Source organism: Lepidochelys olivacea (assembly GCF_965140295.1).
Source record: "Lepidochelys olivacea isolate rLepOli2 genome assembly, chromosome: 3".
Classification (NCBI taxonomy): domain Eukaryota; kingdom Metazoa; phylum Chordata; order Testudines; family Cheloniidae; genus Lepidochelys; species Lepidochelys olivacea.
In genome coordinates this window covers 73,743,889-73,804,836 of record NC_140413.1, presented here as the reverse complement: position 1 = coordinate 73,804,836, position 60,948 = coordinate 73,743,889, and the positions used below count along the sequence as shown (strand labels likewise).

The window sequence follows — 60,948 nt, the reverse complement described above, 5'->3', positions numbered from 1 at the left end:
GACGAATAGGAATCCTTTTCTAAGTCCATCATACATAGGAAAAAAAATTCATTAGCAAAGTATTTGGGGAAACAATATTCCATTTCTCTCTCTCATAATTAAGACCCCTTTAACTAGGAATGTTAACCTCTGCACTTGACAGCCAGCCAGCTAATACTTGTTTTTTCTGGCATGGATACACTGGTGAAGGTTACTCGTGCTGAAATTAGCCACTGAACATTCCAGGAAGAGACCACTACTGGAGTGTTAGTACTTCTTTCCTAGCCTTTTTAAATAATGTTGTATTATTCTCATCATGTGGCCTGTAATTTAAAAAATCTGTTGCATTATGTAGGAGACTTATAACAAGTTCATTATTATGATGTCTTATAACAGTATTAAGCAAAAAAGAGAAGCACTCAAAATTGCAAGTATAACAAATCAAATGGAGCACATTAACAACTGCACTTTAAGCAACAAGTGCAAATCCAATCAATATATCAGTGGTTAAGTCAACAGCAGAAACTATTTTATCCACTTAATCATTAACTTTATTAAAATAATTATATTTGCATAAAGAAGATCAGACTGTAGAGTATTATTTACAAAATCACCAATGCCATTTAAAAGTGTGGAGATTTAATATAGGAAAATTAGAATTATTTTGAGTCAATAAGAGACTAAGTAGGTTTACTGTAAGCAAACCATTTTTTTTTTTTTAAACAAAGTTAAAGCAGTCAGAATATTTTCCCCTTTTGCTTTTCTCTGACCCTTCTTTTCAGGTGACATTGTTGCATGGGGGCTTCCAGCTAGGATGATGGACACAACTGTCTCTGCCTCTAAGTCTGGAGGGCAGAGAGTGGAGCTGCTCTTTTGTATTATGGTTTGTACAGAATCACTGCTGTTTTGTAAAGGTATTATTGAATTTAGTACAGTAATTTAGTGATTTTGTATACGCGATTCTGTTTTTTAAACTGCATTCTAAAAACAAGCCTAAATGCAGTAGGACAAAAGCTCAAATCTCAAGTCACCTTTCTTTTGTTGCAATTACAGTTTTTGGGACATTTTTGGTTGACTTCCACCCAGTGTACACCACTGCACACGACCTGCAGGAATTTAACAGACAATGCCACTTGGTAACATCCCTACAGTAGGTTTTTCTCAGTGCCAAAACAGTTTTGACAAGAGAGAGAGATTACTTAGAACAACTATTATTTTCACTGGACAGCAATGTCTATTACCTTGCTATTCAGACTTGATTTTATGCAAGCAACTAGGTAACATTACAAGTATATATAATCGTTGCATACTCCAATAATAACAAGCTGAAACTGATCTGATAAATTAAAATTGCACTGGCTCCAAAACAAATAAAAAAATATACACAACAGACACACAAAAATTATGTAATTAACCAATATTGAAAGGATTCTAGTTGGTATACTTTACACATTTTCTCTAAGACATATAATATACCCCATGTATAAATGATGTAAATTACAATGGACATGACAAAAATATTGCTAAATAATATCAAATACCTCTGGGAATAGGTTAACACTAGAAAAAACACTGTAGCAGATATCCAAAATGGTTAACATTTTCAGAATTTCTTTTAAGAAACATACTGTAAAGTGAACAGAATTCTGAACCAAACTCTCTCAAATAAAAATGGCATATATAAGGGATGTTTGCTCCTTAAGAAACCTCTCTAGGAATCATATCTGAAACTGTTGTAGTAAGAGTGCCCTTCAGTTAAATGAACAAGCTAACTTGTATACTAACTACAGAAATCCCCCACCTCACTCCCTCAAAAAAACCCAACCAACAAAAACCCAATGCAGGTCACTTGTATCCCTTAACAGTTTTATGACAAATCATTAGCTATGGGACATGAAATGAAAAATAATAGCGTGCACAGAATTCACTGGAATTCACTGAAAAAGGTTCTAGAAATTCATCCTTAATTCAGCACCATAACCTCCTTGGTTAATAACCTTACTTGAACTGATCAGATATTTTTACCATTTTGTGCAGGTGTGCCTGACCATTTTATTTTCAACCTCTGCACTGCTGGGGGGTGAGGAGGGAGGGAGGATATGCACTCCTGAAAAAGTTTCACCTCATGAGATCAAAAAAGTAAAGATGACCTCTCATTTCATGCTATTACATACCTATAACCTTAATTTAAAAATGTAGCTATGGAATACAGACAAACATTTACATTTTGATAATTACTATACAGGTAAAAAAAAAAAGGGGGGGGGGGAGGCGAGAATTCACAACTTAAAAGCAAATTATAAACTTATGGATATACGTCTAAGAATTCTTAACCATTGCAAAGAGGAAATATTTCCTGAGATACTACATAAAGCCTCCATCTTAGAATTTTAATTACCTAGCCAATGTAAGTGTTGCTATTAATGTCTTCTGTAACAATGCATGCATTATGGTAATATTTATTTTTTTTAAAAGAACATAAAACGAAATTCGTATCCACCACTTCCTGTTACCCTTCAGGCTGCAATTCTATATGCAAAGTTTTGGAAGCCAAGGCTATTTCAACCATTCTCCATGACCCCAACACAGTGAACTTCTTTCTCCTTTCAGAAAAAAAATATTCTGACTGTTCCCTGGATTTAAATTTAATTGGACCTTCACTCCTCTGTTACAGAAGATTTTCTGGGTCTGAGAACAAGATCTTTGAGAGAGGCGGTGATTTCTTGGAGTTCTTTTCGAATAGTGTCTGCACTTTCTTTCTCCCCTAGGTTATCATCCACTGTGTCATCATCCCCTTGTCCAATCTTATAATTCTGACTGATCAACTGTTTCACCACTAATCCCTGGTATTTGACCAGAAGAGAATGTTGATCCTGAGGGGGGAAAACATTAAAGAAATGGGTTAAGGTTATTTAAAGGAGCACAGCTGACTTTGAGATTAAAGTCAGCCAATATTTTTTCATCAAGACATTTTACAATCTAAATTGTCACATGAATATTTTATAGCATATCAAAAATTAAATGTCTGTAGTAATGAACAGGCATCTATACTACAGAAACAGCACATTTAGCCACTGGAGGAGGGAGCGCTATGCAGTAATTAACAGCAGTTTGAAGCACATTTTTGGGTATACCTTGGATTTTCTTTAAAATTTAATTGAAAGAAGTCAGGATTTACTCTCACTTCTTTGGGGAGAGGTAACAGTTAGAGAATGAGGACCTGTTCAATGATCCGCCCTTGGAAGGTGAATCCAATAAAGTTTGCAGATACCTGCAGACCAGGGGTGGGCAAACTATGGCTTGAGAGCCACATCCAGCCCTTCAGAGGTTTTCATCTACCCCTCAAGCTCCAGGGGTTGCTCCGTGCGGCTCCCAGAAGCAGTGGCATGTCCCTCCGAACCCCTCAGTCCCACCCTCCTGCACCCCAGAGCCCGCACCCCCCGCCGGAGTCCGCATCCCCTCCTGTACCCAACCCCCAATTTCATGAGCATTCATGGCCCACCATACAATTTCCATACCCAGATATGGCCCTTGTGCCAAAAGTTTGCCCATCCCTGCTGTAGACTCTGGTGAACATTTACGTTGTTGATCCCATGGAACCACCCCATCAACGGCTCAGTGAAATTACAACCTTTAAACTACAATCAAGAGTTGGACATAGAGACACCTCATAGCTCTGAATCATCCTCACAGATCACTATAATTTACAGATGACGTGTGACAGATGAAGCCACATGGAAGTGCTAGAGCAGGGATCGGCAACCTTTGGCATGTGGCCCGCCAGGATAAGCCCCCTGACGGGCCGGGCCAGTTTGTTTACCTACCGCGTCCGCAGGTTCGGCCAATCGCGGCTCCCACTGGCCGCAGTTCACCGTTCCAGGCCAATGGGGGCTGCGGGAAGTGGCGCGAGCCGAGGGACATGCTGGCTGCTGCTTCCCGTAGCCCACATTGGCCTGGAATGGCAAACTGCGGCCAGTGGGAGCCGCGATCGGCCGAATCTGCGGATGCGGCAGGTAAACAAACCAGCCTGGCTCGCCAGGGGGCTTACCCTGGCGGGCCGCGGGCCAAAGGTTGCCGATCCCTGTGCTAGAGTGCTAACGCCAATAAACAGACTGAGTCAGATAAAATAGAGAGAACTTTTATATTCTACACCTATAGATATTTTATATATCTATATATTTATATGTTTTATATTCTAGGCCTATAGATTCTATAACTTTATATTCTACACCTAGAACTATTCAGTGCTGGACAGTTCCATGCTTGCCTTAAAACAGTCAGACACTACAGGATGCTATTTCGTAAGTAAGATACCTCTGGGATCTTAGTAGTTAGGAAAGTAATGATTTGTGGTACACATCTTCCTGGTGCATGAAGCATGCACTGTGTTGAAAACTGAAACAACAGGATCGATATCAGGTGTAAAACAAGAGCTGGATCTTCTGTAACTTTCAACTGTTCAATCAGAGCCTGTCTATGCTGAAACAGAATTTGCCTAAGAAAACAAAAAGTGCATAGAGAAAACATTTTTTTTCTGTTTTGTTCCTTATCTGGTTGGAATTTATAATATGTATTTAGATTTGATGGATATTAACTTTTTTCCTCCCAACAGACTGATTCTTAGTATTAATGGGTGGCATTTTCAGAAGTGCTCGCCATAGGCCAAGCTCAAAGCTGTTGAAAAATGCCATCCTGAACTTTTAAAATTACATCTCTGTAAAAAATGATATAAAGCAGCCATCTCCACTATCAGAAAAATTAGCTTCAAACTTGGTACGCTCTCTGCGAATTAAATATCTGATGTTTGGAAAGATGCCTAAACTTTGTCTAAAAAGAAGACCCCTGAATTTATCTCCCCCTCCACCCTTTATTTAGCTACATGTTCCACTGCTACCAAGTTAATTATCTAAAATGTGTGCAGATATAATGCTATACAATTTAAAAGTTACCTTTCCTTCTTTTTGTCCCCTTTTTTCACCATGATATCACAAGCATCTGCTGAAGAATCAAGGCACAAAAGAAAGTCTTCTAAACTCTATAAAAAAAAATTAGACCCAGGTATATAGACACTTAATTTGTGCTAGTGGCTAAAAACCCTAGTTTATAGCACATCGTTTTTCCCTGTTCAAAATTATGGCATTCAGATCATAGAGATGTAAAATAATCAACAATGTAAGACAGGGGAAAGGATTCTGTTTAAAATAAAATGTTACTAAACCTTTAAAAAAGTTTATATATTTAAATAGTAAACGGAACAAAATTAAGTAACTGAATGCAATCCATTTCTAATGCTAATACATTGTGGAAAAAAGTATACAATAGGATATCTTCTACAAGGTTTTGCAATATTATCTACTTTTCTTAAGAAAAGATTAGGCAGTAACTGGTTCTTTCCAGTTTTGTTTTACAGCTGCTATAGTCCACAATTTAATGATTATGATGGCTAAATGCCTATAGAGGTAAGGGCTCAAGAATTTTAGGGGGAGAATACATGAAACATTAAGTGTTCTAAATAAAGGTTAAGAAACTGCATTTTTATGTCTACTGCCAACATGATAAATTGAGATTACCCGCTAGCCCCTTAAAAATGTTTATGGGATGAAGATTTACTTATTCTTATTGATTTACAAGAATTCAGATTGAGGATATTTGTATGCAGCCTTCCCAGCAACAGTAATCACCTATCAGAATCTTTAACTAGCATTACATTAGTAGAATGGATAATCGGAACTCTGGAAGTTTTTGGAGAAATTTACCTTGCCATTCAGAGAAGTATGTAGCTTAGTTAAAGGACCTCTGGTCTCTTCAGGTAATTTACCTAAAATCTTTTTCCTGACCTATTGGAAAAAAAACGTAATATTGTTTTACAAATAAATTTCAGGTTTATCTTCATGTCAATACTTTATAACTGAGACGCTGTTACAAAGAGTTAGGAAAGAGTATTAATATTGCAATTATTAAAATGAAATTGCCTTAAAGAGGAATAAAAGTGGTATCTACATACCTCACTTGTAATGGCAGTACGATCTTCTGCTGCCATCATTACATCGGCAGCAAGGAAGTTGAAAATAAGATTTGTGATGTCTGTACAAATGGTCTTCAGCATGTGTTTGGCAAGATTAGTTTGTGTTTCATCTGTAAGATATAATTTCTGTAAGTAAAAGCAGAGTAAGAAAGTAACTTATTATGTTGTCTAATCCACCCACATGACAGTTCAGATTTCCCTATAGCAGTGGCTCCCATGCAGTGGGCTAAGGACTACCGATGGTCCACAGAAAGGTAGCTGGACATGTGGTGCAAGCTCTCCTTGTTTCCAGCTGCTTCTATAGGAGTCCAATGTTCCTCACGACAAGCATGAGCCTGGAGGCCTGAAAAATGCAACTGGAATGGAGGAGTCAGAGCAGCTGATACTACTAGGGGATGCAGCTACAGAAGGAGGAGAAGAAACTGGTGCCTGAGGACAGCTCCTGAACCACAAATGAGACTGGAGCTGCCAGCCACCGCACCAGAGAACTATCCCAAAGAGCAGGAGAAAAGGGACTAAAGCAGCAGGGTTCCAGGGACAAGGCAAAGAGGCAGCACCTTCAGAGAACTAAACAGAAAAAACAGGAAGGAGGTGCAGAGATACACATGCAGGATGAAGAGGAACAGATACTAGGGGTAAATGTAATGAAAGACAAAAAGAGACAGTATGATTAATATATGTTACAAAGGCAGACAACTTACTGCTTTAGAGACAGTTAGAAATATTTCATGTTTCCTCTAATGCTACTTTTTACATGTAAGCAAGAACTGTAGTTGCCACAGTGATGCTATGCAAGTGTGAATGGCAAGGGAGACCCTCTAAATTAAGATGTTGCCCATAATGTGAAGAAATTTGAAAAGTGTTGACTACAGTATATTGCCTAGTGATTTGTTCATCCATGTTTTAAGTGATTCAAGTGATGAGGGTTCTGCTACTTCATTTGGGAGACTATTCCATAATCAAACAAATGTCACAATCAGGATACTTTTCCTCATATTCAGCATAATTTCCCAGTTCTTAGTTTCATCCTCAACTTCCCATAGATACAGATTACATCCTTACAGTACCACCGTAATTCCGCTCCCTCCTTGGCATTTATATCATTTAAATACAACTAGATTTAGCTAAAACAGACTCTACTCAATGACAGCATAGTTCTTCATCCTTAATAATTTGTCACTTTTCTTAATATATTCAAACGTCATCACCTTTCTAGTACTGAGGTGTTCATATTTTTTTTTTTAAGGAAATATTTGTTGTACCTGTAAAATGCTTTGTTCCCTTTTCAAATAATCTGATATTATTGTACAAATTTGAAACCTCTTCCTGCAAATCCTTGATGGTCCGCCTCCTGCTAGCTCCAGACGAAGAAGAGGTTGAAGACACGAATACTGAACGTACCACTTCCTGGTAGCTCTTTGTTAGGGACCTCAGAACAGGAAAAAAAGGAAGATCTTACAACTATTTAAAAAAGTAGGGTTTATCCAAATACATTCATTATTAATGAGAAAGTTGTTATACTCCTGTTCCACATGTAGATTCCAGAATGCGATAAAAGTGTATCTAAAAGTAATAACACGTAAGTGATGATAGATTATTAAAATGTACACATATTATGTATTTCTCATACTTATAGCAACACAATTTGTTATGATATAGTTAAGTCCTTGTCAATGTTTTCAATTTCACAGGCCTATAAAATTTGTCCTAAATCCAAACAAGAGGGGAAAAAAGGGTATAAGATGTCCAGTGACGATGCTATTTATAAACTGTTCCAAATGGTCACTGAACTGATTTCAGATAAGACCGTTAAGATGCACTTAAAATAGTATGGGGTTTTTCCTCACGTCATTCTCACAGTATAGAAGCAGCATTTCCTAGAATGTCGTATCAGCACAGATTTCTGATATACCAGGAGGTTTGCAATATTAGACAGCCACACCAATTAGCAAGCACTACAATTCTGCTCTCACTCTCTCTCAAAAGTACTATTCTTCTAGTCAAAGCAAGCAGGAGGAGATTCATTTAGAATGAATCATTAAACACCTAATTTTACAAAGATGAATTAGTGCACTTACCGTATTAAATGTTCGGCAAGTTCTGTAATAAGCTCTTCAGGGCAGTCCTGTATATGGCTCCTTAAAACATCTTGAATCTCTTCCTGTGACATGAAAGGAATCTCCAGATGCTTATTCCTACCTGTAATGATCATGAGCATTTTAATGGCAGAACATTGAGATGTTTTTAGTTACAGATACCCTGTGGAACAGGATATTGCAATGTCAGGTAGCTCTAACCCCTAACATGAAATGGATTAGCAGTGAATGCTAAGCCGTATGACTTTTGCTACCGATGCAGTTACAACTGACTGATTTTTCTGTTCGGATGACTTGAAAACTACTACTGTATATTTAATAAATTATCCACAAAAGATAAAAATGTCAGTTCTAGATTTTTCTCATATTTGTTACTTGGAGCAGAGAATTTTTGTTTTAGCACTCAAAAGCAAGACATAAAATGACAGAGCACCCTTTAGGCCAGGTTCTCACCTAAATTTCAAAACACAATGAATGAGTACAAGAAGCATTACGGAGGGAATGGGGGTTTATAGCAATACAATCACATGGATACTCCGCTTATACTTACACATATTTTGGAGGTTTTGTATTTTTTCTTTTTAATTTAGCATTACCTTAATTGTGGACACTGCAGAAGAAATGAGTTTTCAGGGGGATTAAAAGGAGTGCAAGAGAGTGACTTGGAGAAGCAGAGTAGGAAAGGGATTTCATGTGTAAGGTGCAACATAAAGAGAGATGCAGACCTGCTTGAAGAAGAAACAAATGAAGCATCAAGAATGGCAACATTGAGAGTGATGGGGTAGAGGTGATGAAGAAATAAAAGACAAGGTTGGATGAACAGGTGAGGTGGAGCTACTTTTTAAGGACATGGAAGTGAGGAAATGGTTAGATTTGAATTTATATTGGGGTTTTCTGTTAGTCAAGCTGGTTGAGCATCGGAAAAAAAGCTCAGTAAATAAAAGTTTGCCAAACAGCACTCACCAAATGCTATTAAACTCAACACATTTATTACAACATATTAATATACGCAATGATTGATTTTAAACGAAACTATGGAGGCTTATACTTAAAAAACCCACCTTGATAGTATTTCACCCAGTAAATGAGCAGTCTGAAGAATTACTGTACTATGGTAGGGGTGGAAAAAACTTACTGGCCCTCCAAGCCACATATGACAATCTTCAGAAGTTCGAGAGTCGGAGCACACCTGCCCAGAGCTGGTGCGGCCTGAAGCCCCAAGACCCTCCCTCCTGCTGGACAGAAGTTCCTACCTCACCACCCCACTGCAAGGCAGAGGTCCTGAGCATTCCCCGCCACCCCCACCCCAGTCTGGTAGGTGGAGAATGGGGGAGAAAGGGCGGAGGAGGCTTGCGAACCGCACTTTAATGGTAAAAGAGCCACTTGTGGTTCACGAGCCACAGTTTGGCCACCTCTGCACTATGGCCTGGTTTACATTTAAAAAATGATCTAGCTATGTCACTCAGGACTATGAAAATTTCACACCCTGAGTGCCGTATTTAGGTCGATCTAACCCCCTGTGTAGACGCAGCTAAGTTGATGGAAAAATTCTTCCATTAATTGTCTCTTGGAGAGGTGGATTAACTATATTGATAGAAAAACCCCTTTTGCTGATGAAGAGGTGTCTACACTATGGGGCTATAGCGGCACAGATACAGAAGCATTCTAGCAGCTATAATATAAAACATACTTATGTGAACTATCCAAATCTATTGAAATTGCTTTTAGTTACTGTTAGGGATTCAAGAGACTTATACAAGAGAAATTAGCAGGATTAACCATAAAACTTCTGAGAGATTGTTTTCATTCATATTTCAATTATAACAGTCACCTTTAAAAAGTTAGAATTTACCAACATTTATAGCCCAGCAAGTTTCCCCCTTTATTTAGAAAAGAACAAAAGTGTTGTAATTGTGCTCATTTTTCAGTTGCAACCACTATAGGTCACTGAATCAAAGTTAAAACTTTTGGCTGGAGGTTTTCCTTTTTAAGGGAAAAAGGATCAGTTATTTCTAGTCATCACTAGGATTTCCTAATTTAAGCTAGTTAAACCTTGGAATTAGGCAAGAATTGCTGGGTTTATCATACATTATTCAGCAGATATTTAAAGAGTAAGTATGATCTGCATCTTGAAATCAAGGTTGTTTATTTTCTATATTTTCTGAATTTAGTAAAAATTCTGCTCTAATTCCCTTTATTTTGATTTCTTTAAGAGTTGCTTACAATGTTCACTATGAATGCTTATTGAAATACCACAATTTATATTGAGATAAATTGTATAAATGAAAATGTAACCTGATCAACACACTAGTATCTTTTGATATTTTATCTGGGCAGATAGCTATAATGGGGAGAAACACAGAAAGACTTATAAAAGCAGAAGATAAAGCATGCCAGTGTAAGTGGATACTGCCTAAAACAAAATTACGAACTTGTGCTACTTGCTTGTGATTCCTCATCACTCTCAGCATCCTTTCTTCCTTTCTTCTTAGTTTTCTTAATCCTGATCTCTCTGGCATTTCCACCACCTCCTCCTCTCACACTTCCACTGCCCTCTGGTGACAAATTATGTGTTTAGTACATAGAGAAGCATTGTCCCTTAATATGATGTTTTTCCAGAGTTATGGTAACAAATGAGGCCAAACTATCTGTTAAAGATACTAGTGAAATAATCTTATCAACCTATCATGAATGGAACCTACATTACATATTGCAGATTATTTAAATATCAAACTGTCACTAAAGAACATGAAAACAAACATACTGATTCACAACTTTTATTAATTGTCACTTCATTAGAAAATTCATTTTATTTTAGTAAACATGTGACTACTCCGCATATCAAATGATATATAACATGTAAACAACATTAGTAAAATAACCGTTCCCGATAGACAACAAAACCAGATACCATTGCTCAAAACACAAGAAAGGTAACCTGATGGCTGAAAATAAGATTTTTATTAATGCAGGTCAGTGCTGCTGAACCATTAAACTACTGAACAAAATTTTTGCAGTTGTATTTAACATGTCATTAACATGAATACTCTACATTACGAGGACAGAATCCTGCACTATAAGCATTTACCCAATTGCTGATAGCACCTCAATTTTCAGTATGTTCCTTTTCCACTGTGTAAGTTCCTCTGCCCTTGTTTCTGCTTCTTTCATTTGCAAAATTTTACTCTGTAATATTTGGATTCCATATAAGAAATAACTTTGAAGTCTTAGGCCTCAAATTTTAATGTAAAAATAATTACATTCTCAAGTGGCTAAACAATGGATTAATTCTACTATTGCTTAACAAAAAACATACAAAGGCAATATTCAAATGCTTGTACCGTACAACTTGCTGGCTATTTATTTAATATGAATTCCCAAGCCCTGCTGCTCAGTCATGTCCTGGGACCATAGTAGCGATACTTGTGATACTTAAACTGTAGGTTAGGAACAGCTGTATATTTGGGTAAGCCCTGGCACCTTGTAACTTCCTAGGAAAAAAAACAGGCTTTTCGTAGGTTTATTTGAACTGTGACTCAATTAAGTTGAGCAGGAAACGGTTGTTTAATTAACAGTACAATAAGCAGAAATGATAAAAAGCTTTTTTAAAAGAAGCTCTTTAATGATTTGCATCCTCTCTTTCACACTGTGCATCAGCACACAAAACAAGCTGCTTATATTGTTGACATGTGCAACCAAGATCTGATCTGTGGAGAGCACAAACAAGACAGCATGCAGGCTGTAATTTACAGATGACAGGGTGAATGGGTCGTAAATCCAATGAAAGCCTGGTTAGAGGAACTATAACACTGCACGTTTTTCAGCCTTTTTTTTTTAAATGGACCTGTAAAAAAACTACCATTATTATTTTATTTGTTATTTTATTTGTTATTATTTTATTTGTTATTTTATTGTCTGTTTTCAGTTTCGATGCAAAGACACACCATGGATATATTTTAGACTTTCATACATATTAAACTGTCCACCATTAAGAGCATCGAAACAGGTGATAAGTGGTATCTGTCATTATTTCCAGTACATGTAACAACACTATCTGGAATCTTAAACCATGGTGATGTGGGTCATCGTCATGCATGCTACATAATGGCCAAAAAGAAAACACCACATCACTGAAGCCAATTTGCCAGGGTGCAAGATATATTATGTATATTTACACACACACACAGTTTATGCTTATGAAGAGTAAAACACCAGCAAGGCTGGAAGTCATTCTATTTATGACAGTTTCTATTAAAGTTCAGGCTCCTCTCTAACTATACCCTAGAAAGATCTGCTGTCTATTGTGGTGAGAATAAGTTTGGTTTCCATGCCAACTCAGTCCTGATCTCTTTAGAGTAGAAACTAATGTTCTATTTAAAGATACGGTTATACTGTGTATCCAATTAAGCTAAATATATCAGTATTTTGATTCTGTTGCTTGTAATAGGACACAAAACTGCGGGACTGAAACAAATTTCTAAATTACCTTATTAAAGTCTTTAGGACTTATTGCATTATGTTTACCCTGATTAAAGATTACTGAAAACTGTGAAGATTCAGAAGGATTTTATATATATTTACATTCTGGAGCAAATTGAGATCTATTGTAAGAAATTTTATTACTAAATAGAACTATGCATGCTTAGACCCAGTATGAATTTGGCCCAGAACGTATTAAAAACCAACAACCTTGTGAACCTTCAAATAATTATGATCTAGCAGTATAATAGACTCTGACTTTAAAACTCACTCCAGCTTCATCTGAAAGGGTCTGGATTTGATGAGTTTTGGAGTACACTGCAAAGCCCATCAATTTCCCCTGCCATTTGGAAAGTAGGAAGCAGGAGGATGGTGAGTCGGGGTGGGGATTTTTCATTGCTTACTTTTTGACTAACTATCGTCAGTTAGAGGGTTAGGTGAAACCGGTGGAGTTGTAAATGGGAGTACTTTTATAAATAAGTATAGCCAAGGGAAGACAGGTGCTCTTTTATATAAATAAAAATAATTCTGAGTACCTTACCTGTTGCTTTCTTCCTTCTTTCATCCTTTCTGTCTTTTTTGTTAGCAGATGAATTTTCTAAAATAGAAGCTTGTTTCAGATCCTCTTCGGTGAGTAAATTAACAGGGTTATTTTTCATTTCCTGGAATGAAGAGAATTCATTTAATTTCAAAATATAAATGCAGAATGTGACTAAAAGCACCATTCATGCAGTCTAGATATTTTAAAACATATGGTCTTAATCACAGAATGTGTTCTACATGCAGCACAGGAAAAAAGACACTTATTTTCCTCCTCCAAACCCAACCACCTGTCCTGCAAGCTTAATGTGACAAAGGTAATCAATGAACAACAGAACTGTAAAACAAATAGAGTAAAAAATTCCATTTATTTTACAGTAATGTATTCAGTCAAGAAACGTAAAGACAGTGTGCGTCTCAAATATTTTCATAAATCCTGACGCCTAAACAGTGTTTAAGTATGTCACCTACAACGATTGAAATAGATTGGGTAGAATTACAGCACTGAATTTTGTAACCTAATTCTATTACCAACATCATCTTCCAAAACATAACTCTCCAAAGAATCTGGGGTTCACGGGGGGAGGGGTCTCAGTCACCAGAGGTTTGTGTGTGCATTTTACTGAATCTAAGGTAACAGTGCACGTGAATATCCTGAACTCTTTATATCTGCCTAATAGGTGAGGCTGGTTCCTCATCACAACTTTACACCATGGAAAAAACACATGACATTTCTCTGCCTCCCTAATCCCTGGTTTCTCTTTTTGTAGTTACAAGATCAATGGGAAAACTGGCCTTCTAAACCCTCTCGGTTTAGCTATCCTGCTTTCCACTGCGTTAAGATGGGGGATCTGATACTGCTTGGCACCAGCTGCTCTAAGATTTGCTATAAGAGACACTGGTGAAAGCAGATGGCAGTCCAAGGCACTGAGAGCGGGTGGAGGGAACAAGCAGCCATCCAGCCCAGCAGCTGGGAAGGAGGGCCCCCAGAAGTAAGAGATTAATGAGGGAGGGGAGTATATGCTGGTCCAACAGAGGAGCTGGGAAACTGTTTGGGACTCTTTTACTCAAACTGATTTAAGAATATGGGGATGGTCCTGGACAAATCAAGATGGCTGGAAGGGTTTCAATTTACTCTTGCTTTTCTCTGTGTGGTTAAAATTGCTTATGGAAAAATAAGACCTTACACAAGCAAAACTGAGAACAAACATACTTTTTAAAAATTGGTCAATAAATAGCATGGGAAAATACAAGAAGTTTTTCATCAAGTGAAATTTTCTATTAAACAAACCAGAGTGTTGAAGTAACACGGCAAAAAGTCACTTAAAATTAGGGCTGTCGATTCATTGCAGTTAACTCACATGATTATCTCAAAAAAATCAATCGCGCTTGAAAAAATTAATCACGATTAATCGCACTGTTAAATAATAGAATATTAATTGAAATTTATTAAATATTTTGGATGTTTTTCGACATTTTAAAATATATGGATTTCAATTACAACACAGAATACCAAGTGTACAGTGCTCACTTATTTTTGATTTTACAGTGCAAATATTTGTAATGATAAAAGAAATAGTATTTTTCCATTCACCTCACACAAGTACTGTACAATTTCTTTATCGTGAAAGTGCAACTTACAAATATAGTATTTTTTGTTACATAATTGCATTAAAAAACAAAACAATGTAAAACTTTAGATCCTACAAGTCCACTCGGTCCTACTTCTTGTGCAGCCAATCGCTGAGAGAAACAAGTTTGTTTACATTTACAGGAGATAACGATGACCACTTCTTAATTACGTCACCTGAAAGTGAGAAAAGGCATTTACATGGCACTTTTGTAGCTGGCGTTGCAAGATATTTATGTGCCAGATGTACTACAGATTCATATAGCTCTTCATGCTTCGGCCATGGTTCCACGTGTCCATGCTGATGACTCTTGTTAAAATATAATGCATTAATTACATTTATGATGGAACTCCTTGATGGAGACTTGTAAGTCTCCTGCTCTGTTTCACCTGCATTTTGCCATATATTTCATGTTATAGTAGTCTCAGCTGATGACCCAGCATATGTTCGTTTTAAGAACACTTTCGCTTGAAATTTGACAAAATGCAAAGAAGATACCAATGTGAAATTTCTAAAGATAACTACAGCACTTGACCCAAGGTTGAAGAATCTGGTGGCATCTGACTCAGGTGATGAAAATGAGCATGCATCAGTCTGCACTGCTTTGGATCATTATTGAGCAGAACCTGTCATCAGCATGGACGCATGTCCCCTGGAATGGTGGTTGAAGCATTACGGGACATATGAATCTTTAGCGCATCTGGCATGTAAATATCTTGTGACGCTGGTTACAACAGTGCCCTGCAAATGCCTGTTCTTACCTTCAGGTGACATTGTAAACAAGAGGGCAGCATTATCTTCTGCAAATATAAACAAACTTGTTTGTCTAAGAGATTGGTTGAACAAGAAGTAGGCATGATTAGACTTGTAGGCTAAAATTTTACATTGTTTTATTTTTAAAAGCAGGTTTTTTTTGTACAAAATTCTACATTTGTAAGTTCAAATTCATGATAAAGAGACTGAGCTACAATACTTGTATTAGGTGAATTGAAAAATATTCTTGTCTTTTACAGTACAAATATTTGTAATAAAAATATAAAGTGAGAACTGCACACTTTGTGTTGTAAGTGAAATCAATATATTTGAAAATGTAGAAAACATCCAAAAATATTTAAATAAATGGTATTCTATTATTGTTTAATTGCGCAATTAATCGTGAGATTAATTTTTGTAATTGCTTGTCAGCCCTACTTAAAATCATCTCTTTATTATTGTATAAGATACTTAGAAATTTCCCAGATAAATCATTCACTAAATCAGCCTTGGTCAACACCTTTTGATTTCCCTGATCTTAAAATATCAGATAATACCTAGATTCCTAGTTCTGCTAGTGTAAGTGTGCATAAAAGTATTTCTCAAATTTGTTGTAATAAAAACAAATCAATTACTGACCCTGAAACACTGTGAAAATATAGTTTTCAGATTTTTCTTGTATTTCCTCAACTTATTAATAAGGACACACTTGAATTTCTAAACAAAGGAAGTGGTCATTTTCCTTTATTTATAAACCATATAAATTTCAACAAAAACTAAAATAGGGCCTGATCCCACATACCAGTTTTATGCCAGTGATTTCAATGAAGTTCTCATTTACTCTGGATGTGGGTGATATCAGAATAAGGCTGAGGCTGTAAAACATGCTGAGATGTACAGTGCAGCTGTGCAACTTTGATGTCTATGGACTGATCTGATAGACGCTTTAAATCAGGTTGAGTAACAGATCTTTCAACTTATCCTTACAAAAAGTTCAATAATGAATGATAAATATAAAATTATCTAGTGCTTTAGGAACATGTGGTCAAGATCAGAAAACTGGCTATGTAAAAATGGCACCTTCAGTTGCCGAGATTTCCTTCAGCATGTATTCTTAATCATATCAACTTAATTTACCACTTAGGACTTCAGGGAGAGCTGCACAAATGCATCCAACAATAGAACTTGGTCCTAAAATAAATTTTCCTCATGTCATTACTTCAGATCTCAAAATTAGCCAGATGCTTTACTGACAACATCAACAGAACTTAATTAAATTCTCTATACTGGTGATATGTTAGGTAGAAAGAACACACTCTCAGATCTGAAGCTTGAGAGAGAGAGAGCATTGGAGAAAACATTTTTACTTTACACAAGATTTGCTTTGAAGACAATAACACACACACATGGAATCGGATGATGCCATTTTTACACGAATAAGTTTTCGGACCTAAATCACAAGAAATATAAAGGATAAAAAACTGCAGACTAGGAAATTCATATACACACATCCAGATATACAGGACTGTCATAAATATAAAGGGAAGGGTAAACCCCTTTAAAATCCCTCCTGGACAGAGGAAAAATCCTCTCACCTGTAAAGGGTTAAGAAGCTAAGGTAACCTCCCTGGCACCTGACCAAAATGACCAATGAGGAGACAAGATAATTTCAAAAGCTGGGAGGAGGGAGAAAAACAAAGGGTCTGTGTCTGTCTGTATGATGCTTTTGCCGGGGACAGAACAGGAATGGAGTCTTAGAACTTTTAGTAAGTAATCTAGCTAGGTACGTGTTAGATTAAGATTTCTTTAAATGGCTGAGAAAAGAACTGTGCTGAATAGAATGACTATTCCTGTCTGTGTGTCTTTTTTGTAACTTAAGGTTTTGCCTAGAGGGATTCTCTATGTTTTGAATCTAGTTACCCTGTAGGGCATCTACCATCCTGATTTTACAGAGGGGATTCCTTTACTTCTATTAAAAGTCTTCTTGTAAGAAAACTGAATGCTTTTTCATTGTTCTAAGATCCAAGGGTTTGGGTCTCTGGTCACCTATGCAAATTGGTGAGGATTTTTACCAAACCTTCCCCAGGAAGTGGGGTGCAAGGGTTGGGAGGATTTGGGGGGAAAAGATGTGTCTAAACTACGTTTCCCAGTAAACCCAGATAAAGTTTGGAGGTGGCAGTGGAAATCCAAGGGCAAAGGGTAAAATTAAATTTGTACCTTGGGGAAGTTTTAACTTAAGCTGGTAAAAGTAAGCTTAGGAGGTTTTCATGCAGGTCCCCACGTCTGTATCCTAGAGTTCAGAGTGGGGAAGGAACCTTGACAAGGACAATATACCTTTTCAGCTTTGTGGTGCATCAGCTCCGTGAACAGATCAGTACAACTGTTTATAAATTTCTCGCTGACTACAATAGTGTCACTGAAGATTATAGTTGACAAATGTTTGTTGAAAGATCTCATCACTTGCTGAAGCAAAATTCCAGAATCTTCTATGGATAATGAACTGGGCAGAAGAGTCTAAGATTAAAAAACAAAATCATTTATATCTACTGCACATAATATTACATTTTGAAGAACAGAAAAGGCCACTTTTACATGTATTAGGAGGAATTACAAATATATGGTAACAGTTTAAAATATACTGTGCTACATCTGAGCTAGATGTGTCCTTCTATTTTAAATGGATCTTTAATCATGAAAGATCCCAAAGTGGTTTAGGAACACTAATTAATTTCACCCAGCAATGATATACAGCTGCCTCTGTAATGGAAGACGGCAACTAAAAAGTGCATCCCAATAGACTAGGACAGAAAATAAGGCAGCATATTATTGCTAAAATAAGAATTTAGCTAGAACACAATGTCTAACATCCCCTTATTTTGGTGAAAAGTATAACAAACAGTCTGTTTTAAAAATCTCATCTGACAAATGGCACCTCCAGAAGTAAAGTGTTCCCTAATACAATACTGGAGCAATGGCTCTGTACTGATTAAGAAAAATGAGTTTGCCTTAGAAGTCTACCAACAAAGCCTGACTGAGCTTCAGGCAAGTTTAAGATGGTGAAGCAGCAGTTGTGTGTTTCCCTGGTTATTAGATCTAAGTGACTTGAAAATTCTGCTTTAAAGTAACGTTATTGGATAACATCGGACAAAAAACGGAAGAAATACATTCCACTGGGGGGTGGAGGGGGGGAAGCATACCGCTATATCCACCCACGTTCCAGAGCTGATGGCTTCATCGACCGAAGCCTCTACCTGATCCACAATTTCCTGACCAACACAGGCTGCTTTCAGAAATAGGAGTTTTGTGGACTTGTATCTTTTCTTTATGTAGTTCACAGGGTCTGGGATGCCAAGTCTGGACAACGCATCAAATTCTGTAAAACCGTAAAAAGTTTGTTAAGTTTTACCCATTCATTGGGCCTTCAAGAAATCAACATTTCCAAGAACAAATACACACACAGAGAAGATACTAAACTCTTGAAGAGACAACAGTGCCTCATGAAAAAAACATTGTACTTAGAAACTATTCCACTGATTGGATGCCCATGAACCCCAGTAATACAATTTCAAACCTTACTTTGTACATGTAAGGAGAGTATCTGAGAAATGTAACCTAAACATAAGTAGCATATAGGCTAAGTCTACTCAGCCAGGGTGAAAAATACCCATGCTGCCACAACTCATTCAATTTAAAGGTATAAAAGCTGGTCAGTTTTCATTCTGCAGCTTCTTTTTCTTTTTCGTATATCTGCTGCGGCAGAGGCATTGGGGTAATCTTTCTGCAGACCTAGATGCACTGGTTTACACTTGATCCACATTTGTGTCATCAGAACAACAGAAGTGTCATCAACTATCCTCCTGATAAATAAAGATACATTTACAGGGTATCTGTTGGCGTTTAAAACATTCAAAGCGTTCGCTCATAATTAAAGTAATGTGCAGGACTTTAGCTCAACTACGCTTTCTATGTGGGAAAGTACAAACACAGTGAGGGAGGAATAGCTCAGTGGTTTGAGCATTGGCCTGCTAAACCCACGGTTGTGAGTTCAATCCTTAAGGGGGCCATTTAGGGATCTGGGGCAAAAAATTGAGGATTGGTCCTGCTTTGAGCAGGGGGTTAGACAAGATGATCTCTTGAGGTCCCTTCCAACCCTGATATTCTGTGATGAAGAACAGCTTGCAAATCTAGGCACTGCAATTATGCAGATATATACTGTATGCATGTATTTTGGAAGACAGTAACAAGCCTTTACCAAAGAAATACCAACTACAGTAGTAGCACTTCAATTATTCTTATAAGTCTCAGACACTGGATTCACTTGGCTCTTTTAGTTACCTAGATCAATTTCCAAAAAGACCTTTTATTCATAAAGAATAAAGATCAGTTACCTAGGTAACCATTTTGCTTGAAAAAGGAGTCCACCCAGTTGCTCTGTGTTCTGGCATAGATGTCTGGAACAAACACAGCCTTATCCTGCCTCCCACCAACCACTGTGCCTTTTAGACGTCCAGTGTTAACTAGTTCTTCTAACACAGCTGAAAGAATAAAATAAATGAAGCAACAGTTTCAGTAAAATACATACATCAAAAATTTTGGAATTATTTCCCTCCTATTTTCATTCTCTCTTCTTGTATTTCCGCCCCGCCTCTTTTTACTACCAGTTGCTAACTGAAAGAAACCAATCACAAAACTACTGGTACTTGTTTTAGTGAAGCAATTCTAAGCTCCCACAATTTTTAATTCTGATAATTTCCTGCCAAATATACAGTTCCAAGGGAGAAAGCTGCTGTGACAGTATAAGACTACTTTTTTATTGAAAACATACCTAGAAAGTTGGTCACAATGCTGCTCTTCCCTAGTAGCAAATGAAATACATTATGATTTTATTAACTTCCCATTGGATGGGTGTAAACTTTTCAGAACCAAGGCTGAAAATGTTGTGATCTTAACATTTTAAAATCATGGCAAGAATGGATGCCTATAACAAGTCAGATGCGAAAGCCTGTCCCCCTGTTGGTGACTATACCTGATCTTCAAAAGTTCCAATTAACCCCTTGACACCAAGAATCAGCAGCCCACTGATAGGAATACACACTGCTGGCAAAGGACACATTGGCAACCACTGGTACTAAATTATTATGGCCAATTTAACACAAAACATATTATTTTCAATTTATTCAATTGAAGGTTCAGGTCCCATAATCCTTCTGCATTCTGTTACTGCTCCCTTTACAAGCCATAGCTTATATAAAACTCTATAAATGAAGGAGGCATCAAGCTCTGCTACTTTTTATGGTCCTATTGCTGGGATTCTCAAACTTTATTGCACCGCGACCTCTCTCTGACAACAAAAATTACTACATGACCCCGGGGGGGGGAGGGAACAAAGCCTGAGACTGCCCAAGCCCCACTGCCCCAGGCCGAGGTGGGGGGCCAAAGCAGAAGCTCAAGGGCTTCAGCCCCAGGTGGGGGAAACTGTTACCTGAGCCCTGCCACCCAGGGTTGAAGTCCTTGGGATTTGGCTTCAGCCCCAAGTGGTAAAGTTTGGGCTTTGGCCCCCAGCAAGTCTAATGCCAGCCCTGACGACCCCATTAAAACAAGGTTGCAACTGACGTTGGGGGTCCTGACCCACAGCGTGAGAACCACTGTTCTAATGGAATTTTTTATCCTAGGTTTTTGTTTTACAGAATGTGTTGAGTTCTTCATTAAAGAAAAGACAGATTAGCCATGGGTTTATCCCTGGAGTAAAACACGAAGTGGGAACACATATCACAGCTCTTCCTTCATTAACTGGCTAACAAGAATGGGAACAGAAAGCAAGGGGAACACAACCAGAAAGAAACAGAGAGACCCTTCCCTATGGCAAAAACCCACTAAATCTAAGTCATGACTAGAGAATTTGTGACAGGAGCTCTACAATACAGAAATGGACAGGCGAGCAAACAGGTGATAAATTACTTTTCCCCTTCCATCCAAAAAAAGGATAAACAAGTGATGTGTATCATCCTCAGGACTGAAACAGAAAAGAGGGCTGGGGGACACAATATAGAAACTGCCATCTGAGAAAGTCGTCATCATGCAACTACTCATGGTATGCCCATCTCAACAGTATAAGCTACGGGTGTGTGGCCATGCGAACTGAATCTCTCAGGATGGGACAATAAAATATTAGGGGCAGTGATAAACACTGCCAAAGTGGGAACTATAGCATCTTGAAATTTAGGGCTTGTGAACCTGGCAAAATTGACTGGAATAGCTATTGCAGAATAACCTAGTTTGCAACAGCTATGTGGGAGTAACTCCCTATGTGGACACCGTTATTCTGAAATACGAGTGCCCACATGGGATATTATTCTGAAGTAGCTTGCACTTTAAATTCACACCCTATTATATTCCAGAATAACTTCCCTATTTACACAAGACCATATACACAACCAGCTAGGACTGCGACGAATAAAGCTAAGCAACTGGTAGCAACAGTGGAAAATTTTCGTAGGAAAAAAACAAAAATAGTTTTGGCCAGTCTAGGCTGTTTTCCATACTGGTGTAGGGACAAACCATTTTCAGCAACGGTTCAATTACCTAGCCTAGACAGCGCTTAACAGGCAACTTCGGAAGATTATAAAAAAAGTAAGTACTTATAACAACATGAAAAACAGAAGTTTACACTATCTACTTTTGAAAACAAACTCTACATACCCATACTACCTAACATACAGAAACAATACAGCATATTGAATGTGCACTGCATTGATTTTATTACTCATTTTACATTCTCAATCTTACTTCCATTCAAAGTTCATGGAAAAAAGATTTATAAGATTTTGACACAAAAATTAAAAAATAGCCAAACTAGAAGTATTATTATTGGTAGAGCACCAACAGTGTGCCAGGTGCTTTACAGACAGGCGTGGAAGTGAAGCTCTCAAAATAGATGTAAAAATTACTGGTTAAAAATGATATTTCTAAAATTACAAGATTCCTACAGGACAAGCACTGTGCCTTTACAGGAGATTTTACAGCACAAAAGAGCCTTCATCCTATTTGGACCCTTTGGATGCTAGAACAACAAAAACAATGAAATATTTACAAAAGAGTTTTAAATAAAAGTGAAAATAATTTAGGTCCCATAAGATCTTATCCAAAGACCACTGATGTTAATGAGAGTTTTTCCATGGACTGCAATGGTCTTTCGATTAGGGCTACAGTGCTCAGAAGTGAGGGAACATGATGCTTTCTATTAAGTTTTGTAAATTTATTACTTCCTTAACTGAAACTATTTTACATTTCTAAATATAAGCATTCTTATTATAAACAGCCTGATGTCATCTTAAGGTGAACAATGGCATGGCAATATTATAGGATCAAAGATGGTTATTTTCATTATTTAATACTTTAATGTCTGCTGGACTAATTGTTAAATGGGGAATTATACAACTTATTCACCAGACTTAGAAACATGAAGGAAATTTCTAAAGGATTTTTAATGAAAGAAGCCAGGAAATTTAAAAACATCAAGCTTTTAAAGTTTATATTGCTACAGGTACCACATATAAATAAAAGTAATTAAACTATACATAAACTGATTAAAATAGATATAATTAAGTATAATTATAATATATGGTCATATTTAGGGCTGTCAAGCTATTAAAAAAATTAATCGCGATTATTCGCAAGGGTAAACATTAGTAATACCATTTATTTAAAATTTTTTGAGGTTTTCTACATTTTAAATATATTGATTTCAATTACAACATGGAATACAAAGTGTACAGTGCTCACTTTATATTTATTTTTTTACAAGTATTTGCACTGTAATAAAACAAAAGAAATAATATTTTTCAATTCACTTAATACAAGTACTGTAGTGCAATCTCGATCATGAAAGCAGAACTTATGAATATAGAATTATGCACAAAAACAGCATTAAAACACAAAAAGTAAAATTTTAGAGCTTGCAAGTCCACTCAGTCCTACTTCCTATTCAGCCAATCGCTCAGACAAACAAGTTTGTTTACATTTGCAGGCGGTAATGCTGCCTGGTTCTTGTTTACAAGGTCATCTGAAAGTGAGAACAGGCTCTCTCATAGCACTGTTGTAGCCCGCATCACAAGAAATTTACATGCCAGATGCGCTAAAGATTCATACGTCCCTTCATGCTTCAGCCTACCATTCCACAGGACATGTGTCCATGCTGACGACAGGTTCTGCTCAATAACCACCCAAAGCAGTGAGGATCAACACATGTGAATTTTCATCATTTGAGTCAGATGCCACCAGCAGAAGGTTGATTTTCTTTTTAGGTGGTTTGGATTCTGTAGTTTCCTTGTGTTGCTCTTTTAAGACTTCTGAAAGCATGCTCCCTATCTCGTCCCTCTCAGATTTTGGAAGGCACTTCAGATTCTTAAACCTTGGGTTGTGTGCTGTAGCTGTCTTTAGAAATCTCACATTGGTACCTTCTTTGCGTTTTGTCAAATCTGCAGTGGAAGTGTTCTTAAAATGAACAACATGTGTTGGGTCATCATCTGAGATTGCTATAACATGAAATATATGGCAGAATGCGGATACAACAGAACAGGGGACATACAATTATCCCTCAAGGAGTTCAGCTCCAAATATAATTAATGCATTTTTTTTAACGAGCGTCATCAGCATGGAAGCATGTCCTCTGGAATGGTGGCCGAAGCATGAAGGGGCATACAAATGTTTAGCATATCTGGCAGGTAAATACCTTGCAATGCCAGCTACAAAAGTGCCAGGCAAATGCCTGTTCTCACTTTCTGGTGAAACTGTAAATAAGAAGAGGGCGGCATTACTTCCTGTAAATGTAAACAAACTTGTTTGTCTTAGCGATTGGCTGAACAAGAGGTAGGACTGAGTGGACTTGTAGGCTCTAAAGTTTTACATTGTTTTATTTTTGAGTGCAGTTATGCAAAAAACGTACATTTGTAAGTTGCACTTTCATGATAAAGAGATTGCACTGCAGCACTTGTATGAGGTAAACAAAAAATAGTATTTTTCAGTTCATCATTTTACAGTGAAAATATTTGTAATCAAAATATACACTTCGATTTCAATTACTACAGAAAATACAAGATATATATGAAAATATAGAAAAACATCCAAAATATTTAATAAATTTCAATTGGTATTCTATTGTTTAACAGTGCAATTAAAACTGCGATTAATTTTTTTGAGTTAATCATGTGAATTAACTGCGATTAATTGACAGCCCTAATCACTGATACAGCCTGTATTTATACTAAATTTGGAAAATATTTTCAAGTACTCAAACATTTGTGAAACTGAAATTATATTCAGAAAATGGACAAAATTAAAGAAAAAGCTTTTATTTTTAAAGTTTACAAGAGATTATCAAAATGAATAAAACGCTCTTTGAAATTCATGAAAATGAGCCAAGAAACAGAGTATAGGAAGGAACATTGGAACAACATGAAGAACAAACGCTGCTCACTGAACAAAGAGAGAAGCAGCAACAAACTCGGTTAGCCCCAGTGTTGATCTGCAGGTGGCTGTCAGAAGCAAAAATCAAACTTTAGTGGCTAAAAAGTCTTGCTAAGTATTATATGAGGAATTATTGAAATCAATTTTACATACATAATGAAATTGCATTGGACACAAATATTATTGCAACATAACGTTTAACAGATTTTCCTGCTTAACTCTGCATAGATGGACAATGCATTCCTGGACAGCATATATACATTGACTATGTTAAAACAGAGATTGTGGGATTTAATTTGAATTTAAGATTTTTAATTTTTATTAATCTGCCTCCTTCAAACCACTTTGGGTCAGTTGGTGGGCTAAAAAGCCACATAGATTTAAAGTGAATAATAGCTGAGGGGCTTCTTTAAGCAACTGAACTAAAGGTCTCTTCCAGTACAGAATTTGAAAGATCACTTACACCTTTTTCCAATTATAATTTTTTCCCTCACTATGATAATCTAAACAGGATTTACCTGCCACAGTTCAGGGAAACTGCACCTGTATTCCCACACTATGCTCCACCAAGGGCACCTACTCTCAGGCTCACAGCTCCCCAGCCATCATCTCTTACGTGCAGAGACACACATCTCACTCCCTCCTGATGGAGGTGTTTCCAGGCTTCACAGTTCCTTGTCTATAATGTGAATTCCCCAGCAAGTCAGACTGCTTAAGCAGGCCTGCTTTGCTTTTCTTCCCAGAATCAACGAACAGTGTAATTGCTCACAGTTTTTAAACATTTATTCTTAAAGTTAATGCGTTAGAGAAAACATACGAAAACAATAAAAGAACCTACACACACACACCAAGAAGTTTACCAGAGATCACCCCAACTCTAACAAGGACTCTGGTACCAGTCAGTCCTTCATCCCCCATCAAGGGCGCTTTCTGTGGTTACAAGTTTATAATCGCCTTGGCTCAGAACCAGCACCCCCTTGAATCTAAGTGTCCTTCCTCTATACAGTTTGGGATTCTGATCTTGTCTTCATGTTAAAAGCTAATTAATCAGCAAAGGTCCCCTCCTCAGGGCAAAGCTTCCAAAGGCTGAGCTCTTGCATAACTGAAAGGAGTATAATTGCATACACCTGCCCCTAGAAATTTCCTGGGAAACCCACAACTTTTAAAATTCATTCTTTTCTGGTACATTGTTTCAAATAGTCCTCTGAAGAACATAACACTTCCAAGGGCTTACATTAGTCATGTCTCCCCCCATAGAAGTTACATACATCCCACTATAATACATAAACATTTTTATTTTTAATACAATGAACTCCTAAATACTTCAATGTAATTCAAAAAGGTTTGTTCAGGATATTGCAGGACACTGCCACATCTCTCACATTACCTACTTTTGAACTTTGCCCTTTGCCACCAATAAACTACCTGGATTACCTAGGATAATTAGATAGTTCCAAAATGAATAGGTGGAGCCTAATTAGTTTCTCTTTTTGCTTGCCTAGAGGAGAGAGTGTATCCTACAGTCTGACTGTAACAGAAGATACAATCCTCTGTTGGAGAACTCTCAAAAAGGACACAACTGAAGAAACAAATTAAACTAAACACTGTTTATTGTTTTTCTTAATTTCTTTATAGACTAATTATATAACCGAGTTCTCTTGCTTGTATAACTTATGACATCTTTATTATTCATGGGGGAATTCTGTACCACCACGCAATGCAGAATTTGTGCAAAATTAATGTTATGTGCAGAATTTCACTTTCCCTTGCAGAACTGGTGCTGCAGAGCTGCTGGCCAGCACTAGGGGCCACGAGACCCAGCAAAGCCCTGCTCTGCAGCTCACAAATACAGGACACTGCTGGGGAGGGAGGAGGGACAGGGAGAAAGAGTTCCAGGCACCTGCAGTTTCCAGCACATTGTGAAGGAAGAAGGCAGTGTGTAGGAAACTCCATACAAGCCCAGGACCCAGCATCAGGCTGTTTCTCTTTCTAGATCCCTGGGTTCTGGGGTCAAAGGGATACAGCTAGGGGGACACCCCACCGCAGGGCACTGGGGGATAGGAGATGCGGGTGAATGGGCTAGGGGCACACCCCACAGCTGTAGCGTTGGGGGCTGCCCCACGGTAGGGCTCTGGATTGGGAGGTGCCCTGCGGCTGGGCTCTGGGGGGTAGGAGGTGTGGTGTCTGGGCTAGGGAGGCATCCTGCAGCTGGGGTCTGATGGGGAGGGGGTGTGGGTGTCTGAGACCAAAGGGGCAGAGTTTTCCCCCCAAGATGTGCCTAGCTGACACATGTGACACACCCAGACTGAGGCACCCAACAAAAGTCTAACAGAAGCAGGAACTGGATTGTCATAGGAGTTTCTTTAACTCTCTGCTCCTCAGGGAAACTTTTTGTTGTCTGTGTTGTTAGACATACTTGCTGACAAGTATTTTGAAATAAATTACTAAATTAATTGAAAATGGTGTAATTATATTGTGTTATTCTGACAAATAAAATATGCATAATTTTAAAATATTGCACACAGAATTTTTAGGCACAGAATTGCCCCAGAAGTACCTTATGTATGATAAGAATCCTCATGAGGCAACACTGTCAAATTTCTGAATTATATCACAAGAAATAATGATTAATTCAGCCTCTTTCTTTCTCAGTCTAGACCAGGGGTTCTCAAACTGGGGGTTGGGACCCCTCGGGGGTTGCGAGGTTATTACATGGGGAGTCACAAGCTGTCAGCCTCCACCCCAAACCATGCTTTGCATCCAGCATTTATAATGGTGTTAAATATATTTTAAAAAGTTTTTAATTTATAAGGAGGGGTCACACTCAGAGGCTTGCTATTTGAAAGGGGTCACCAGTACAAAAGTATGAGAACCACTGGTCTAGACAGAAGCCTTAGCAATTTTGGGATAAAATTACTTGGGCTTGGTACCCTAATTCCTGCATTAAGATACCACTTTGATCTCCACACAGGTATGAAGACAAAGTCCCTGCTCCAAATCTGCAAAGGGAACTACACAGGTCAAGCTCTGGGCCCACAGGTTCTCATTGCAGAACTGGGGCCTAAAAAGACAGCATTCAAAGGAAAAGGAAATGGAAGGCAATGAACAAGTAGAATAACTAAATGAAGTTAAGCTCATGGCTTTCTAATGCTATTTATAAATACCCTCTCCCCCCCCCCCCATTTTTCAGTACATTTAGTGTGTATCACTAGAGTTAGAGCTGCTCATTTTCGGTTGTGGCTGGGCTACAGTAAAGGGAAGGGTAAACACCTTTGAAATCCCTCCTGGCCAGGGGAAAGCTCCTCTCACCTGTAAAGGGTTAAGAAGCTAAAGGTAACCTCGCTGGCACCTGACCAAAATGACCAATGAGGAGACAAGATACTTTCAAAAGCTGGGAGGAGGGAGAGAAACAAAGGGTCTGTGTGTCTGTCTATATGCTGGTTTTCTGCCGGGGATAGACCAGGAATGGAGTCTTAGAACTTTTAGTAAGTAATCTAGCTAGGCATGTGTTAGATTATGATTTCTTTAAATGGCTGAGAAAAGAATTGTGCTGAATAGAATAACTATTTCTGTCTGTGTATCTTTTTTGTAACTTAAGGTTTTGCCTAGAGGGGTTCTCTATGTTTTTGAATCTAATTACCCTGTAAGATATCTACCATCCTGATTTTACAGGGGGGATTTCTTTATTTCGATTTACTTCTATTTTTATTAAAAGTCTTCTTGTAAGAAAACTGAATGCTTTTTCATTGTTCTCAGATCCAAGGGTTTGGGTCTGTGGTCACCTATGCAAATTGGTGAGGCTTTTTATCCAACATTTCCCAGGAAAGGGGGGGTGCAAGTGTTGGGAGGATTGTTCATTGTTCTTAAGATCCAAGGGTCTGGGTCTGTAGTCACCTAGGCAAACTGGTGAGGCTTTTTACCAAACCTTGTCCAGGAAGTGGGGTGCAAGGTTTTGGGAAGTATTTTGGGGGGAAAGACACGTCCAAACAGCTCTTCCCCAGTAACCAGTATTAGTTTGGTGGTGGTAGCGGCCAATCCAAGGACAAAGGGTGGAATATTTTGTACCTTGGGGAAGTTTTGACCTAAGCTGGTAAAGATAAGCTTAGGAGGTTTTTCATGCAGGTCCCCACATCTGTACCCTAGAGTTCAGAGTGGGGGGAGGAACCTTGACAGGCTTGTTTAGTTTTAAGGAAAGAGAGTGGAAGAATCCTGGGGTCAGGGTCAGCGAGAGGATTGCAGGCATAAGGGAATTAGATTCAGATGCCAGTGGGAGAGCCTAAAGGAGCAGTTAACCATGTAGAATGAAAGAAGAAAGGGAAGACAGGAACATTAATAGAACAAAGTCATGTGAGGCCCTGAAGGCAAAGAAAAGGAGATTAACTTTTATATAAGAGATGAGAAGCCCGCAAATGAACATAGGAGGACGTGGTCAGTCCACAGACAAGACACATGATCTTTGAGGTAGCATTTTGTATAGAATAGAGGAGACATGAGAGCTGGATAGTCAAAGAGTTGCAATAGTTGAGGTGAGAGCAAATCAAGGACTACAAAAGGAAATCTTCATGGATTGTAATTTTGTAAGGCTTTTTTAAATAAAAGAAAAAATAAACCAATAAGCGTGCGATTTATCTCCCAGATTACTAAGACCTCTAGTTATGAGCATAACAAAAACTCTGCCTCAGCAATATCAAAATAAAGTCAATAAGTAAAAATCCTATGCAGTTAAAGTCATTCAGCTATGTGAAATCAGTGTCCTTTTGCATGCTCCATTGATAAAAATACCAGAGCACATAATGAAACAGAAGACAAAAATGAACATTGCACTTCTTGCATCATTCCACTCCTTTAGAGGTATTCCATCAATGATCTTTCATTGCTGCAGATATAGACATTTTTCTGAGCTGTAGACAGCACAAGAAGTCTACTACTTGTTAAACTAGAAAGGAGACTTATTGCTATTTATTTCAAAAACAATACTAAAAGGTTTAATTGAAATGATTAATTCCAACAATAAAGAATCTAAATACATGAAACAAAATCTGAAACAAACTCACAGTAAAGCAGTTGTTCCTGGAATCCATACCGAGTGATCAAGTTAGTTACAGGAGTAGGCCTATAAAGAATAAAAAGGATAAACATGGAAACAGACCTGGAGACTCCCAAATTGAAGTAGAATCTACAAACAAGTACCTCTGGACTTTTCCCCCCAAGAAAGGAATATTCTGAAAAACCGATCAAGTGTATTAGCCAGACTGTTTAATAAATTCATATTGGTTTAAAACTGTATTAGTACTACTGTAAATATCATACACACACACAAACTTCTGCTAACTAAGTTCATGCTCAAGATAGAGCATTAAGATAGCTATTGAACGGATACCCAAATTTCTGAAAAATGAAGTGTGGTTGGTGGATATTAATCTGTAATTATGTCAGTGAGGGGACACTTTCCAGAAAATTAAGAATTCACAGTGAATTCATGACCAGCAGTGTTAGCCAGTTTTTCAAAATATTTTCCCATTGTAATTTAGCTAACTAGTCTTCCCTTTTCTAGCGATAAGCCTTTCCTCTTGCTCAAGTACCTTTGTACGTCAGCAGAGGACTGGGCTCACTTTACATGTTTCTCCAAAAAAGTACACAAAATTCTCTCACTGTAAAATGAATTGTAACTGCAAAAGTCTCATACATATGCCTTTATTTTCTTTTTTGTATATTACAAATAAATCAGATGCATAAAAAATGCTGTAAATCACATTTCTTCATATAGATATTTGTGTTAGGGCTTACCTAGTAATTGCACTGAACAGACCACGAATGCGTGCTCGATGCCGGGCTACAAATGCCTCCGTAAAAATCACTCCTTTGTTGTCCTGATCTATCTGGCCATGAATAATTCTACCAAGACGGGGGGACAATGCCTGTGAACAGAAGTTATGATAAATGCTGGGACGAGAGTTTACAGTTACACAGCAAAGAAGAAAATATATTTAAACTGTAGATTAGAAAGTTAATTTGTCGAAATAATCAACATATTCAGAAATAAGAATGTATTTAAAATGGTAATAATTACTGAAGAATATTAAGATACTATAAAAAACACACAGATTGCATGTGTGAGGTCACGCTATTTTGACCCAACTGCAATCGCCAGGTTAAAGTAGCTTTCTCAATAATACATACAATGACCTGAATTATTTAATGACTATTCCCTCTCCCACACATATTACAATCTTTACAGGTGAATGAAGAACGACCACATTGTGAAAGAAACTCATTTGGCCTTGGATTTCTAAGGTTGCACGTTCATGTTAAATCCTTTGTGTCTGTGACAAAGGAAGTCCCTGAACCACTCTTCTGAGATGTCAGAGTATAAGTTAACAGCAAGAAATAAAAAACCCCTGACAAAAGAAAAAAGAGATTGGAATCTGCATTCAAATTAGTAACTTAAAACATTCAGATTGTCTGGGACAAAAAAAGAAAGAAACTGTGTATATATTCTGGACAATGTGTTTAGAAGATGATCATGCCAGAGACATTAAAGCCAGAAGGGACCATTAGAATCATAGAATATCAGGGTTGGAAGGGACCTCAGGAGGTCATCTAGTCCAACCCCCTGCTCAAAGCAGGACCAATCCCCAACTAAATCATCCAAGCCAGGGCTTTGTCAAGCCTGACCTTAAAAACCTCTCAGGAAGGAGATTCTACCACCTCCCTAGGTAATGCATTCCAGTGTTTCACCACCCTCCTAATGAAAAAGTTTTTGCTAATATCCAACCTAAACCTCCCCCTCTGCAACTTGAGACCATTACTCCTTGTCCTGTCATCTTCTACCACTGAGAATAGTCTAGAACCATCCTCTTTGGAACCACCTCTCAGGTAGTTGAAAGCAGCTATCAAATCCCCCCTCATTCTTCTCTTCTGCAGACTAAACAATCCCAGTTCCCTCAGCCTCTCCTCATAAGTCATGTGTTCCAGACTCCTAATCATTTTTGTTGCCCTTCGCTGGACTCTCTCCAATTTTTCCACATACTTCTTGTAGTGTGGGGCCCAAAACTGGACACAGTACTCCAGATGAGGCCTCACCAATGTCAAATAGAGGGGAACGATCACGTCCCTCGATCTGCTGGCTATGCCCCTACTTGTACATTCCAAAATGCCATTGGCCTTCTTGGCAACAAGGGCACACTGTTGACTCATATTCAGCTTCTCGTCTACTGTCACCCCTAGGTCCTTTTCCGCAGAACTGCTGTCTAGCCATTCGGTCCCTAGTCTGTAGCGGTGCATTGGATTCTTCCGTCCTAAGTGCAGGACACTGCACTTATCCTTGTTGAACTTCATCAGATTTCTTTTGGCCCAATCCTCCAATTTGTCTAGGTCCCTCTGTATCCTATCCTTACCTGCCACCGTATCTACCACTCCTCCTAGTTTAGTATCATCCGCAAATTTGCTGAGAGTGCAATCCACACCATCCTCCAGATCATTTATGAAGATATGAAGGTTGTGATAATTTAGTCTGAATTCCTGCATAACACAGGCCATAGGACTTCCCTTTCAATGCGGACTTCCTTTGAACAAGAGCTTTTCTCATTGAAAGGGAAGTCCTATGCCTGTGTTGAAAAAACATCCTAATTTTTAATTTAAAAATTTCCAGGGATAAAGGATATACTGCACAACTCTTGGTAAGTTGTTCCAATGCTGAATTACTCTTACAGTTAAAAACGTGGATCTTAATATATAGTCTAAGTTTGTCTAGTTTCAACTTCCAGCCCGTGGTTCTTGTTATATTTTTCTCCTCTAGATTGAAGGGCACTCCTATTATCATATTTCTGTTCCCCAGGTATAGATTGTGATCAAGTTCAGCCCTGAATCTTCTCTTTTATAAGCTAACTAGATTGATCCCCTTGAGTCTTTCACCTGAAGGCAGTTTTTCAAATTCTTTGATTACACTCTTAAAGTATGTTCGTTCCTTTCTCCTAAAGTATCACAGTGGCTGAGAGGAAACCTAGCTCAGTTCAGATACTGAAATCCGTACCGGCAAATTTTAATCTAAAATCGGTTCATAGCCGCTAAAATGCAAACCTGAGAGATTTAATACTGACCTGCTTAGGACACTACCCAAGACTTCATATAACTATCATCTTTGTTGCCTGGATAATAAAGTTGCTATAAAAGGGAAACATTTCTTCAAATCAGAATTCAATGTTTCTATATGAAAGGGTAGTTAACATGCAGTAACCTGTATCAAGAAGTCTCCTGGAAGGTCGTATGCCTTGCAGAGTTCAGATATTGTCACCTGACCAGTTTCCTGTAGTTTATCATTTATTTCTTCTGCTAATTGGTCTAGGTAACTCCTTATGTAAAACCAGGAAGAAAAGACATTAGCGTGACATTCCCAATTCAACTTGCATCTCTTTACGTACAGTTATTCTGCCTCATTAAATTTATTTGTTCAGAGTAAACATTTTTCCAGGGTATACATAAATACATGGGAACTTACTATAAAACAGAAATAGAGGGGCTGTGGTAATTCATCTTGCTCAATACAACTATTACAGGGAAAAGGTTGTATTTTTAAAATTATGCTAACCAACCCACTAGTTTGCAACCTGTTCATTTATTTCCTTACAAGGAACAATAAGAAGTAATTTCACAACCCCCTCATAAAAAACACACACATTTTTTTCTCTCCAAGGAACCTGAACATGGATTTTTATGGGAGATGAGAGTGCTCAGCATGTCACTGGTTCTGGTCCATGGAAGTATATTCTCTGCCCCAAAAATAAGTTCTGAAGCATAATAAATAATAGAAGACTATAGTTATATTGCACCTATAACATCTAAAGTTGTATCTCTTGACCACTGTATACAATAACTCCTCAATTAACACTGTAGTTATGTTCCTGAAAAACGCGACTTTAAGCAAAACGATGTTAAGCAAATCCAATTTCCCCATAAGAATTAATGTAAATAGGGGGGTTAGGTTCCAGGGAATTTTTTTTTTTTTGCCAGGCAAAAGACTGTATTTTTTTTTATATATACACGCACATATATACACACACAGTATAAGTTTTAAATAAACAATTTAATACTGTACACAGTAATGATGATTGTGAAGCTTGGTTGAGGTGGTGAATTCAGAGGATGGGATATTTCCCAGGGAATATTGCTAAATGATGAACTAGCAATTGGCTGAGCCCTCAAGGGGTTAACTAGTTGTTAATAGAAAAGGAGTACTTGTGGCACCTTAGAGACTAACCATTTTATTAGAGCATAAGCTTTCGTGAGCTACAGCTCACTTCCTCAGATGCATATCGTGGAAACTGCAGCAGGCTTTATATATACACAGAGAATATGAAACAATACCTACTCCCACCCCACTGTCCTGCTGGTAATAGCTTATCTAAAGTGATCATCAGGTGGGCCATTTCCAGCACAAATCCATCCCACCACCAACCTCAGCCTGGTCCAGTCCACACAAGAGATCCACTTCCTGGACACTACAGTGCTAATAAACAATGGTCACATAAACACCACCCTATACCGGAAACCTACTGACCGCTATTCCTACCTGCATGCCTCCAGCTTTCACCCTGACCACACCACACGATCCATCGTCTACAGCCAAGCTCTGCGATACAACCGCATTTGCTCCAACCCCTCAGACAGAGACAAACACCTACAAGATCTCTGTCAAGCTTTCTTACAACTACAATACCCACCTGCAGAAGTAAAGAAACAGATTGATAGAGCCAGAAGAGTTCCCAGAAGTCACCTACTACAGGACAGGCCTAACAAAGAAAATAACAGAACGCCACTAGCCGTCACCTTCAGCCCCCAACTAAAACCCCTCCAACGCATTATTAAGGATCTACAACCTATCCTAAAGGATGACCCAACACTCTCACAAATCTTGGGAGACAGGCCAGTCCTTGCCTACAGACAGCCCCCCAACCTGAAGCAAATACTCGACAACAACCACATACCACACAACAGAACCACTAACCCAGGAACTTATCCTTGCAACAAAGCCCGTTGCCAATTGTGCCCACATATCTATTCAGGGGACACCATCACAGGGCCTAATAACATCAACCACACTATCAGAGGCTCGTTCACCTGCACATCCACCAATGTGATATATGCCATCATGTGCCAGCAATGCCCCTCTGCCATGTACATTGGTCAAACTGGACAATCTCTACGTAAAAGAATAAATGGACACAAATCAGATGTCAAGAATTATAACATTCATAAACCAGTCGGAGAACACTTCAATCTCTCTGGTCACGCAATCACAGACATGAAGGTCGCTATCTTAAAACAAAAAAACTTCAAATCCAGACTCCAGCAAGAAACTGCTGAATTGGAATTCATTTGCAAATTGGATACTATTAATTTAGGCTTAAATAGAGACTTGGAGTGGCTAAGTCATTATGCAAGGTAGCCTGTTTCCTCTTGTTTTTTCCTACCCCCCCCCTCAGATGTTCTGATTTAACTTGGATTTTAACTTGAAGAGTGGTCAGTTTGGATGAGCTATTACCAGCAGGAGAGTGAGTTTGTGTGTGTATGGGGGTGGGGGGGGGATGTGAGAAAACCTGGATTTGTGCATGAAATAGCCCAACTTGATTGTCATGCACATTGTGTAAAGAGTTGTCACTTTGGATGGGCTATCACCAGCAGGAGAGTGAATTTGTGTGGGGGGGGTGGAGGGTGAGAAAACCTGGATTTGTGCTGGAAATGGCCCACCTGATGATCACTTTAGATAAGCTATTACCAGCAGGACAGTGGGGTGGGAAGAGGTATTGTTTCATATTCTCTGTGTATATATAAAGCCTGCTGCAGTTTCCACGATATGCATCTGAGGAAGTGAGCTACAGCTCACGAAAGCTTATGCTCTAATAAATTGGTTAGTCTCTAAGGTGCCACAAGTACTCCTTTTCTTTTTGCGAATACAGACTAACACGGCTGTTACTCTGAAACTAGTTGTTAATGTAGCCTCACACTCTACAAGGCAGCAGGAATGGCCCGGGGTAGACAGCATAGCAGACAGAGAGGGAGACACAGTGTGTGCCTGAGAGAGAACCACTCTTAAGTACACTGCCTTGTTAAGTTAATGAGTAAGCTAAGACCACAACTGCTGAAGGAAAGCTCCCTCCATCCTGAGCCCTGTCCTGTGTCCCTCTGAGATGGGGTAAGCGGGGTGCAGGAGCAAGGGAGAGAGGGACACTCTGACATTAGGCCCCCTCTCCCCCCCCCCCCCCCCCAAGAAAGCAGAAGGCTCGGGAAGCAGCTCCAAGGCAGAGGGCAGGAGCAGCACATGGCAGTGGGGGGGAGGGACAGCTGAACTGCTAGCAATTGGTAGCCTGCTGGGCGGCTGCCTGACGCACAGGGAACTTAGGGGAGCAGGGAGTTGATAGGGAGGCTGCCGGTCCACCCTGGTTCCAAGCCCCCCACCAGCTAGCTGCAACAGGCTGCTCTTTCTGCAAGCAGTGGACATGGACAAAGCAGGCAACTGCCTGCTTTGTTAGAAGGGAGCATTTCGCAACTTTAAACAAGCATGTTCCCTAATTGATCAGCAATGTAACAACGAAACAACGTTAACCAGGATGACTTTAAGTGAGGACTTACTGTACATTTCTCCAGAAGATACTCACTCATTTATAAACTGTCCCAGTACCAGCTGAATAGTTCTATCTGATTTAACAATGTCATTAGCTCGGCTTTCAATATGGACCAGGTCGACATTTATTATCTGGAAAAAAAAAATCCATCAGTCCCTTAAATTCAAATTAACTTTCAGACATTAAGACATACTTTCAAAAGGATATCTGCTTTTTATTTGCTCCATCATATTTATGTGCAAGTAAGTCTGTGGCTTGGAACAGAAGCGTTTGTGCTTTTAAAACATCTCTTCTAATAACAACTAGGTTAAAGGGTCCTAGAAAAGTAAGATTTTTGTAAAGCTCTGAAAAGAAACACTTTGTCTTCCAGAAAGTTTTCTGATTTCAAGCAATTTTACTTGAGACAGAAGGAAAAATTAGTCACAGAAGATGACTGGGGGATAGAGATTAGTGGAGACAAGTGATTAAGGAAGAAAGAGAGGACCCAGAGAGGCATGCAAAGTTTATTATATTTCACTGCATGACCCAATAGCTCTAAATTTTAGCAAAGGCGGACCTTTCTTATCCAACTGTACTTCTCAGTTTAAGAAAGCAGAAATATTCAAATCATCAAAAAAAACCTGCTTCTTTTTTTTAGGGGCAATTTTAAAGAGTGTCACAGTACTACAGAGTACTTATTTATCTCAAAATCAGAATACGCATGAATACAACATTTGTGAAGTGATACACAAATGGACAAAGTAGTCAAAGTTAGTGAGAAGTGCCACCAGTTTTGCAACCACTGCTATACAGCACTTCAATATCAGCATAGTAACTTACTTTGAGACTGACTGATGCAGTACAAATAGAGAAACACAGAAACAAAAAGTATATGTATTTTTATAACAAAAAATTACCTGTTGTAAGTCAACAATGTTTACTCGACCTTTGAAAAAATACAAATATAATTTAAGTATTTAGTACATCAAAAGCTTTGAACAGGTTTATAATGCAGCACAGCCAATCAAGTATGAACTCTATTTCATTTTTTTTAAGTGATCACAAGGAGTGTGATTGACAGCATTTAAAGCTGAAATCTGTTTAATCAGAGGAAAAAATCCACATAATGGCAGCAACAGTGCAAGATTCCCCATGACACCCTATATGCCTAAAGACAACGTTAACAGAGTCTATAAAAGGTAGAAGAATTGTTGAGACTCTCCCCCCTTTACCTCTGTGCTGAAACTGTCATGTTATGATGCCAACAAAACATGAAGAAATGGTTACTCACCCTGTGCAGTAACTGTGGTTCTTCAAGATGTGTCCTGTCCCCCTATGAGTGCTCCACTCTAGTGCACTTGCACCCTGTGCTTTTGATAGGAGATTGCTCATAGCAGTGTCCATTCAGCCTGCACATGCGTGTTACTCAGCCTCATTCCCCATGCTGTTGCTATATAGCATTGTTCAGGCTAACCTCCACAAAGCCCCATGACAGAGGGGAAGGAGAATGGGTAGTGGAGCACACATGGGAACACACACCTCAAAGAGCCACAGTTACTGCACAGGGTGAATAACCATTTCTTCTTCTTCGAGTAGTGTCCCCATGAATGCTCCACTCTAGCTGACTACCAAGCAGTTCCCCTTTAAGGAGGAGGGAGCTTCAGAGTCTCATTCAGTACAGAAGAAAGTACAGCTGAGCCAAACACGGTATCAGAAGCAGTATCACAAATTATTACAGCAAATGTATGCACAGAAGTCCAAGTTGTGCCTTTACATACTACAATGATAGGAGTGATAGGATCATCACTGCAAGTGTCACCATTCTGAATTTTTGTGCCTTCACAAATGTGTTGAGTAGTCTTAAATCTAGGATGGGTCTCCAACCATCATTTTTTATCAGAACCAGGAAATACCTGGAATAAAACCCCTTCCCTCTGAGCTGTGCGAAACCTGATTCTATAGTACACAAGTGTAGAAGAGAGTCTATTTCCTGCCATAGCAGGTTCTCATGGGAGGAGTCCCTGAATAGGGAAGGAGGGTTGTGAGCGGAAGAGAACTGAAGTGGATGGAGTACCCTGTGTAAATGATCTCTAAAACCCACTTGTCAGTAGTTATGGTGAAAAGAGTTGCCGAAAGGAGGAAAGCATGTGAAACGTTATAGCTGATAAGAAAGAGGATGGCAGCTCAGGATCTCAACCATCCCATCAAAATTGATCCTTTGAAGTGGACAGTTGTGAAGTTGAAGGCTGAGAGGTGGGTGGTTTCCGTCTCTGAAATCTCTGCCTCTTGTGGTGAGGTTTTATGGCCTCTGCTAACTCAGGAACTGTGCAGGATGGATCTCTGTGCTTTCTGGGACCTAGTAAATTCTCTCTTCAGAGCAGGTGTGTAGCTCCCTGGAGATTGTAAAGTGGCTCTGCAATCTTTTAATGTATGCAAGGATTCGTCCGTATTACCAGCAAACAACTTAATGCCGTCAAAAGGAAGGTCTTCTATCGTATTCTGGATCTCCTTTGGGAAGCCAGGGGACCCTCCTCATAACTACTGCTGTAGAAATAGAATAAGTAGCAGTGTTGAGAGAAACCTGCAGAGATAGCCTGTGAGGAGCTGGCTTTCTGCAATAATTGATTGGAACTGCTCTCTGTGTTCTGTCGGCAGATGGTCAATAAAGGAGTTTAGCTTGGTATAATTTGTGTAGATGTAGTTGGCGATTCTAAACTATAAAGTAGTCAAAGAATCAGATTTTCTACAAAGAAGGTTGAGATGCTTATGATTTTTATCATAGAGTGTAGATTTAGTGTAGTTCTGCCTACCACATTTGTTAACTGCCTCAACTGCCAAGGAATTAAGAGATGGGTGAGAAAAAAAATTATGACTCCTTAGAGGGAAATATTTTTGACTGCCCTTTTGCACGTGGGAGAAATTGACGCCAGAGTATGCCAAATGACCTTTGTAGGATCCAGGAGTGCCTTGTTGACTGGCAGGGAAAACGTGGGCATAAGAGGCTATATGGAGGACGTCAAGCAGCTTCTGATGTGGTTCTTCAAATGCAGCGACCCTCACCCTTTCCAGACTACTTTGAGGAGTTTGTTTTGTCTAATGTACCCCCAAGTTTCACCTCACTTAAACAATAATTGCTTACAAAAGCAGACAAAAATACAAGAGTATCACAGCACACAGTTACTGAAAAATTGCTTACTTTCTCATTTTTACCATATAAATTATAAAATAAATCAATTGGAATATAAATATTGTACTTACATTTCAGTGTACAGTATACAGAAAAGGATAAACAAGTCATTCGCTGTATGAAATTTTAGTTTGTACTGATTTTGCTAGCGCTTTTTATGTAGCCTCTTGTAAAACTAGGCAAATCTCTAGATGAGTTACTGTACCCCCGGAAGACCTCTGTGTACCCCTGGTTCAGAACTACTGCTTCAATCTCCTCAAGAGGGATCTGTAAAGAATCCACGATGCTCTTGATGAGATCCTGAAACTGCTTAAAAATCTTCAGCCAGCGATGGTGGAGCTTCATCCTGGGATGAAGAAAGATGTTCGCGGTTGGAGAAACCGCATCATCAGCCCTGGCCTCCTATTCCTCAAAGGTCTCTTCTTGAGTCTCCAGTAAAGGGAGGATAGGAGGGTTGTCTCTCTCTGTGAATGGCTGAACTTTAGGCTCTAGACAATTGGTGGCAATAAGCCACCCAGGGATTCCAGCATGGCCAAAAGAGTGGCACATATGGCATGGGTGGTGGAATCCACAAGTGCTCACCCCAGCGGGATAGTAGCTGTGGACATCTGTCATGAGTGAGCTCAGGCTCCTCAGAAAAAGAATCCTCATGGGGTGGAGTGGAGAGCCTTGAACAGATATTTGGGAGGTTGAGGCAAAATTTTTCTCTGAATCCTCCTCCTTTAAGTCCTTGGTAATGGTGAGAGAACAGAAGCAGCTTGAGATACCACCATCAGTACCGGGTAGGTGTCCAGAGATCTGGAAGTTCTTGGTGCCAAAAAGATATCGGCGTTAAGCAATGGTGAATCAGGAGTCTCGGACGCTCTGAGGTCTTGGGGAAACCAGGCATCTTATAGTACTGACAGCATTGTTGGTATTGTGTCCAGGGCTTGTGCTGAAGTAAGAGTAGTGATGGTACTGTGAGTATCAAATGCTCTGGGTGGAATCCAGACAGAGCCCAACGAATCTTTTCCAGTACCATTGTAGAACTCTTCTTGCCGCTGCGGTCTCCTACTAGTATCAAAGGTCTCTCGGAGCCCGATATTTTAGGGTTTCTTCACTTAGCAGAGCTCTCGGTACTTGAGAAATCAGCAGCCTCGGGGATACCATGTCTGAGACTGATGGGATCCAAGGGAGCTGATGTATTCGATTTCTTTGACGTAGGTTCCCTACCTGGAAAACTTGGAGCACAGTCATTGGAAGACTTATGAGAGGAATCGTGGGTCTTCCTCTTAGATGCCCTTGAGGAGTGTAGTTCAGAGACAGAAGAGGCACCCGACTTACTCGGAGACTGGTTTATGCAAGGGGGAGGAGGGTGAAGAGCTCCTGATCTGGGTCAGAGGCCATTCGCAGCAAGTTCTCCATCATAAGGAGTCAAAGTTTATCTCCCTGTTCTTTCTGGCTCTAGATTTTAACGCCACACAGAAGTTTCACTTTTGGGAATTATGAGATTCCCCAAGGCAATGGATGCAGTGGGAGTGTCCATCACTCACTGGGATTGCCTCCCAGCATGACAGGCAACCCCTGAATCCAGGAGAACTAAGCATAACCTTGGAAAGGGCAAAAGATCCCAGGGAGCAGGAGAATGATCAAAAAGCTATATAACACCTTTTTTTAAAAAAAATACAACTAATTACTTTAATAGACTAAGTACAAAAGCTAAGAGAACACAGCTGAGCCAAAACCAGAGGTGCTGGAACAATTTGTATAATGGGAGTGCCAAGAGCCATTGAATCAAACTGTAAACCCTGTATACAGTGGAAACCACTTCAAACCAGGGGGTGCAGCAACACTCCCAGCACCCCTTGTTCCAGCACCTACGGCCAAAACTCAACTTGAACAACTAGCTAAGGCTTTGTCGTAAGCCAGGACAGTTGAGAAAGAACTGAGAATGGTTAGCCCGCACAGTGCCATATAGCAATGGGATGGAGCACGAGACTGAATAACATGTATGCACAGGCCAAATGGACACTACTAGAGAAATCTTTAATCAAAGGTGCAGGGGATGCAACTGCACCTAGAGTGGAGCACCCATAGGAACACTACTAGAAGAGGAACACCAGTTTACTAGGGATGGAATTGAAACCACCAATTCTTTCTACATGTGCCAGAAACTGCTATCAAAGTAACAACTTTGAACTTTTGCCAAGCGGACACACTGATGCAGCACACATTAAGGTAATCTTTGGAAAAAATCAGCTGTAGTGCATGAATGTGGCAGGTGTGTTAACTTATTTTCCAAACCATATGATGATATGAACTTCACACAGGAGGGAAAGATTTTAGATTAACTAGAGCAGGGATGGCCAACCTGTGGCTCTGGAGCCACACGTGGCCCTTCAGAAGTTCGTATGTGGCTCCTTGTATAGGCACCGACTCTGGGGCTGGAGTTACAGGCGCCAACTTTCCAATGTGCTGAGGGATGCTCACTGCTCAACCCCCAACTCTGCCACAGGCACTGCCCCCATTCCACCCCTTTCCGCCCCCACCCCGAGTCTGCCATGCCCTCGCTCCTCCCCCCTCCACCCCAGAGCCTCCTGCACGCCACGAAACAGCTGATCAGCAGGTATGGGGACGGGAGGGAGGCGCTGATCAGTGGGGCTGCCGATGGGTGGGAGGGAGGCAATAGGAGCACTGGGGGGTTGGGAGGGAAGCTGATGAGTGGCATATTACTGACGTATTACTGTGGCTCTTTGGCAATGTACATTGGTAAATTCTGGCTCCTTCTCAGGCTGGCCACCCCTGAACTAGAGGTACCATATGTTTCTCCGCATTCTAATTTAGGCCATATCTACAGTAGGAATGCTTATCCAACAGAGTATACTAAATCAGCAAAGAGCACCTAGGGTGGATGCAGCTATACTGGGAAAGCAAAGGTTTGTATTGGAATAGTAAAACCACTCCCCCCAGGTAAAACATGCTATACTGTTTTAAAAGTGTAGTTTTATTGGTATAACTGTGTCTGCATTAGTGGCTTATGTTGACACAGCTGTTGGTCAGAGATCGTGCCTCTTTGCACCTCTGACTGATAGTTATGTTGCTACAGACAAATGGGTAGTTTAAGCCATATATGCTCCCTGTGCATCTAAACCATACCAAATACAGCAAAGCTTTTACTACTGTTCGCTGTGATATATAGACATGGAAGAACATGCTGGATATGATTCTACTTTCTACATCAACAAAATTGATTCTAAATTGTGATTGTTTTTACCTCTTACAACATCGCTAGCAATAAAAATGTCTCAAATACAATTTTCAGATTCTGAGTCAAGGTTGCAGGCTTCGTTCTCAGGCCTCTTCTATTTCAGAAAATTTGCACTGATGAAACTAAGTCAATTTAACATCAAATCTAGTTACACCAGTGCAAACGTCCAATACAGATGTTCTTAAATTGGTTTAAATTACAATTCCCATGGCTGTAATGCATCTATATTAGAGGTTTTCACTGGTATAATTATATTGGTTTTAAATTGACAGTTATATTACCGTAGGTTTTCTAACAGATACACGCCTCTCAAAAATAATCTACTTGTGAAGTGAGTCAAACCTCATCATGGAGCCCTTTAGATCCACTTTTCTGATTATAACTGCACATACATTTATTCCTCCACAGAGGAAAATGTTTGGTTAATTGAGTGATTTGCCTGATTCAACAACCTTTTTTTAGTTGTCTTTGAAAACTGTCTAAATATACCAGTCATGTTTAGACCATTTCTGACTGTAAAGCAATAATATTCAGTACAAAACAAAACCACCCATATGCACATGCTTATTTTGTACTACAAGATCAGGCTTTAAATGCCTACAAAAGTACAATGAATTTCTTCAGTCTTAATCACACTTTTAATGTGATAGCAACAGAGTCATTAACAATCATTAAACAGAGCACTACATTTATTGAATTTATAAAAATCACTATTTTATTTACTATACATACAAGATACAAACAATATTAATTCCCATAAAATATCAAAGCACATATTTTGGCTTATATTCTATATATATCATAATTCTAGCAATATATTAAGCGTGCTAAAAGATTTCTTTTTGTGTGTTGTAACATCTTTGTTCTATATTCTTAATACTAGAAAATAAGGTAACATTGACAATTCTGGTTCACAACCAGCCAGTGGCCGGAGTTTGGAAGGGAGACAAGGGTAGAGGAATTAATCCTCAGTGAAGCAACAGGGAAATGCAAACTTAAGCCATATTTTTCCACGGCATGCATCCGATGAAGTGAGCTGTAGCTCACGAAAGCTCATGCTCAAATAAATTGGTTAGTCTCTAAGGTGCCACAAGTACTCCTTTTCTTATTAAGTTTATTGAAGGACAATGGCAATCTTCAAATCCCCAAATTATTTTCTATGATCTTGCTATTAATTTACTTGAAGTGAAGAAAAACAAATGTAACTCTTACCACCACAAACATGAAGCTCATCCTGTATTTCTCTGCTAATCTGTGCTGGAGTGATATACTCCTTTCCATCAAGCGTATGCACTACGTCCAGCTGCTTTTCAGCAATCAGTTTAGCAACAATCTCTATGCAGTTACGTTCAGACAGCCTGTGGACATTATAAAGAGTAACAAGGTCATTTAAAATGAGAATTTGCTAATTTTAGGATAAATAACTGAAGCTTTTAGAGTTTTACAATCTGAAATATTATTTTGCTGTTCTCTGCACACAACTTTCAATGTCAATTCCATACAAAATCCTAATTCTCTTTTCATTTTAAAAACGTGGTCTTAGTACCTGCATACGTTCCTACAAAAGATTAAACTTTATTCATGTGAGTAGTATCAAGTTATTTTTCTTGCTCTCATGAATAGTCAATGTTTCAATGAGACCACTCATATCAGCAAAGTTAAACTCTTTGTCACCTTTTCAGGATGAGGTCCTATGAGTGTAGTTTGTTACTTTGAAACTTGATTTTTAAAATTAGTTAAATGAGTAAATGATTGCCCCCCCTTAAACAAAGTAAAATGGTTTGTCAAGACAAATAAAGACAACGCACTACTAAAAGATTAAATATTTAGCTGATCTGCTGATGTGGATAAATAGGACGCAGGAACTCAGAGGGGCGGTGTTAGTTTGAAACCCCATCAACTTTAAAATGTGAGTTAACATTTTCACTTGCCCATTTCTGTAGTTTTACAATCACTGCTTTCCTATTTCAAAAATGGGATTTCTCCCCTCCAAGGTGCCAGGCCCAAAGAACTCCTGACTCTGCAGTGACTGCGCAGGGCCCACTGGCCACAGAGAAAGGAAAAAGAACAGGACGACTTGTGGCACCTTAGAGACTAACAAATTTATTTGAGCTACAGCTCAGGAAAGCTTATGCTCAAATAAATGTGTTAGTCTCTAAGGTGCCACAAGTCCTCCTGTTCTTTTTGCGGCTACAGACTAACACGGCTGCTACTCTGAAATCAGAGAAAGGAAAAAACATTTTCTACTCCACTTTCAGCTACAGCAACCTTGTTGGGATCCGGGCCGCGGTGTGCTGGTCACCGCCCCCAGGGCAGGGCGCTACATGCCGCCCCCACCCCAGCGGGCGGAGTGCTGCACCCCCGCCGCCGCTGCGCCCCACAGAGCCCTGGACACTGGACCTCCCCACAACTGTCCAACACGCAGTGCTCGGCGCTGCCCAGCCCCCTCCCAGCGCCCGGGGTTCCGCGGGCCGCCGCCTCCGGGCCGAGTTCGGGGGGAGGGGGCGTGGCCGGGCGCCTCCTCTCGGTTGCCCGGCCGGGGGGGGTCAGGCACCCCAGTCCCGTCACCTCTGCGCTGCCTCGGCGAACTGCGCCCGCTGGAAGTCGGCAGCCAGTCTCCGGATCTCCTCCCAGGCGGCCGCCATCGCTACCTCCGCCGCCACACGTCAGCCTAGCCGCCGGGCTACGGACCGGGAGCAGGGACAGACCGCTGCGGCGCGTCACCGATCGCCTTCGCCTCCCCACAGCGCCCCCTAGAGAGGAGAAGCAGTTGCGCAGGGAAAGCGGCTCCCCTTCCCGCCCCCGAGTGGGAGACGGGCTCCCCTGCGCCCGCCCAGCCCTGGACTTGCGGGGCTTCGATCCCGCGTGGGCCTGAAACGGGACAGGAGCCGTGTTAAATACCCTCCAGCCCTCAGCCTAGGGCCGGCTCCTATCCAGCCTGCCTGGGGCAACTCATGGCCCCAGGTGGGAGCCTCCTCCGGGCTGCCAGCCCCCGACCTGCCACGTCCCGTCGGTACCTGCAGGCTGGCGACCATCCGCCAGGGGTGACACTTGTCATAGGAACGTGACGGTGGCAAGGAAATGCCACTTGGTGGGGAAGGTTTCTCAGGTGCAGGATGGAATTAAACTGGAGTCATCCAGGAATAGCTAAATTCGCACCCCACCTTAATCCGAATGACCTTTCAAGTGTAGACAAACCTTACCCTAGCCCATTTAAAGACACCACATTTACCCCTAGTCTAGACAAGCCTTGGCTCAGGTTGAGTGATTGGGATTTGCTCGCTTGTTCGGCTTGAGCGCAGAGAGCAGCAGTCTGGGCTCAGTAGGAAGAGTACTCTCCATTCAGAGCATGGTGATGTGGGACTGGGCTGTGTGTTTGCATTGAGAAATTGACCAGCAGAACTGCCCCTTGTATCTGGAATAAAAGTATGCAGTGGTGCTGTGGCCCTGTTGGTCCCAGGATATTAGAGAGACAAGGTGGGTGAAGTAATATCATTTATTGGCCCAACTTCTGTTGGTGAGAGAGGCAAGCTTTTGAACTACACAGAACACTTCTTCAGGTATGGGAAAGTGACTTGCTCCAGTATAGCTTGTGTCCCTGTAGCTCTGCTGGTCAATTTCCCTGTGCAAACAAGCCCTGTCTTAGAAAGGCAGAAGAAGAAATGCCAAGCAATGAGGAAATAAGGAGAGGGACAGGGCAAGCAAATAAACATACATATTTGAGATTTATAAGTACTTAAAAAAAATTCCTAAATACCAGGTTGTACAGTTGAGTCAGCACTCAAAGATAGCATCAGAGGGGTAGCCGTGTTAGTCTGGATCTGTAAAAGCGGCAAAGAGTCCTGTGGCACCTTATAGACTAACAGATGTATTGGAGCATAAGCTTTTGTGGGTGAATACCCACTTCGTTGGATGCATGTAGTGGAAATTTCCAGAGGCAGGTATAAATATGCAAGCAAGAATCAGGCTAGGGATAACCAGGTTAGTTCAGTCAGGGAGGATGAGGCCCTCTTCTAGCAGATGAGGTGTGAACACCAAGGGAGGAGAAACTGCTTTTGTAGTTGGCTAGCCATTCACAGTCTTTGTTTAATCCTGAGCTGATGGTGTCAAATTTGCAAATGAACTGAAGCTCAGCAGTTTCTCTTTGAAGTCTGGTCCTGAAGTTTTTTTGCTGCAGGACGGCTACCTTTAAATCTGCTATTGTGTGTCCAGGGAGGTTGAAGTGTTCTCCTACAGGTTTTTGTATATTGCCATTCCTAATATCTGATTTGTGTCCATTTACATAGGGACTGTCCAGTTTGGCCAATGTACATAGCAGAGGGGCATTGCTGGCACATGATGGCTTATATTACATTGGTGGACGTGCAGGTGAACGAACCGGTGATGGTGTGGCTGATCTGGTTTTTCAGTATAGGGTGGTGTAAACGTGACCATCACTTATTTGCACCGTGACGGTCACGTTAACACCACCCTATATCAAAAACCCACCGACCGCTATGCCTACCTTCATGCCTCCAGCTTCCATCCCGGACACTCCACACGATCCATTGTCTACAGCCAAGCACTGAGGTACAACCGCATTTGCTCCAACCCCTCAGACAGAGACCAACACTTACAAGATCTTCACCAGGCATTCTCAAAACCACAATACCCACACGAGGAAATAAGGAAACAGATCAACAGAGCCAGACATGTACCCAGAAGCCTCCTGCTGCAAGACAAGCCCAAGAAAGAAACCAACAAAACTCCACTGGCCATCACATGCAGTCCTCAGCTAAAACCTCTCCAGTGCATCATCAGTGATCTACAACCCATCCTGGACAACAATCCCTCACTTTCACAGGCTTTGGGAGGCAGGCCAGTCCTCGCCCACAGACAACCTGCCAACCTGAAGCATATTCTCACCAGCAACTACACACCGCACCATAGTAACTCTAACTCAGGAACCAATCCATGCAACAAACCTCGATGCCAACTCAGCCCACATATCTACACCAGCGACACCATCACAGGACCTAACCCGATCACTACACCATCACCGGTTCATTCATCGCACGTCCACCAATGTACTATACTCCATCATGTGCCAGCAATGCCCCTCTGCTATGCACATCGGCCAAACTGGACAGTCCCTACGTAAAAGGATAAATCGACACAAATCAGATATTAGGAATGGCAATATACAAAAACCTGTAGGAGAACACTTCAACCTCCCTGGACACACAATAGCAGATTTAAAGGTAGCCGTCCTGCAGCAAAAAAACTTCAGGACCAGACTTCAAAGAGAAACTGCTGAGCTTCAGTTCATTTGCAAATTTGACACCATCAGCTCAGGATTAAACAAAGACTGTGAATGGCTAGCCAACTACAAAAGCAGTTTCTCCTCCCTTGGTGTTCACACCTCAACTGCTAGAAGAGGGCCTCATTCTCTCTGATTGAACTAGCCTGGTTATCCCTAGCTTGATTCTTGCTTGCATATTTATACCTGCCTCTGGAAATTTCCACTACATGCATCCGACGAAGTGGGTATTCACCCACAAAAGCTTATGCTCCAATACGTCTGTTAGTCTAAAAGGTGCCACAGGACTCTTTGCTACTCAAAGATAGGTTTTTTTAAACAAGAAATGTCTTTCTCTTTTTGTATATGTGTGTGCATGCCTTAAATGTAGCTGACATGCTGAGTAGGTTTCCCAGACCTGAAGAAGAACTCTGTGTAAGCTCAAAAGTGTCTCTGTCTCACCAACAGAAATTGGTCCAATAAAAGATATTATGTTACCTACCTTGTCTTTCTAATATCCTGGGATAAACATGCCTACAACAACTCTGTGTATACACAGTTTGTCCCCTGACAGTTTCTACATCTAAATGTTATTTATATAAACATAGGTATTTCTACTATACAAGTCAAGGTGTTATTCAAATCAAGTAAAATTATTTATGGTTAAGAAAAAGTAGTAAAAATTTCTTTAATTATCTCATATATACACAGTAGAACCACAGTGAATTGAACTGTGATATTATTAGAGGCTGCTTGGAAACTGAGACATATACAGTAGGTACACAGGATATAGATAGTGTTTATTGGGTACACATTTCATTTCTCTCTATTATTCTGAGCTTTACTGATTCCAGAGTCATGAATGTCACAAAATTTGACTTATTCAATTGTTTCAGGCAATGTACACTCAAAACAAAGATTTATATGGGTTTAATGGAAGTAATTGATTCAAAGTTCTTTATATTAATATTGTAATATGGATTGATGGTCATATTTCATGATGAATGCAAGTTTGTAATGTGTTATATGATCCACAAACAGTATCCTATTGATTCACTTTGGGAGCATCAAATCCCCATCTTTATTATGAACAATGAAAACAAATGATGGGGGATATTAGTGCTGTCAAAATGAATCAATACTGTACGTGTGACATGAAATACATTTGAAAGTTTCCTATTATAATACCCAGAAAAGTTCATAGTGACTACTCTAAATTCCATTCTTATAGGAGTTGAAAGTTCTTCTAGTTCATCAACCAAGCATGAGTTAAAGGAACATGTCATCATTTTTGCTGCTGCTGCTGCTGCTCTGAGGTACTGAGGCATTATTTATCATAGGAAAAATCCCTGAAGAACTGCACAGTGTAACTGCTGGCTGCCAGCCTGAAAAAGAAATTATACAATTAATAGCCAATAATAAGTCTATTGAACAATCACATCTTGTAAAGAGCTAAAACACTTGCTGCACTAATTACAATACAGCTAGTCTAATAGTCAGGGATAGACTAATGTTACACCCAAAATTGTCCATTGTGGTGTTCCTTAAAGGGATGCAGTGTACACATCTCTTCATGGTTGGCCAGCTGTGCTGGGTTGGATAGAAAGAGGGGCAGGATCATGGCCCCATATTTTCCATACTTTGACAACTAGGAGGCGTCCTTGGATTTACAGGGGAACATTCACTATAATTCTGGCCAACCTTACATAGGAGGAAGCTACTTCTTCCTTCCACACCCATGCAGAAGCTATCCAAAATCAGGTGTGTTTGCATTCTTCCACTTTCCCTTCTGTTTGCTGCATTCACACACACTTTAGCTGTGCTTTTATATTCCTCAGTGTAGTTCCCTTTTTTCATGTTCTTATTACTGAAAAGGACTACATAAAAATAATTAAAATGATGCAGTATATTGATGCAAACAAACCATAGGGGCTGTTTGAGATAATTTATGATCCAACAAGAATGTCCCAATGTCTCATTCTCCACTGAGCAAACTGTTAGAAAACAAGACCAAGAGTGTGAGCTTTCAGAAGAATGAAGAAGGGGGAAAGACCTCTTCAGGACAGACTGTGTATATATAGACAGTGTCTAGCATAATGTGGGTGCTACTAAAATAATTTATGCACAAAAGCTAACACATGCAAAACCACTTATGCTCAACTAATTTCAACCCATCCTGCCATTCATTTGTCAAGAAATGAGAAGTAACAATAGTTACTTACGGTTATATGGAGGGTAAGAAAGTAGCTTGACCCATGCATTGAACCTGTTACGAACAAGAGTTATTAATACTAGTGTGTAACATTTTGGCTGTTGAACAGCTAGGAAATATAAGCTGAAATGTTTGTGTGTGACTTGACATATACACTGTACATCGTAAAATGGATGATTAATTCATTAGCAAGAAAAAGTCCATAGGATGATAAGGAAAAATTTTATCAGTAATGTCAACGTAATATGTAAAGGATGGCAATACTGATTGTGCATACAGAGCATTCTACAAATGGTGTTCACGTGTGCTCTGAGTAGGCTTTTAAAAATATTAATTGGGATATGGAACATGCATTAATACCTCCACCTAATGCAACCATACTACACTGGCTGAGTGTGTCATGAATAGATGCAGTCCCTTTCTTCATCACTGTTCTTCATCAAGGCAAAATTATAAATAATATGTTTTCCTTTTCACTGTACTTTTCTCCTCTTATGTTCTGGCTTTTCTCTTTCCTTCATGAGCTAGCAGCTGTGCTGAATGCTAATGAGACAGCACTTAGTTCAACCTCGGGCAGCCTTTTCAACATAACTTCTTTGGTTACTAAACAGCAAACCTGCAATTAATTAGTCAGATTTCCTACCTATCTGTGGAAAGAAAAAAACAACAACAACAACAAAAAACAAAACAGATTCAGTCCTTCCTTAGCAGGGAATGTGGCTTTTCCAATAATGATGCCTTTCTAGGTCAAAGCTTTAATGATTGTACAATCCCTGCAACAGCACATACAAATGTGAAATTGTATTTGTACATTGTACCGGGTAAAATGCTAATTCCATGCGCAGTTGTCTGATTTGTGCACAAATACATGGTTTATGTATGTAATTTAGACACCTATAATTGAAAGTATAACCCTATTTATGTCTCTATGACTATTTTAAACAATTAATTTATTTTGTAGCTACATCTAATAGGGATTATTTATTCTTTTCTATCTCAGAATATTGAAGACCAAATTCTATCCTGTTTGCGAATGATGTTTTTCTCCATTTGAATTGGAAAACTGAATATATTGAAGCATTTTAATGAATAAACTCCCACCCTGTATGTTGAATTAAGCCTCTTTGATCTTCCTTCAGGAAGACTATGAAATATACTACCTGGGGTTTGCTATAATCATTTGTTTCACCCAATCTTTGAATATCATGCAAAATATGTGAGGGGAGGAGAGACATATTTTTGAACATTTTCAGTCTCTTATTCAGTTTTAAGTCAAATGAACTGACATAGTAGCACGACAAATTGAACAGAATCAAAGATTAGCTACTGTTGTAATAATTGGCCCGACAAATTTACTCTAATTGTGAGCTGAATTGTAAAAAGTGAGTGAAAGTTCATAAAACGTTACAATAAAACGTTACAATAACTTACAACAAATGTTGAAGGGAAAAGGTGTAAAAGGCAGACAAAGATTGAGTTAGTCTCCCCAAAAGGCCAACTGATGTAACTCAAAGACTGTGTTAAGAGCTTGCCTCGTAAGCAAGAGAAGTGTGGGACCTGAAATCAATTAACCCAAATTGGTGTTTTGAAAATTAGACCTAACTGATAAACAAAATAATGAGGGGATGGGCTATTCCACCCATCACTCTCTTTTGGGGTCTTAAAAGAAAAGACTGAGAGAAAATCAAGAAGAAGCAATAGCTCTCTGCCAACAACTGCTACAGCAAGCTTTACCATCATGGCTACAACCTTCGTCATCTCCTGGCACCCTGGGATCTACTGTAACAAAGTTAGGCCTTCATTATTCTGATCCTGAGAGATGTCCTAACCACAGCAGGCCAGAAAGAGAGGAACCTAGATGATATCACTACCTCCACCTCCACTGGCTCCAGCTAAATCCAGCCCCGTCTGGGATGAGAGACTGGGTCAAACCCCATCTCCCACCTGCCAAAGTGTCTTTTTTCTTTCCCACTTTCTTTCTTTTTTCCTATTTCTCTCCTTTTGCCTTCTGTCTAATAAGAGTCTTGCTTAGCTGCCCAATGTTGTATATTTTGCAATGCTGCTGTAAGCCTGTGACTAGGGTTGCCAGGCATCTGACTTTTGACCAGGATGCCTGGTCAAAAGGGACCCTGGCGGCTCCAGTCAGCACCACTGACCGAGCCATTAAAAGTCTGGTTGGGTAAGGCAGGCTCCCTACCTGCCCTGACTCTGCACAGCTCCCAGAAGTGGCCAGCATGTCTCATCGGCCCCTAGGGGCAGGGGCGATCAGGGAAGCTCTGGTGCTGCCCCCACCCCGAGAGCCGCCTCCACAGCTCTCATTGGTTGGGGACAATGGGAAAGGGTGGCACCTGTGGGCATGGGCAGTGTCCCACAACGCAGAGCTGCCTGACGGTGCCTCCGCCTGGAGCTAGACATGCCGGCTGCTTTCAGGAGCAGTGCGGAGCCAGGGCAGGCAGAACCCTGCCTTAGCCCCACTGCACTGCCAACTGGGAACCGCCTGAGGTAAGCACTGCCCAGGCAGAGCCCACACCTCTAACTCCCTATCCCAGGTCGGAACCTGCTCCGGCACCCTAACTCCCTCCCAGAGCCTGCACCCCCACCTGCACCCCAATCCCCTGCCCCGGGTTGGAACTCCCTCCTGCACCCAAACTCCCTCCTGGAGCCTGCAACCCACACCCCCTCCCACACTCCAACCCCCTACCCCAGCCCGGAGTCCCCTTACACACCCTGAACCCCTCATTTCTGGCCCCACCCCAGAGTCTGCACCCCCTCCTGCATCCCAGCCCCCCGCCCCAGCCCAGTGAAAGTGAGTGAGGCTGGGGGAAAGTGAGTGATGGGGGGAGGGGGGTTGGAATGAGTGGGGAGCAGGGCCTCAGATAAGGGGTGGGGCCTCTGGGCAGGGGTGGGGCAAGGTGTTCAATTTTGTGCAATTAGAAAGTTGGCAACCCTACCTGTGACCAGGAAGCAATTAGAAGCAATGCCCTAAGCAGCCCAACACTGGTACAAGTTTGCCAGGTCTCATTATTTTTTCCCATCTGTGAGGCTGCAAGTGAAAGTCAACACAAGAGACAGAAGTTGAATTTTTTATCTTTGCTGTTCTTTGCTTTCCCCTTTTGTGCATGTTTGTCTAGTTTGGGCTTCTAGGCAACAGGATTGGTCTTTAACAAGAACAGCAACAAAAGAAGCTCCAGCCTCTCTTAACTAACTTTTTCTCTCTTTCCCAAAGGGACAGTTATTATCATCTACAAGGCTGCCAAACAGTAGAATTGTTTTCTTTTAAAGACTCCCTAAGCTAATTAAAGCCTTATTTAACATTCTATATTTCAAATGCTTTTACTGTTTTTCCTTCTTTTCTGTATCTTTACTAAAAAGTTTAAAAGATTATTAATGGTGTGTTTGCCATGGTCCTGAGCAGGCTGTGTTCTCTGTACATTGAACCCCAAGCTTTGCTTAACTCTGTCTAATGTTGGACAGTGACTGGGTCATGTTAACACTTTAACCCTTTGTTCCATCAAAACAAATACAACACTACCCACATCATGCCATGCAACTGAATATTTGACTTATGTAAGAAGCAAGACCAGTCTATCATTTGTGGCATAACATGTCACCATGGTGAGATACAACTTTGATTACATTACAGCAAACATCAAATATTTCTTACCCTTAGATACTAGCTGCAATGAAACAGAGCATTGAAAAATTTATAAAGGCTTTATTCACACAAAACACAAGCATTCAGATAATATTACAAACAATATATATGTGCTGTTGCTGAAATGAACATACATTTGTACTATGGAAGGTAATAGTTCAACTATTTAAAATGGTATGTTCAGAAGTAAAAGTCACAAAATCCAACATCAAGCAAGGACTAGGATAGCAACTAAAAATAATAGAAATACATGCAGCTCGTAAAGATGATACAGAGGTGTGGTTCTTTTTTTTATATAATTTAAAGTTGAGTTACACACACACACACAATGTAATTCAGACATTTATGTTCTAAGAATACTTTTCCCCAATAGTTTTTAAATGTTGTTTCAGTTCATTGGTTTTGATTTTAAATTTGTGTTACAGTTGAAATGTCATTTATAGTCTTAGACCAGCAGTGGACTTGGGATTACCATAGCGTTGTAATGCCAGTCTCTTGAAAAGGGATTAGAAAGCAGATCAGATTTGTCAACTGAGGCCTTGAGTACACTAAAGGGGACATTCGATCTAAGCTACGCAATTTGAGTTATATTAATAGCATAACTCAAATCAACATAGCTTAGGTCTACTTGCCGTGGGGTCCACATTACACAATGTCAATGGGAAATGCTCTCCCATCGACTCCCCCTACTCTTCTCGATCTGATGGAGTACAGGAGTCGATGGGAGAGTGATCTGCTATTGATTTAGCGGGTCTTCACTAGACTCACTAAATAGACCATTGATGCATCTATCTCCACTTATCAATCCCCCAGTAAGTGTAGACAAGCCCAGAGAAGAGCTAGCTCAATCGTCCAATGTAATTCCAAGAATCATTACTTGTGGTGCCAGTGGTTCATTTTTTGCTTTCTCTAGTATGGAGCAGCAGATGAAATAGCTTATGGCCTTCCAATATTTTGCAGTTATGCATCCAATTAAATCCAATATTTGTGTTTAGTATATGACATCCCTCTGTGCATCTGTTTATGTGTTTTGTTTTCATTTATATGCAGTAAGACAAGCCATGCAATATTATATACCAATGTAACATTTAAAACCGGTGATGTTAGAACACATTTTACAGTCAAGTCACCAGTTTCAACAGAGGGACACCAATTTCTCTCCAAATATGTCTCTCACTCTTCCTTCACAGTAGACACTCTTATGATTTTTTTCTATTTATTGTGTTGTAAGGGCTAATAATATGTTTCTCTGTTGCTTCATAACTAGTACAGTGTAATTTTCAAAACTGAAATATCCAAGTCAATTTGTTGCCCAAATCTCTGCACCTGAAGAAATACTAAATGAAATGTAACAATTATTCATACATTATGGATTATTCAGGCATCTAAAACAAGAAAGTGTAAGAAACCTGGGTCAACCTTTGGCTTATATAAACAGGTGTAGCTTTATTAACTTCAGTAGGGCTGCACCATTTTACAACAGCCAAAAAATTGGCCCAATATTTAGGGTTTCTATTTGCAGAAAACTGAACACCCTTACCCCACCCCCTGCCTGCCTCTTTTCTGAGGCCACGCCCCCTCACTCCATCCCCCCTCCCTCTGTCACTCGCTCTCTCCTACTCTTGCTCATTTGCTCATTTTCACTGGACTGGGGCAGGGTGCGAGAGCAGGTGAGGGCTCTGGCTGCAGGCTCTAGGATGGGGCTGGGGATGAGGGGTTTGGGTACAGGAGGGGGCTCCAGGCTGGGACAGAGGTTGGGGTGCAGGAAGGGGCTCTCAGCTGGGGCAGGGGGTTGGCATGTGGGAGGTGGTACAGGCTCTGGGCTGGGGGTGTGGGCTCCGGGATGGGGCCAGAAATGAAGGGCTCAATGTGCAGGACGGGGCTCAGGGCTGGGGCAAGGGGTTGGGACATGGGAGAGGGTTCGGGGTGTGGACTCCGGGTGGCGATTACCTCAGGTGTCTCCTGGGAAGCAGTGAGAACTCCCTCCAGCTGCTAGTTGGAGGCATGACCATGTGGCTATGTGCACTGCCCTTCACCTACAGGCACCACCCCCTCAGCTTCCATTGGCCATGGTTCCTGGCCAATTGGAGCTGCTGAGCTGGTACTGGGGGTGGGGGTAGTGCACAGAGCCCCGCGGCCATCCCTCCACCTAGGAGCCAGAGGCCGGCAGATTCCCACGAGTCATATGGAGCCAGATAGGGAGCCTGCCTGTGTTGCCAACTGGACTTTTAATGGCCCGGTCAGCAGTGCTGACCAGAGCCACCAGGGTCTCTTTTCGACTGGGTGTTCCGGTCAAAAACCGGAAACCTGGCAATCCTACCAATATTTGTTGCAATATATATGCAGGGCCAGATTCTGACCTACCCTTTTATGGGTTTGCAAGAGGGAATGGAACATGACAAGACATTTTCTCTTCACCTTGCACTCCTGGACAAGGGCTGTCAAAATCTCCTTGATGAAGGCTCTGCTCCTTGCAAATACCCCTGTATGCTAGCTGTCTGAAGGTGGTAGGGCAGGGGTGGCAGGTTTATGGCCTTTTTTTCTGCACCATCCAGCAGAGTTGGATGTGTGGTGCGGAACAGATTTCACTCTTCCTCTGGATGGTGTTGCTACTGCTGAGGTGGACACACCCTATTAAACCCCTGGGAGAAATCTGACTCCCTTTGGCTGCAGCTGTAACCTTTCCATGTTATTTCCAGCATGCATCTCACATCCATAAAACTGCTAATTAACAATAATACATTGCATTTGTACCTTTCATTAGAGGATTGCCCGTATAGTGCCCCAGACTTCCTATGTGACCTTGGGCAAGTCACATAGGGTATGTCTACACTGCAGTTGACTAGGGGTCGTGGGGTCCTGCTGCACGGCTGTTTTATTGCAGTTAGACTTCCAAGCTCTGGCTGGAGCCCAGGCTCTAGGGCCTTGCAAGATGGGAGGGTCCCAGAGTTGCAGTAAAATAGCCCCACAGTCGGAGCCCCATCAGCCTGAGTCAGCTGGCACAGGCCAGCCACAGGTTTTGAATTGCAGTGTAGACATACCCTTAGGGTACATCTACAATCGCAACTGTACACATGCCCATGCGTGGACTTGTGCCGTAGCCTCCCTATTGTCCACACTTAAACCCCTGAAACACGTCTCAAGGGGAGGAGGGAGAGTAAGCTAGCACATCTGAGATGGTTTTGTAAGTACAGCCAGCTGTGGCATGGCCCCATACCTGTGTCAGTTTGCAGTTGGATTGGGGGTTAAGGGTTGTGTACCTGGAGTTACAATAGTCCTCTACCCCCTTTTTCCCAATACACTGAACCCCTTCCTTCCTGACTGTTACACAAGCTAGGCCATTGCCCCCAAGTGCACCTGTACAGTGTGCAGCACTGACCGCAACAGAGCAGCTTTCTGCTATATTTCTTACAGGTGACAAGGGATCCAGCTCCAAGCATACCCAGATGCTGATCAATGTGTGGACTGAATACACTGTCCTCCATGAGTTTGGCCAGAACAGCAAGAACATCCACCTGCACCAGGAAATTTCACACACCTAGAAGGCATTCAGCAGGTTCCGTGAATGCATGAAGCATTTGAAGCATGTGGAGGAGGGGTTTGGGGGAGGAAGGTCTCTGATGGGGAAGGTGCCAGAACATGGTTGCAGAACATATACGGTCAGTCGTCTAAGGAAAAGTTAGTCATAGCAGTCTTTTCTCCCTTGGAAGATTTCAAAGTCTTTACACTGTCTGTCCCAGGTGTCTGCCCTCTCCCTGCACAGAGTCATGCTGCACAAGCCAGGAGATGTGGGGGTGGGAGAAGGATCCAGTCTGGCAGTTGGATAAAAATGGTGCAGAGTCTGTTTCCACTTGCATGAAGCAAGGGGCTTGTGGTGCTGAGCCAAATCATCAGGAAACCTAATGAAGTGACAGTGTATCTGTTTCTTTCCCTACTCATTTCTCTGTTGTTAGGCAGGCACAGGGGCAGGATTTTCTGGTGAAGCTGGGTGGTTGTGGTTGGTGGTTCAGATTTCCTCTTGCATGAAATCTCCTGTGTGCAAGCTGAGAAAATAGTAATCAAATTGCCTCCCAATCCTGTAAGCATATTTCAGCAAATTTTTGTCACAGCAAAAACTCCAGCTGGTTCTTCAAGTTCACCGGCAGAGCAAATCTGCTTGGTCTACCTTCATAGCTGACCAAACCCCTCCATCCAGCAATATATAGAGGGGTGACCATTAGCAGAAACTTCTCTTTGGCATCTCCTCCACGTGATTGGAATGCCACTTTTTTTTTTTTTTTTTTTTTTGCTCTGGTACTTTGAAAACTTCAGTGTTCTCCACATTTTGGCCAGCCGTAAGGGAAAAAAATATAAACTTGTAACAAAGCCCCAGGCAAGAATTAATCTACTGCTCTCCACTAACAATTAGAAAGTATGAATATTTTAAATTGCTAAAGACACTGGTCCAATCTTCAAACCTTTAGTAGCCTCTGCTCTTTTCTCATGGGCTACAAAATTTGTTTAAGAATCTAGGATAATAAGACAGCTACATTCCTGGAATGCTGAAAAGGATCAAAATTGTGGCCTTGTATAACAGTTATGTTCTGTATGGAGATTTCTTGGCTTCTGCAAAAAGGTCCAAAATATAATGCTCTCCTTCTCTTTGAATTGGTAGGACCTATGTCTCCTGAGAGTGAAATCATGCCACCAAGAGGACAGGAGGAGCAGACCCCCAGAGAGGGCAGAGGTAGATAAAGACGGACCCTAGAGGAGATGCTCATAATGATGGACAGGAGAAACTGGGCACAATTTGAATTCCTTAGGGAATGGGAGTGGTATCCTCTACAGAAGGAGACACTTATGAACCATTTCATGGACATGGAGATACACCATAAAGAATGGGAGCATTTCCTAATAGAGAGGCTAATTGAACTGGTGGCTGGCTGCTGCTGAAGCCCAGAACCAGCCCATCGACTGCCACTGCCTCCTGCTTCTCCTCCAGCTGCCTCCTGGGGTGCTGCTGATCTTGAGGATCCTGTTGCAGTGACCCTTGTCAAGCTGTCTGAAGTGACTCATGAATGTGGGTGACTCAAACTGCCACAAACCAGGGCACAAACCTCAAATTGGCTGTGTGTTCTATCATTAGATTTCACCAACCAAGCATCAAGTGTGAACTCCTCAAGCACTTAACAGTCTTAACATGGAGTCACAGACAGTCCCCTTGGGCACGCTGGTCTGTCTTGCTACCCAGGCAAGCTCACCTTTTTGCTGAATGGTCCCTTAAACCAAAAATCACAACAATATTCAGATTACTCCCAGTCCCAAAGGACCAGTCACTTAACCCAGGTCTATGGTACCCCAGGTCTCAAATCAAAGACAACACTTGTAGCCAATCCTGTAATAAACTAACTAAAGATTTATTACCCAGAAAAAATAAATAAAAGAGCTATTTACAAGGTTAAAACATACACACACAAATGAGATACAGTTTTAGGTTCCAAAAGATAGTGGTAGCTGCTATAATATGTACCGTTTATATGTCCTTTAGGGCTAACTCAAGTTAAACAACTGGGGATCCCTTGCTTATGCTTAGAAATCATCACCTTTTAGAGTTCAAGCAGCACAGGGATACAATTTCTCCTTCACGGGGATTTTTATTCCCTTCCCCCAGAATTCAGGCTGTGATGGGAGGAGGGCTCTGTGCACTTACCCTCTTCAGGGGTATGGGGGAAGCAATTAAAGCCTTTTGTCCATTGATGTTCCACAATGGCTTGTCTGAGGTCTACAGGCCTTTTTGGGGGAGTAGATAACACCTCTTGTGGTAAACTAGTATTTCACACTTGGTAATGCTTGTCCCCTGACTGTGGGGGTTTCCAGTCTTAGCAAACATTTTTGTACTTAGAGAGCAAACACTTAAATATTACCTTGCAACATGGGACACAGACATTATAAGAATAATATATGCAGCATCCTACAAGCATTCCATAAAGTCTAAACGCTAAACTCATTCTTTTCACTCCAATATCTATCTTAACAATACTAACACACAGACGAGCCACACTGGTTTCCAGGTAGACAAGGTGGGTGAGATAATATATTCTATTGGACCAACATTTGTTGGTGAGAGAGGCAAGCTTTAAAGCCACACAGAGTCTCTAAGGTGCCACAAGTACTCCTTTTCTTTTTGCGAATACAGACTAACACGGCTGCTACTCTGAAAAGAGCTCTTCCAGGTCTTCTTCAAGTCTTTCCAGCTATGCATTTGCCAGTGTGCAGTGAGACCGAGGGGACTTGGCATGAGCTGGCACCTGCTCTGTCAGCGTCACAACTCCACTGACCAACCAGGATGAGAACATCGAGGTTCCAGGAGTCTTGGAACACCACCATGTACTGGCTCCCAAAACCCCTTGGAGGAGATGCGCCCAGTTGTCACAGAGAGCCATTGTCTCTCATCAGTCATCCGTTCTGATGATGGGTGCAAAGCTATTAAACAGTGGGCAGCGCTCTCCATTGTGAACAGTTACTTTGGTAACAATATATTGTTCTGAGTTCAAAATCTTCCCATTAAACCTTCTACCTCATACTTTTAATAAATGTTATGCTTTAACTATGTGTTGGTCCTCCTTCCTAATGATGAGCTGAACATGGTTTTTCATTCTTGAATGGTCTGCAAGCTTCCTTCCTCCTGTAATGGAATGGTCTGTAAAAATCTGGTGCCATCATAGTGCAAATATGTTTGAGTTTCTCCCCTAAAATTCAGAAATATCTTAAGTCCCACAGATGCACAGGAGGGATGGGAAAACTGTATGTGTATGTGTTAAA

The 60,948-nt window shown here is 40.5% G+C and overlaps 1 protein-coding gene across 2 annotated transcripts; it reads right to left on the bottom strand.

The window, feature by feature from the left end:
• Positions 1-541: 541 nt before the first annotated feature.
• UFL1 (UFM1 specific ligase 1) lies at positions 542-45,702 on the bottom strand. 2 transcript variants are annotated; one of them, XM_084622590.1, is made up of 19 exons: positions 45,571-45,702; positions 44,215-44,360; positions 37,486-37,514; positions 36,623-36,720; positions 33,205-33,319; positions 30,756-30,886; positions 30,023-30,081; positions 19,892-20,038; positions 18,701-18,876; positions 17,838-18,017; positions 13,121-13,241; positions 10,533-10,655; positions 8,083-8,203; positions 7,267-7,433; positions 5,984-6,114; positions 5,736-5,816; positions 4,929-5,014; positions 4,294-4,474; positions 543-2,852 (listed from the first exon to the last, which is right to left on the bottom strand). In XM_084622590.1, exons 1-19 carry the CDS (start codon positions 45,645-45,647, stop codon positions 2,637-2,639), a joined length of 2,385 nt encoding a protein of 794 aa, XP_084478716.1. In that variant the 5' UTR covers positions 45,648-45,702; the 3' UTR covers positions 543-2,636. The 2 variants fall into 2 exon arrangements, with proteins under 2 accessions (XP_084478717.1, XP_084478716.1); XM_084622591.1 differs by lacking the exons at positions 4,294-4,474; positions 4,929-5,014 and having other exon boundaries at positions 542-2,852.
• Positions 45,703-60,948: the final 15,246 nt, after the last annotated feature.

Coding starts and splice junctions, on each gene's coding strand:
- UFL1 (XM_084622590.1), bottom strand. CDS start 45,647: ATGGCGGCCGCCTGGGAGGAGATCCGGAGACTGGCTGCCGACTTCCAG. Junction 44,361..45,570: donor TTCGCCGAGGCAGCGCAGAG/GTGACGGGACTG, acceptor TAATGTCCACAG/GCTGTCTGAACGTAACTGCA. Junction 5,015..5,735: donor ATACTTCTCTGAATGGCAAG/GTAAATTTCTCC, acceptor TTTTTTTTATAG/AGTTTAGAAGACTTTCTTTT.